The sequence below is a fragment of the Micromys minutus genome, assembly GCF_963924665.1.
Source record: "Micromys minutus genome assembly, chromosome: X".
Lineage (NCBI taxonomy): Eukaryota > Metazoa > Chordata > Mammalia > Rodentia > Muridae > Micromys > Micromys minutus.
This window is the reverse complement of record NC_137970.1, coordinates 123,198,683-123,270,322: the sequence shown is the minus strand read 5'-3', so window position 1 is coordinate 123,270,322 and position 71,640 is coordinate 123,198,683. Positions and strand designations below refer to the sequence as shown.

Below are 71,640 nucleotides of genomic sequence, written 5' to 3'. Positions count from 1 at the left end.
GTTTGTATCTCTCTCACTCTCTCTCTCTCTCTCTCTCTCTCTCTCTCTCTCTCTCTCTCTCTCTCTCTCTCTCTCTCTCCTCTCTCTCTCTCTCACCCCTGCTGTGTGTGTGTAGGTACATAAATGGCCATAGGAATTAAAATGAAATAAATGTGGTTTTCAACTTTACAGTAGGTAGGCTGGAAATGGTTCAAGGGAAGGTGACTGAAAGGGTCTGGAGAGAGGGAAACTGAGGGACTTGAGGGAGGGTAAGTGGGAAGAACCACAGCAAGGAGAGAGGTGATGTAATTTTATTCATATTGATAACATCTAAAAAATGATCATCAGATGCAGTCTGGTAGCTTTCACACTTGAATTACTACAGTTAATTTAGGTAAGCACGTAGGACCTTTTCAGGGGAAAATTGAATATGGTTAAACCAGGCCTCAAAATAGAATGTGTCTCAGAACAGGAAAATGTCATCTGTGGAGAAGAGAGGGGAGCCAGTGTCAACTCTATTGTGTGCCCCAGAACAAGATTTCGTCTTAAGCCAAGGTATACATGGAAATTCAAAGGACCTGTGGCCCTCTAATCACACAAATGTTTAGAATAAAGGCACACATTTTGTCCTACTTGGGCACAGCACTACACAGAGGACATCCTGCCCAACTTATAGTGAAACACATTCTTTATTAGGACCTATGTGAACAGACACACCAAGACACTAAGAGAAGTTGGAGACCACTGTGAGACCAGGAAAGGGGTGTGTGGTGGGACAGGTAGGTGGTGAGAGCAAGGCTAGGCCTTGTTGCTTTGAAGGTAGAGTCATGTAGCAGCCTGTCTTCTATGAGCAGTTTTGATCTTACTAAAGTTTGGACTAACTGGCAGCTGGCCCTTTAGTAAAATAGTCAGAAGAGATGTCACCCGAATGCGCTCCTCCACCTCTTGAGGAGTGGGAGACAAAATAGTATGTGTTTGTCACTTGATGCAGGGTGGGCCAAAAGTTCCTGTCAGAGCACAAGATCCTATTCAGGACATTTTGTAAACTTTTTGACAACTCCCCCACAATTAAACAGGCTTTTTCTCCTGACTGGCTGTTACCTACCTTGTGGCATCATGTGACAAAGAGGATGACTTCATTAGATGGGTGCCCCACAACTGACAGTAGCATTCAGTGGCCACTCTTTGTGAGATAACTGTCCTGGAAGGATGGACACTCTGGATTGTCTTGAGGGATGTTTAATGCTTTGCAGTCCAGAATATGACTGAGGACTAGTTACTGCAGTATGGGTGAGCACTATGCCACCAAGCTGGATCTGCCTGTTGGGCAAGGGCCAGGCAGAGGGACACCATCCAATTGTCATCTGAACCATGGGTATATCCAAGGATAGGTTTTTTGGGGCCAGGTGACCTAGTCAGTGCATGATATTCCGCCTTAGAAGACAGCCTCCAACCTGAAGACCAACGCCAACCTGCAGCCAGTGAGGAAGGTGACAACAACCTCCTAAGTCTTCCCTTCCTTAGGAAACTGTAGATGTCAGCACACAGCAAGGACTTTGAGTCTGTGAACTGGAGTGAGGATGGAGACACCCTAACCACTGAAGTAGACATGCTTCAGAGAGAGGTCATCCACCACAGGGGCGCAGGGAAGATTTTTGAAATGGAAAGCTTGGGGAGTTTTATTTGCCAGCTCAACCTGCATGGGTTCAGAAAGATTCGCCCAGAGGATTCTGCACCGCGCTCTGGAGACAACAGGATAATGATGGTAAAGTACAGAGCTCTTTATCTCCCATGTTTTGTGATAACATCTTCCTATCTGCGTACCCCATGCACGGTGTGTTTCAAGCTCCTCCGGTGGCAGGGGACGTTGTTCACTGAAAGGTAAAAGTAGTAGACTTTGACTTTAAACTCTGGGCTGCCCTTTGGATGTCTGTTGGCAGACAGGCAGGCAGGCAGGCACACAGACAGACAGACAGGCAGACAGGCAGGCTCTGAGATGCCAGTTAATGTCACATACATGCTTCACCATCTTTACCTGTGAGTCATTGTTCTTTATGGGGGTCCTGATGTTGCACAAATCACCTCTCTCCAGCCACTTGGGTCATTTTTCTCCATCCTTACAAAGAAGAGCAGAATGTGGTGGGGTCAGTTTAGACGCATTTCAAACTGGCTGTCCTAGTCCATTTCATTTCAGGTCTACTCTAACTTTAGTTTCCATAAGGACAAGCCAGAGCTCCTGTAAAATATTGAGAGGAACAAATGGGGAAATGTCTTCAGGTATGTGAGGCACAATCTCATCTCACAGATGCTGAGAACCCAGGGCCCAGTCAAATGAAGATGAAGCTTTTACCTACTAGACATTCCCATGGTTATATAATGTCAAGGAAGATGGCATGAAGTCCCAGCAAGCCTTTAGCAACAAAGAGACACCTACAGGCAACTTTTCCAAGGGTCTTTCTTGTACATTTAGAAAGGGCAACATTCCTGTTAGTGCCCCATACATCTCTCCATCTCAGGAAACAAGTAGCCCATGTAAACACGACTCTTCAGATAATGATCCAGATTGTCCATCAGTTACTGTTGAGAAGTAAGTGTCTGGGAATGAGCCCACCAGATCCTAATGGGACCTCATATATGGCTCCATGATGTTTGCATACAAGAAGATATGCAGATCTATCCTGAAAGCTGCTCTCTCAGCCATATCTCTAAATATGTCTGCTTAGGAGGAAGAATAGGAGGAGGAAGAATAGGAGGAGGAGGGAGAAGATGATCTAGAAGAGTAAGAAGAGGAACAATATTCAGAAAACAAGGTATAATCTGTGCACTGTTCAAAAAAAACCAAACCAAACCAAAAAAAAAACAAAAACAACAACAACAACAAAAAAAAACCCACGTTCCTAAACTCAGGGTCCTCTAGTCCTCTACAGACTGAGACAAATCACCATTTTTATTTTTGTGGAAATAAACCAATTTTAGTTCTTGTTAAATAAAAACAGATCCCCTGGAGGTAAAATCATGATCATAAGCCTGGAATTCCTGTGCTCTCTGTGTTGTTTCTGTGTTCTTGACCCCTGCTCCGAGTTCACATTTCCTTCCCGTTAGAAGCAGCTGCAGTGTTAGGCAGGCACATGTGCATTTATCTGGATATGCAACCCCAGTCAATGTCAATATTCATTTCTAACATCCATCTCATGCTCTGCCTTCAGTTTCCCACAAGATGACTATGTAATATATATTGGAAGTCATCGATACATAGTCCAAATAGTAAGTAGGGCATATGCTTAAACATATTGCCTCAAATGACCCACAGAATCAAGTAAGTGGGGCTCACAGAAACTGAATTAGCAACCATGCAGCCTGCATAGGTCTGAGCCAGGTCCGCTGTATCCATGCTGTGGTTGTTTAGCTTGGGGTATTTGTGGAACTCCTAAGTATGGGAGAATGGCTTTCTCTGACTCTTTTGCCCACTCTTGGGATTCTTCCTCCTACTGGGCTGCCTCATCTAGCCTTGATGTGAGGGGAGGTGCTTAGACTTATTGTGTTATGCTGCATTTGGTTGATATACATAGGAAGCCTGTCCTTTTCTGAACAGAAAGAGAGGAGTAGTGGATCTGGGAGAGAGGTGTTTATGTGTGTGTGGGGGGGAGGTGTTGGAGGAACGCAAGGAAGGGAAGCTGAAGTCAAGGTATATTGTATGTGAGAAGAAATTAAAAAATGTACAAGATAAACACATCTAATACTAAAACTTCAACTTCATGCTACCTGGGTAATATTTAGAATTCTCTAGGTAAAAAGTAGTTGGGTGATAGCCATTTTTTGTTGCTTAAGGGACTGTCTCCACAGAATAAGAGCAAGGATAGGCCACTGTCTGCTCTTGATTCCCTCTTCATTACAGACTTAGTGCATTGGGGTTAACTCAGTGCCTGGTCCCAGACTAGTCACATGGTCCCCTGGATGCTGTCCTTACACTGTATGAGATTTAATTGCAATAGACATGGGAAAGGAGAAAGGGAGCTGAGACACTAAACACTTATCCATTAACAGATTTATTTGTGCAATCCAGAAAACAGCAGGACTAACATGAATTTCAGCAAAATATTTCCTGGGAGGTTTCCTTTTCCCCAAAGGCCAATGTTCAGGGCCCTGTAGCTTTGCTGGCCGAGCCACAGCATGATGGATGTCGTCACTGCCATCCCCTTCATGAGAGCAGAGCAGCCTGGGAACAGCACCTAGTGAACTGTGCTCCGGAGGAGTGGATTTGAGTCACCATGATTGAGATTTGGAGGTTCACACTATGATAGTACACTGGCAGAGTCATTATTCAGTTGTTTTCCAGAGCATCCACTGCTGTATTCTTTCTCCAGTGGGATCAGGTGCTCTGGGATATCTACTTGGAATACATCCTTCCCCCCTTTCTTAGGCATGGGCCCCAGTAACCACCTGGGGTTTGAAATTTGAGTCAAGTACTTCAGCTGCAGGTTGGTTAGCACAGCTTGAGTTTCCAGTTCCACAAGCTCATCAGCAGCTAAGCTTTCTGGACACTGCACAGTCTCTCCAATGTCAACAAGTCCTGGGCACAAAGACAAAAATATGCAGATGTATTCTCTTCTACACAACAAGGTTATCTTTATGAGTGCAGGGTCAATTGATAAGATATAACCAAAATGATAAGAAATCTGGATTTTTCCTACTGAACACTGGGAACATGACCAACTGAACTAGGGGATCCTAGGTGAGGCAGCCACAGGCCTTGGAAAAAGAAGAGAGTGGCTTATGCTCAGTGAATACTGAGGGCCAGCAGGTTCTAGCATACTACTAAGGTTGAGATTTACCTACTGAAAGAACCAGTCCTATCCAGGAAGCCTATAGTCAATAAGATTACCAATTAGGTCAGCATGCCACTGGGTTAGATATTGATTAGTGCTTTATCTAGGGTCCTTATAACAGGCATTAAAATCCAGGAAGGCAGCCTTACTCTTGATAGGCCACTCTTTCCAGGCCTATGACAGTTGGTGTCTATGCTGACTGTCATAGGCCATGCCTTTTGCATATATCCATGCACACACAGTCCAATGCTACATGAGAACTAAGTTGAGTCACCCAATTCAAGTGACTTTGGCAGCCCTTAGAGAGGCTTCTTGGAAACTTTAGCACACTCCCTCTAGCTAACAGCAAAACAGTGCACCAATCTCTCAAGCGGCATCCTGTTGGAATTGTCTACATTGTGTTTAGTACAGCCTCACTTACCAGCTATCACCCCTCTGCCATATTTTTCTCCTGCCTGTAGTAAGGCCTGAATCTGTGTTGGGGTCATCCCCAACCTCTCCACCAGCACTTTCTTCCATGAATCATCTTCCCAGTCCCTGTGAGCAATGTGGATGGCAATGGTACATTTCTGATGGCTGCTCAACAGGGGACGCCAACGTGTCTCAAGAGTCTTGACTCCATTTAAGATTAAACCAGCGTAGGGCTGCCGGAAGGACAGGCAGGGAAACTTCATTTTCCTCAGTCTCTGGGCCTAAAAATAGAAACACATTACAGCTCAGCTGTTCAGGCTCACATTCCATTGGATCCCTAGATGACTGCCATGTGCCCTGAACCCCCACTGAACTCAATGGGCTTCCTGTCACAGATTAATAATGTCCTGCTCTTAATCTCCAAGCCTAGGAATGGGAATGTTCAGGATCAGGTATAGGGAGGGACAGTAGGGATAAACAGATGTCCATGAGAATGAATGAAAATCTGCAACTGACGGGGGAGGGGGCATCTCCAGGATGAGACAGAGATCTGGGATAAGGGAGGAACCCAGGAATCAATAGGGGTGACCTTAGCAGTGACTCAGAGCATTAGGGATATGAAACCTAAAGAGGCCACTTCTTATAGTCAGGCAGGAGCCCCAGTGGAGTGATGGAGACACCAACCCATCCACAAAACTTTCAATGCAAAATGTATCCTGTCTACAAGAAATGAAGGGATGGGGATGGAGCAGAGACTGAGGGAATGGCCAAGCAATAGCTGGCCTAACCTGAGACCCACCCCATTGGAAGTGCCAATCTGTGACACTATTAATGATATTTTGTTGGGCTTGCAGACAGGGGTCTATCATAGATGTCCTCTGAGAGGATCCACCCAGCCGTTGACTCAGACAGATACAGAGACAAACAGCCAAACAGTGGATAGAACTTGAGGACTCTTATGGAACAGTCGGGGGGGAGAATTGTGGGCCCTGAAGGAGATAGCAACTCCACATGAAGTCCAACAGCCAAATTACCTGGACCTTTGGGGCCCTCAGAGAATAAATTCCTGCCCTGGCTTCCCCCAGTGACAGACTGTAACCTCTAAACTAGCATAAACCTTTCTTTCCAGATCAGATTATCCTGTGGGCATGTCTGGAAGACTAGATTACTGATTCCTGCCAAAGGCTCATGTTCCAACCAGTCCAAGATCTCACAAGAATCCACAGGATTCCTTGTAATCTGTCTGTCCATTCTAAGCATCTGCTCTCTTCCCAGTTCATTCACTGCCCTGTAGCCAAAACAACTGGTCTTCTTCATGGTGCTGCAAATAAACCTATTTTGTGAATGAAGAAGTTGCCCTCTTTGGCTTGTTTCTGCTTCTCCACTTGCATAAACAGAAGGCAGATAAAGGAGAAAAGGTCAAGTAAAAGCTATGTTGGCTGCTGGCAACAGTAAAGACTTCTACTCTGCAAGGGTTGGAGATCAACAAGATTTAGAGCTGGCTTTACCTAACACACATGTGCATCTCACTCAGCTTGGTTCTGCTATCATAGCAGCGGGAAGGTCCTAATCTGCCGGGGACAAGAATCGCCTGATGTAGAAAGTTAATTCTGCAACTGGTTCCCATTATTAAGCCAAGCATGTAATTTAACAGGAGACAAATGATGCCACACACAATGTGGTTGCACAAAAATGCTCAGGTCTATCAAATCCTTCAATGTCATCCCAGTGCCTTCAAAGTCATCTGTTATATTTGCCTAGGCATAATACCAAAGGTCCCAGATTGGCACCTTCATGAGTTCGTAGCCTAAAAGTAAGGAAGAAGCAGTACCCTGGAGCAGCATATTTGGTTTACATCTGCATCCACACCGCATCGCTTAGGAGAGACAGTGATATGCTTGGAAGATGGGGCAAGCAAAGACCCGCCTTGGGGCTGGCCTAGCAGTTGGGGAAGCCAGAGGCTGGGGTGCCCTCAGTGGGGCGGGGGATAGGGCAAGCTCACAGGTTACCTGTGTCCTTTGGGTGCTGTGGGTCTTTCAGCTTTACCTCGTACTCAGCAGACTCTAGTTTACCCCCAGTCCCGTGTTCCAGCGTGCCCGGGAGGCCAGCAGCACCACAGAGACTTCTAGGCGTGGGTGAATAATGTCAGCTCTAAAGAAAGGAAACACTAAAGTGTGTTCTGGGACTTTAAGTCTGACTGCTTTAAGAAGCGACCCAAACACAGAAACGCATCCGTGCCGGAACGCACACCTCTCGCGTGAGCATGCATGCTACGCCCACTTGCACGTCAAAACATTGGCAGCCAATTAGAACTACAGGCACTATACAACCGGAGGGGAAGGTACGGATTTACGTAATTAAGCAGTAAGCCACATCAAATGCTAGGAGACACTGTTTTCTTAAGCAATCTTGCAAATAAAGCTAGTTCAAGATCTGTAATAGGCGGCTGGGAAGGGAAAGAAGTGAGAAAAGAAACAAGGGATTTAGTCGGAGTAGTCTGCAAAAAACCATGGAAACAGGAGTAGGGTGCACTGCAGCAGGAGGGGCGGGGCTGGGGCTGTGAGGGAAGAGGCCTGTTAAGGAGGGGCCTGAAATTAGTCCAGGGCCAAGCTGAGTCCCGATGTTAGCCTTTGGGGTGGGGTGGAGCCGTGAGCACCTGATAGAGATTGAGAATGGGAGTTTGTGCTCTGAGGAATCCTTGGGAACAGATCGGGATTGCGGATTGCGGTTTCTTGGAGTCTGGGCAGGGTGTGAGTGCTGACTAGGGCGGGGCTTCGGATCCCAACTTGGCCCATATCTGCTAGGAGATGGAGCGGGCTGTACAGGCTGAAGTGGTGGGCCAGACTGTCAGTACTCAGCAAGGTGGTCAGGGTCTCAAAAGTACAAGTCAGAACTGCGTGTGGTGAGATTCTGTTAATAGAGCTGAGCTTCGGATCCTGGCATTACTTGCGGGAGGGCTATGGGAGGAGGAGGACGTGCGAGCCCAATTAGAAGTGGTGGGCGGGGCTATGTATGCTTTGGTAGAGGTTGGAGGTGGTTCGCGATTGGTAATGCTTGAAGTAGGAAAAGAGCTTTGGATAGTGACATGAAAAAGGCCTGGAAACTCTGAAAGAGAAGGACAGGGCCATTTGAGAAATGAGAGCCAGGTTGTGGGTTGTGGATGGTGCTGTTAATGCAGACTTCTATAGTGCTGGCCAGGACTGTGAATTGTGGGTGCGATGGCAGGGCTGAGCACTCCTGATATAATGTGTTAGAAAGCCAGTGAAGGAATAGGACATGGCTGTATATGCTGACATGGGAGTGCGGATTGCGTGTGCTGGACAGGTTGGGCGCATTGCCCTGAGTAGTGATGTATGAAGTAAAGGAGGAGGAGTCTGGCCATTTGTCATTATGTAGTAGTGGTGGGTAGTACTGTGTATGTTGATGTCTGATGGTGGGTGGCACTGTGCACACTGTGGGTGGAGGTAGGAGAGGTGGGTGGCGTTGCAAGCGTTGCACAGGGCACCTAGGGTTTACAGAATGCTGGGAAAGGGCTGTAGGTATGTATGGAAAGGATAGGAGACCTTTGAATACTGACCGAGAATCACTGGAGAGGGAAGAGCAAGACTGTGCTGAAGTAGGGGTGGTGGGCTTAGCTGTGAGTGTTGACCTGGGTGAGATGTGTCTCAAGAGTGACAGGGATGGTGATCAATGGTAAGATAGGAAGTGGGGGTTGAACTTTGGATATTAATACAACATGATGCAGGACCTCCACTGGAAATGGAGGGCGGAGAAGTGCATGCTGAAGTGGGGGTGACTGGTGAAGTATGAAGTAGAGCTTTGAATACTGTCCTGAGAAAGTTCAGACTGCTGATGTAGCTTTGAGTGCTCGCCTCCATGGATGAGACAATGGGAGCAGTGATGTAGGAGAAGAGCAGTGAATTCTCACCTAATATGGGTCATGCTAATGGAGAAGCAGACCTGAGGGTGAGGTTAGAGCTAGAAGCAGAATAAAGGAAAAGCAGGGTGGGCCTGTGAGTCAGGAGCAGGCTCCTGGGAGAGTAAGATAAGGTTTATTTGCAGAGTAGATGCGAGAGGAAGCTTCGGGCAGACCCATGGGTTAGAAGGTAAGGCATTTGAAATAGGGCTGCAGGAAGAGGAGCTGAGCAGGACTGTGAGAGCCAAGGCAGCAATGTGTGCAGTGTCCTGTGTGTTGCTGGATGGATGTGGGTGGGGCTTGGGAGGGGCAGGGCAGGGTAGGAACCTTTTAGGTATAGTCAAAGAAGCTCGTAGAGTAGCTATGTGGAATTGAAAGGAGGCACTCAGAGATTATGAGGCACATCCTTAAGAGAGGCAAAGTAAGAAGGGAAGGGTGACTTAAGGACCCAACTATATCCTGCAGGTGATCTCCATGGGACACCATAGAGGGCATGAATGCTGCAAACAGGCCTGGAACTTTTGTCTGGGATTCAAGTGTACTTAGGCCAAGTCTTAAAGGGTAAGGCTCAATTCCTGAGGTCATCCTTCTGTTCTCCAAGCCCTACTGTCCAAAAGTACCAATGGCCCTAATCCTACTAAGGCTTATTTCAAGTGTGGATTTAGCAGCCAACTCTGGGTCTCTACCTCTGCAATACCTAGAAGAAAATAGGGTCCTCTTCTAGTTTTCTAGGGCTCCTACCTGAGGCCAATCTTTATCTGCTGCCTGAGCTCCTTCCTGAGCCTTCTGATGAGCTTGTCTTGGATATCTCCACTCAGCCATCCTCCACACACATGTTTCCAAGCTACACTTTTCCAGCCCCAATTAATCTTTCAGGTCGTCTTGTTTGGGTATCTCAACACCAGATATCAATCCTATCTCTCTTCATCCTTATTGTCTAGTGTGGGTCAGGGCCCCATATGTGATGCACTCCATTGTCTCTGACCCAATAGACACCACTAGCTCAGTTTCTTTTGACTTTTCAGGGCTCATGCTCTACAATGCCTGTCCAACTGCTGAGCTAACTGACCCATTTCTTCAAGACATAATGTTACCATGTAGTGCCTAGGATTTGCACACTTCTGCCTCTCAGCTTTAGTAGCATTTTGCAATGATCTCCTTACTCCCTTCATTAGGATCAGAGAACCCACCTAAAAATCTAATGCTGTTCTCTTGGGGCTGGGGAGGGATTCTGAGTTCTCTGTTTTCTAAGCTACAGGGTGGCTATTGGCTACCTTCTGATCCCTGAGCACACATGCTTGGAGCAGTTTCAAATCATGAGCAAGGATACCCTGGATGTAGATTGCTCCTTCCCCTGTATTCTGTTATGCCAAAGAAGTGAAACTTGCCCAGGAACATGCCCCTGAAGTACGTATCTTCTAGTGGGGAGCTAGAGAAGGGCTTCCTGTCCTGATTCTCAGCTGCCCTGAGACTGTGTTGTAGTGAGTGTGTTGACTGGGGTACATACTGTAACACACCTTCCTTGGGGACCAGATTGAACAGAAGAAGTCTGATCTATTCACTGGCATGAATGTACAATGCTGGTTTTCTGCTGCAGTATCAAATAAGCCTTGGAAGCCACCTCACTGGGTTCTAGGAAGGGTCTAATGCTATTTTCCCTGGACACAGAAAATCTCTATCTTGATTTTCATTCAAAATGACAATTCACTCCCAATCCTGGAATGGTCTGTTTCTGACCCCTTCCCTCAGAACACATTCTCTTTATAGACTGAGTTTCTACCTACTGTTGTTATAGAGCTCTGGTGAGCACTCATCCGGTGCTTTCCGATCGTCTCCCGGAGCATTAGCCTTCATTCTTTTCCCCTCCTGACGTTACATAGCTCTTGCATGGTTGTTATGGAGATGCTGCTCAGTATGCACTGTGGTTTCCATGACAACTCCAATGCTCCTAGCCCAGTGGTTCTCAACCTTCCTAAGGCTGCAACCCTTTAATACAGTTCCTTATGTTGTGGTGACCCCAGCCATAACATTAGTTTCACTGCTACTTCATAACTGCAGTTTTGCTACTATTATGAATCATAATGTAAATATCTGATACATGAGATGGGACTCCCAAAGGGGTTCCAACCCATAGGTTGAGAATTGCTGTTGTCTTGACTCCTTATGCACTTCAAAAATGCTGCTGCCACTCCTCCCTTGCTTCTTTGACTCAGAAATGCAGGATAAAGATGCCTTCCACTGGTGAGGCTTCAGTTTTATGCTGAGTCCTAGGTTTCACAAGTCTGTTGTTCCCTTGACCCAAATTTGTGCCATCCCTTCAAACAACCCTTACTCAGTCCAGCTTCCTCTGGGGAATACCTTTGGCACATTTTCCTTCCTATAGAGTTACTTGTCTTGTACAATTGGAATGACAGGGACCACTTCTGAAGTCTACATATACAAGATGCTCCTGGCCCGAGTGTCTATTTCCTTTATTCTTCTTCCACGGGGCTTCTTTGCCTCTGTCTAAGGGCTCCTTTTGACTCAACATTAACCAAGTGCTTATAAATATATCTGCAGGTCAAAAATATCCCATTGCCCATCCCTACAGCTCATACCCCTCCCCAAGTTCTGGTGAGTGTTTCTTGAGAAGATGCTTAGGTACTGTAACTCCTAGAGAGGGACATACCTTTCTTCTGTCACATGTTGTACCCATCCTTATCCAGGGCTAGATATCCTTACAGCCTACACATGTTAGAGAATCTCAGGCTTCTGGGGACCGATGTGGTGATTATGCAGTTGTTCCCCCCCCCCCATGTAGGCATTCCTGCTGTGTTTCCCCACTGCTAGTGCTGAGCTTGCCTATTTTCCAGATTCCATACCACAAACTTCTTTCTTCTGCATCTAGGCAAATGGGATCATATAGTATCACCCAGAGTCCTACATTTATTGCTGGTTTTGATATTTCATACGGACAAGAAGAAACTGTGCCTCAGGAACCCTAGGCATGGATGGACTAGTTAGTCTATTGGGTAGGTTTTCTTTTCATCACATGTTATATGTGGTTGGGAAGAAGTGGCATCCCAGTGAGTTTGCAGGCTGGCAGGCTACTTTTACTTCACTGGAGAGGTATGGTGCAGGAGACATGTTGGGGAAACAGAATTTGGACTTTCTGAGTTTCTTTGACCTGGCTTGTAGTGGAAGGAGAAATGTTTTACATCCCCCATCTATTTGAACAGTTGGCTGTCGGTGGTGCAATTTGGGGAGGTTATAGAACCTTTAGGACATCAAGTCTTGCTAGAGGAAGCAAATCACCTGGGGTGGGCTTTGGTGGTTTATAGCTTCATTACATTTCTGGCTCATTTTCTCTGCTTCCTATTTGTACATCAGCTAGCTTCTGGGTCCTGCCAACATGCTATGCCTTCCCTACCATGAGAATTCTATTCCTCTGGAACCATATGCTAAAATAAAGTCTTTCTGCATTTAGTTTCTTTTGGCCATATCGCTTTATTGAAACCACATGAAAGTAATTAATATATGTCCCCAAGCTGTTATATCAGCTTGAAGTTTGAAGTCCGTTTCCCTTCTGGGAGCTGACAGAATTAAGAAATTCCCTTAGCCTGAGTAACACTATTTTAAATAGATCTCAGCCTAGGTTTCTGATTCCCACAGTAAAGGCCTTTTCTCAGAAATTAGGTGATCTCACTGTGGTCAGGTAGCTAGCCGAGTAGAATGGTCACATAAACAACGAATCCTGCTTGGCAGAAAATTCCCTCCTGCACCCAGGTCATCCCCCTCCTCAAGTAATTCTTCACAAAGGGTATTGTGAGAAATCCTTTAACCGGAAAGTTCCCTTAGTTCCATTCCTTACTTTCCCAGCCTTATTTCCTTCTCCTACCTGTATAAAACTAGCATGTGAAAAAATAAAATTTGTCAGCTTATCAGACCACTTGACTTGCTGACCTTCTCCGAGCCTCTTTTTCCCCCATCTCTCCTAGGTGACCCCGGGTTCCCATTGACTGTCCTGCGGGTCAATCAAGGCTCCAATCTCTTGAGCCACCCTTCACTTTTTTCTTCTCTTCTAATATTTAAGCATGAGAATAGTACCCATGTGTCATGATGAAGAGAGGGTTTCAGGTAGCATATGACCCTGTGGTCATGATCTTTGGTTATATAACTCGGGTTGGTGGTCAGGCTCTGGAGAACACGATTGTAGAAAAGAATTGTTTTAATGTGCTCTTAGAAGACCCTTTCCTTGCTTCCACATGTATACTTGCAAGATTGCTCTGGCAACTCTCAAGACATGAAAAGGTAGAAGACAAGGGACTTGAATGTGACCATTTCAAAGAAATGAAAGTGTTTCCTTTTTCTGTGTATTTTCTTCATTATATTAAGTCGATACTGTTTGATTATTTTGTTTAGTATCTTCTGTTGTGCTATTAACCTATATTTTAGAAGAATCTTAACAAATCTAACCCAACATTCTCACTAGCTCCGCAGTCTAATATGAAACATGTAGAATAGAAGTCTTTGCTTACTAAAGGCCAACAAGGAAATTCACAGGAAATGGATTTTCTCCCTTTGAAACTAATGACATCATTGGTTCAGATATATGTACAGGACCTGCTGAGGCCACCTTGCAGACGGATGTCATTGAGATGCCAGGTATAGCTCTCACATAGAACAGTGCATGCAATACTATTTTGAGTTATTTTCCATTTTCTTGGTGTCTCTTGACACAGAACACATCTATAGGTCAATTTGAAATGAGGTTTCTGTCAATTTGAGCATCTCCATGTGGGGATGCTGTACCATTCTCTCTCCTGCAGAACTGAAATAAAGCAGAATGCTGGCTGGTTTGGAAGGCAGAAGCCCTTATTCTCTTCGTGCTCTCTCCACCCCAGGGGCCAGAAGGGAGATGAGTGTTGGCCCTGTGTTCCCTGTACCCACAATGAGGCCACGTTGCCATCTCTTCTGTGAGCTACATCTCTTCTGAACACATGGTTCTGGATTCTCAGTGCTGTTCATTGCTGCTGCTGTGAAGAATCAGAGAGGAAGCAGGAGGGGACGACCCCCAGCATTCCATTGGCACCACCTCAGTTGTCTACATGTTCTCAACAGTAAATGGCCCACCTTGCCAGAGGATATTCCAAAAAATTTGTAATGTGGAAGGTTTAGCAAATAGGCAGCCAGCCTGCACATAACCTTTATTCTCTCTGCTTCCCACATAGCATCCAGGAATGCTGCAGCAGGCCTTATTAACCCTGAGCTTTCCTAGAGCTCCCAGAAGCAACTGTGTCATCTTCAGTCATCCAAGAAGCCACGGAGGTTAGTAGAGTGAAGGATTATATTAGATCCACCTCACCGGGATATAGGAAGGTAGAAGCAGGGTTGGAAGGTGGGTACAACCTGACAGTCTTGACCAGTGAGGAAAAGTTGCTCTTACATTTGTACTCTATTGAGCCTTGATGGTCATGTGACATCCTTCTAGCACCTGAAACATAGTGGGCAGTGGGGGCCATGATGACAGTCTGATAGACTGACTGAATAAATGAATGAGTGAACGAATGAATGAATGGCAGGTGCTTTGGAAACAAAGTGAGTGCTAACTGAGAAGCACTAGGAAGCCCGATGGCAGCCTTCACACAGCAGACTCATCCTTAACCCCGTGGGATCCCTTGTCCCACAATGCACTTCCTGGGAGATGCTTTCACCTGCCCCTGGTGCATTACTCACCTGTCTGGGTGGGAAACATGTCTACAGGAAATACTTACAGGGCACCTGGAGATCTGTCAGCACAGGCGCATGCGCAGCCTGTTGCGGGAGAGCTTGTCTCCCTGCATTAAGACACACCACTGTGTGAGATCAGCAGGCCCTGCCCTGTCCCATTCCATGCTCACTGCAGGTGCATCCTTACCCCTACCTTGCTGACAGGGCTGCTGGGTGTGTTGTCCCCTTGAACTTTCAGTGATGAAACTTAATCAGAGGAAGCAGGAGAAGAGGCGGTCATAGATTTGAGGGGACGAGGAGGGTGCTTTTGAGTGTCTGCAAATGATGCTTCCAGAAAGCTCCAGGAGAAAGGCCCTCCTGCAGGATGAAATGCCACTAGGCAGTGTTTGCCATGGTCTTGAGCTTCCTCACAGCACCATCTGCTGGCCGATTCCTCCAACTTCACAGGGAACTAAAGCTGTAGGGTGATAGGAGAATGGGGCAGTGAGCAGCTTCTATGGTGGGATTTCTGTCAAGCTGAGGGACATTGAATGCAGGTAAAGATGTCAGTGCCTTCTGCGTGGACAACTTGTGAGACATTTCTTCCCCTTTCCCTCGTGTTCTTCCCTCTTCCCCCCTGGGATCCATGGTCTCTGATGAGAAGGCCCCATCTTTCCAATTGTTTTAGGCATATCAATATAGGACCACTTCTCTTTGACTGCATCTAAGCTATTCTTCCTTAGTCCTCAGAGCTTTGATGTGGATTGGCTGTAGATTTATTTGGGTTTCATCTTCCAATTCTGAAAGGCGTCAACTCATGTCTTTTGACAGTTTTTACTTTTTCTCTTCTCACTCCTTGGAGTGATTTTAGCGCTTCTGCCCTTGGCTTCTGGATCCCTAGGCCTGAGACGGTGGGATGCTCTCTGTGGTCTCTCAGGGTCCCAGGACAGACACCTTGGGATGCTCTCTGTGGTCTCTCATCAGCAGTCTGGTCAACCTGGTAGGGGGAGGGGCACAATGTGATGGTCTCAAACAGTACTCGGACCTCAGTGACATGAACAGGACGTGAACACTCAGTGATCAGGGCAGAGTTCAGGACATTGTGGATATCTGAGCGTTCCAGGAAACTGTTTGGAAAAGGTGGGACCGTGTGATGCGGTTTGTACAGATGAGTCTAGCAAACTGGCTGAGGGGCAGCCCTGTATCTATATCTCTGTGCGGGAGAACAAGGCAGCATTGAAAAGTGAGAGAGGGTTGTGTGTGATCTCCCTGGGCATTAGCAAATGATTCATACTTCCCCCCATGTGGAAGGAGGCTAAGGGGTTGTGGGTATGGAAACCCAGGGTACAGGAACATAAGAGAATCCAGCCGTGGGACCATAGGAGGCCATATTGGCTTGCAGGAGTGAGGTGTGTGTATGGGCCCATGAAGTACAGCAGCCCAGTTCTCTGTGAACTCTGAGTGTTCAGAAGGTCACTTGCGTTTTGTGTCTTCAGAGGAGAGCCGTGTCAGCCACCATCAGGTTCTAGTCCTGTTTGAGACCATCACACATGACATGGCCCGTCCCAGTGGGGTGCCTGGGACCCTGCAAAGCCAAATCCTAGGCCTAACACAAATACTGACGCACAGCAACCACTTAGTACCTAGCTGCTGCTCAACGCTCCTGGCCACAGGAGCACATTCACCCATTGTTCAGTGTAGGCTGCTGGAGCGGGGAGCGAATATGTGAGCAGGATCCCAGGCTCCTGAGATCTAAAGAGTCTGTCTTGAGAGAAGGAGGGATGAAAGCTGGAAGCCCTTGGCAGGGAGCTCATAAGGTTGCTAGCTCCTGTCCCAGAGATGTAGAATAAGGGTTAGGGGGCAGCCCAGGGTGGCAGAGGACACACAGACTAGAGCTAAAAACAGGAAGGTAGAGCCAATGCAGGCAATTGTTCAAGGGTGCGTGCACACTGTGTGCTTGGTTTGTGTGTACCTGAATGTGTGTATACACACAAATACACAAACACACACATATGCACACATGCACACACATACATGCTCACATATGCACACACCCACACACGTATACACACACACATATACACACACAGTCTGATTTCTGATCTTATTCACAGGGTGGACAGTAGACCCCAAACAGCCCTTTCAGGGAACATCAAACCCATGCAACATCTCTGGTCCGCTCAGGGGGTCCTCAGATGGGTCCACCCCACCCACACTTTACAGTGGGAGCATCATTTTGCCAAAGACTCAGGTCCTTAAACTTAACTTCATCCAGCTTTGCTCCCCACACCGAGTTCATCCCCTCCTACCAAGGAGTCCAAGAACCATCAGCAGCTTCTAAAGGAAACAGGGCCCCACTCCTGGTGAACACAAACTGAGGTTGAAACGTGGTAGATTTTGGTTTCTGTTTTGGTTTGGATTTTTCTCGAGGGGGGGGGGGAGTTTTTTGTTTGTTCGGTTTGGTTTTTCTGGTTTTTCGTTTTGTTTTGTTTTAGAAAGGCATCAGGGAAAAGGAAGCCTTCAGGCTGACTGGAAGAGGTTGCTGAAAATCATTGTTTCCAGCATGCACCTCCAGGCAGAGTGGATGTAATAGCAGGCAGGTGGTGTCAGTGCCTCTGGGCCAGGAGGGATAGCTGGCTAGTGTACACAGGCCCTGTTGTTAGGGAACAGTAGCAGAGATAAAAGTCACCAGAGATAAATGCAGCTGTAGCCTCAAATGCAACCAAGCAACCCTCACAGGTCCTCAGCAACAGCCTGGCAGCCGACGTTAAAGCCAATAGAGAGATATGGGCTTCAGCCACATGCTGGGTAATGCAAAGGGAAGCAGAAATCAGCCCCTCCCTCCAGTACATGATGAACCCTTCTAAGCGATGCCATCTATCCCAAGGTGGCCTCAGAGGGCAGTGGTCTTCTGAGATTGCCCTGAGCTGGCTAAGGGGGCCACCTTGGCCCCCTGACTCACTGTACCCATCCCCAGGTCCATTAGAAAAGCCACAGGTGGCGTTCTGAAGCTCAAGGCAGTTCCTGATCAGAAAGACAGCACAACAGGCCCATCATGCTCACGCAGGGCCAGGGCACAGCCTCCACAGGACGAAGAGAGCAAAGCTCACCGACACGAGCTGCCGTTTCTTCTAATGTTCATTTTACCGTGTGTGCATGCACGTGTGTCCGTGGCACGTGTGAACTGGTGCCCTTGCAGTCATCAGGATGGTGGCCGATGCCCTGGAGCTGGATGTGCAGGTAGCTGTGAGCTGTCTGATGTGGGTGCTGAGATGGAACCCAGGTCCTCTGGGAGGGCAGTCGCCTGTCGTGTCATCTGCTAAGTTCTAGGTACAACATTCTCATGTGCAGACAAGAGCGTTTCCAAACTGCACTTTTCTGTATCTTACGCTTCCTTTGTCAAGGACGTGTCCAGAGCAGGGAGCACCACCAAGAAGTAGCTGGACAGCCCCCATCCTCCTTTGCTAGTGGAGACACATAAGATTAGGCTCCGGGACACCAGAGGTTGTTATTCGGGGACGTCACTAGGTTGCAATGCCTTTAGGAGATCTTACAAAAATATGGGTGACTTTGAGCAGCTGCTCCATTGAAAGTCCCACCCCAGCAAGGATGGCCACTTCCCCAAAGCTTCAAAGATGGAGTCTCCTCTCTTCCTCATGCTGTGTACCTCCTGAGACCACATGCATCTGGGAAGGGTGACGGGGGGGGGTCTACACTGAAGTGAGGATCAGATGAATCCAGTCCCCACTTCTGTGCATGAATGCTGGTAAGTCCTGCCTTTGGAGAGTATGGTTTAGGTAAACCAGCAGAGCTGCCATGGAGCCTTCTTCATTCAAGAGCCTTCCCCATTCCTGCCCTTCCCTGAGAGGCTTTATAACAAGGCTAGGTCAGGTTGAATTCAGAAACCCTTCCTGGGTCATTTTTAGAGAGCCAAGGGAGGTGACCAGAAAAACCCCCTTTATTTAGAGAAAATGGAGTAAATGCCATGGTGACAGAAGGAACCTGCTCACTTAGTGATGGTGGTGACATACTTCCAAAGATCTGATTAGGCTTTTGTGGTTAAAATATTTGGCTTTTAGCTTATGGTTTTAGTGAGGAAATCGCTTGTCTTTCCGTTAGTACTTGAACACCTTCACGTTGTCGCCCCCTTGTGGTTATTTGTAGAATATCCGCTTCAGCACACAGCAGTAGTCCTGGGCCTGTGTGCTCCAAACAGATACTACCTTCTTCCCATCAGGAGCTGAGCTGGGTTACCAATCAATGGCCTGGGAGAAATGTTCGGGGGTCAGAAAGGAAGAGAGAGGAAAGTGGGGGAGAGCTGGACAGAACATGAGGGGAGTGAAAAGCAGTACTGTTGAGCAGGTGGTGAGGAACAGGTGAAGCATGCAAGGGTGTGTGTGGCCTTCTATCAAACACCATGTGTACCCAGGATAGTAGCCCCTCTGCAGAGGTCAGAATGGTGAGAAGCACATCCCCTGGTCTGTTTCCTGTTTTCGGGGGGCTCCACATGCACCTTTAGGGAAGGAAGGCAGAGTCAGAGTCTGCTTGTGATGCAATTCACTTTCATCTTCTCCAGCTAAGGGCAGCCTGAGCTTCTACAAGCCATGGTCACCCAGGCCTGGCTGTGTCTGTTCACTGTTTCTAGGCAGCCAAAGAACAGTGTCATGTGGCTGCCTTGTGCATCTGGGCACAGCCATTTTTGAGAACACTGAGTTGCATATTAACACATCGATGGTAGATGCAGTACAGGTCTTTTTCCCACTCGGGACATAATTTCATATGCCCACAGAGCCCAAACGTGCCCTTGTTATTACAGTTTCCCCCAAGACACATGGCTAAATGCACTGAGTCATTCTCTCTTATGCACACTTTTAGCATTATGTCTCTCCTTCCAGTGAAGCCCAGCATACAGTGCTGGCCTTGGGGAGACAGAGCAGAGGGAGCAGAGCCTACCACAAAGATGAATCCATCCACGGCACCCTGGGGCGTAGACAAATGAAAGACTCTAGTTCTTTTCAAATTCTCATCCTGCCATAGTGGCAGGGTGACAGGGGACTTCTTAGTTTACTCACTGCGTCCTCTCTTGTTCTCACTGAGGCTGTGTCATAGGTGGAGATATAGTGCAATTCTAAGGGGAAGAAGACTCCTGATCCCTGCTTGGAGAGAGTCCCAGTAGTTTTGTATAGCTTGGATGCATACATGCCTTGGATATGCTTCTGAGGATCTTTGACAATATAGAAGCATGCAAAGTCTGCTATATTTTCCTAAACCTTTCAGACATGAGTGAGGGTATAGTACGGACCCTGAAGGTTTGGGTGAGGTAATTTATTTGCAAAGGAGCATAAATGCTTAGTGTCTAGGGGCTGGCTAAGATTGTACTAGATGGGTTTTGTTTGTGTTTTGCAATTGTATGGATTGAAACCTGGGCCTTCTATGTGTCAGGTCTGTTCTCTCCCACTGGGATGCATTCCCTGCCCCTCGGGGTTTCTTTTGAGTTGTTTTTTGGGACAGGTTCTGGTAAGTTTCCCAAGCTGCCTTGCACTCCTGCTTCTGTCTCAGCCCTCTGAGGAATTGGAAGCACAGGTACCATCAATTGTTTTAAGTTTAGATTGTTTTAAAGATGTTTTATGGAACTTGTACCACAGATGATGTGACTTAGACAGTTGTGTTTCACAATTCTGGATGGGGAGAAGTCTGAAACCCAGCTGTCAGCAAGCAGACCACACACTCTGAGTGTCAGGAAGGAAGGAACATTCCTGGCATGCTCCAACAGTCTCTGATGTTCCTTAGGTGCATCCATTTCTCTCTCTCCTCACATGTCCATCTCTCTTAGTGTATATTTTTCTTCAATCTACTTCCCATATTTTATATGTAAGTTTGTGTGTGTTCTCTGTGTGTCTGTGTGTGTTGTATGTTTTATGTAGATGTTCCTCTGGTGCCCAGGCCTTGACATGTTGTATCACTTCACCTTAGTTTTGAGCCAGGGTCTCAAGAAACCTGGGGCTCACCAACTGGCCAAGGATAACTGGCCAGTTAGTGTCACAAATCCCCGTCCCTCGTCCCTCCCTCCTCAGTATTGGCATACCTTGCCATTTTACATAGGTGCCCGGGGTTTGAATTCTGGTCCATTTGTTCAGTAAAAACTCTACTGACTGAGCCATCTCTTTAAGTTTCTAATTTTCCCTGTTGTATACTAATCATACTGGATCAGCACATACTATATAAAGGTTATCTCTGTAAAGACCATATTCCCAAATAGTGATGTATTTTGCAGTGTTGAGTGTTGGCACTTTAATGTATCTTTTCAGGGTCAATAATTCAGAACATAATCAAAGGTAATGCTTTTGGCTTCTAGTACAAAATGAGGGTAATTTTTTCTATATCTTTAAATGAGAGTTTTCATTCAAAATCTTTCTCATATCATTTTGAGAGTTTATTTCTATCTAAATCCTATGTGTATATCTGTATGTTATCTTGTATTTTTCTCAACTGTCTGCTAACTTCCTGTCATGATAGATAAAATTATCTCATTTATCTCTTCCTCTACCTGTATGTTTCCTCCTACCCTAAGCCTTGTTTGTGAACTTGAAAACAGTGTTCCAAAGAACTACAAACACTTTTAGAAGTAGGAATCGCATGCGACTTTTGCCTCAAATCCTTCTTTACTTGACCATGAGATCATTTAGGCTGCCTGTCATTTGGTTACCCCCTTCATGGACAGCCATACTGTCCCACATTTCCTGGATTAATGCCTTTGTTCAAGAAATTTAGGCTCTCATAATTTTCTGTTTTGAAAAGTATTGAGGATATTAGTAGCATATAGCACTCAGTGTTGATATGAGAAGAAATTATTGCTTTTAGTTTTTAACATGTTGCCTAGAAGGTAAGATACCACAATATCAATATTTTTGCAATAAGAAAATATGAAATTTTCATCAGTATGCTTGACATTGTCCTAGATTATTTTATGGGTTGGGGTTTAGGTGAGACTCATCCATAAAGGGTCTAGTTCTTCAGAGCTCCATTTGACAGAAAGAATATATGGTGTATCCTTGGTCTTCAGTCAGAAATGAGCAGTGGATACTTGTTGCCACAGAGAGTGCCTCCCACTCACTGTGCCCATTTCTCCTCTTCTGTCCAGAATTCACTGTCTGCTGTCTAATTCCTGTTCACTCTTTTTACAGACATCAGTTGGATTGCTTCTTTCCTTCTAATGATTGTTCAACTATCACTTTACCAGTGAGGTTCTGACTAAACCACCTCACAGAAAATAATACGACCCTTCCCCTGAGCTTTATTTTGTCCAGGCACGTTCTCTGAGTTTATTTTAAGTTCAATCAAAGCAGGAACTGAGAACTCCAGCACTGCTAACAATGCCTGGTATACATGTATGTGTGAGTGCGTGTGTGTGTGTGTGTGTGTGTGTGTGTGCACATGCAGTGTTTAGTAAGGATTTGTTGAACCAATAAAAAGGAAAAAGAGATCCTTTTAGGTATAAAATAGAAGTTTGCAAAGGGCTTCTTTAGAGAATGGGCTGGAAAGAAATGGCAAGAAAATGTAACATGTATAGAGATATAAGGGCAGGGCAGGAATTCCAGGTAAGAAGGACAGAACTAGCAAAGGCTAAGAGGCAAGAAGCTACTTCAATAGCAAAACCTGGATCATCAAGCCTCCAGTCACAACTGTCTACAGTAAAATGTATGCTGAGAATGCCGCAGCAACAGTGTTTCCGGTTAAGGGTTCCGCCCACCAGGACTGATTACGCACAGACCTCCGGCTCCATCAGGCTCCACCCCCAGAGGGAGGGGCAGAATAGAGTTGCGTAAGCGCATTCGCGCCTGCGCCAGCGCCTGGGCCCTTGGGCCCGAGGCGGCGGCATCGCGCAGGAAGTCTTCTCTGATTGTGATTGTGGCAGCAGCGGGGACGGTGGCGGCGGCGGCGGTGGCGGTGGTAGTGGCTATGGCTGCCTAAAGGTCCTGATGTAACCTGACAGCGCCTTCTTGCAAGGCTGTGCTAAGGCAGAAATGTCGCCGCCGCCGCCGCCTACCTGGCGCCTGCTTAGCTTCAGCTTGTTGCTAGGCTCCTTCTGCATCGCCCTGGAGTCCACAGCGCAACGCAATTCCGCTACAGGTGCCAATTCCGTGTTCTCTGCTTCACCCACCCTCGTCTCGGTCCCGTTAATGTTTCTTATTCCATCCATCCTATCTTCTTTCTTCATCCTCCTCCTCATTTTCACTCCTTCCCACCCACCCTCTATCCCTCTTTCCTTATTTTCGTCCATTCAGCCACATTCATCATTCATCCATCATTCCTCCTTCTTACTCCCTTCCTTTCTATCCCTTCATGTTTTTCTCCATCTTTTTTCATTAATTTTTTGAAGATTTCCACTGCTTCCCCTACCTCCACCCAGATACACCTTATTCCCAACTTCACCCCCACCCCTTTTCTTATTTTAAAACGGAGTCCAGTTGTGCTACCCATATACACATGGGTGTGGCACAGATTACATCCCTCTTAACAGCTCTGCATCTGTGCATTTTCGTTTTTTTCCCCTTTCATCTACTCCTTTCCTTCCTGCTTCCTGCCTTCTATCCACCCTTCATTTTACCATCTTTTCACCTGTCTTCTATTTCTTTCTTCTCTACATTTTTGATCCCCCTCCCATCTATGCCTCTCTGTCTTTTTCTTCTTCACCTAGATGTGGGGACATGACTGAAACATTGCACCCTCACCTTGGATTAGGGCCTTTGTTTACTCCAACCCCATCCTTGCTGGAGCAGAGCCCTGCTCACCCCTTTTTGGATGGACTGTTAGGGAGCAGGCCTTGATCCTCTCATTACCCTAGGGAGGGGGGATTTCAATGTCAGTGTATGTGATATAACCAAAGCCCCTCCCTCCTGTGCAGATGCTTTGAATGTCCTTCTGATCATCGTGGATGATCTCCGCCCCTCTCTGGGCTGTTATGGAGATAAGCTAGTGAGGTCCCCAAACATTGACCAGCTGGCATCCCATAGCGTTCTCTTTCAGAATGCCTTTGCTCAGGTATGTCCAGGGTTCTTCAGGTGTGGGAAGCTTCTTTGTGTATACACAGTAGGGAGATTCATGTTGCTGCTCTAGAAACCTTCTTGAAAGGGAAAAGCAGAGCTTAGAAAATAAAGGCCCAGGCAAGCCTGTTTGTTCTCCACTGACAAGGAAGCTTATATTTGCAGAGTTCCCCTCCTCCTTGGGTGGAGACAATGCCCTGGCCCTAACATGCTTAAGACAGGCTTGGCTAGCTTTCAGCTAGAAACAGGAACTGAAGAATCCAACCTGTGGGCCTGCCAAGTGAGTTGTGGATGGCTAAGAGTCATCTATCCATGGTACTTGTCTTCCCTGAACCCTCATTCAGGGCTCCTCTTTCTGTATCACCCTTTCTGGGTACCGAGGGGTGCCATTGCATAGGAAAACACACACAATTCCTTTTTCTGAGAACCTAATTGCTGTCTTCCTTTGTTGGGAAGAAAGCAGTCTCTAGTACCTGGGCAAGGCCACTAGTTGGCTTTGACATCTACATGACTCAGCTGCCAGGCTGTTGCTGAGGATCTAGAGGTTGCTTAGTTACCTTGAAGACTGCAGACACTTTTGGCTGTGACGTTGTTGACATTTGCTTCTGTTCCCTAACAGCAAGCAGTGTGTGCACCAAGCCGAGTGTCCTTCCTCACTGGGAGGAGGCCTGACACCACCCGCCTGTATGACTTCAATTCCTACTGGAGGGTACACTCTGGAAATTTTTCCACCATCCCCCAATACTTCAAGGAGAATGGCTACGTGACCATGTCGGTTGGGAAAGTCTTTCACCCTGGTACTGTTCAATTCTCAAAGCCTGGGCTCTGATTCTGCGTTGGTACTATCCTTGTGGTACTCTTTACCCTGACAGGCTTTGGTAACCTGTTCATTGATGCCATTCCGAGAGAAACAGCAAAACAAAGCACTTTTAACCTAGTTTCATGTTCACATTTTAAATGAAAAAGAATAGAAAGAAATTGGTCCCAGACTCATGTAGCTGCTGTTAGAGAAGCAGGTTTGGTGTCAGTTGAGCTCTGGGCCTGACCACTGGGTGGTCCTTAATGCTCTGGCCCCTGCAGGATGCCTGTCTGTAAATTTGGGGGTGAGGCAAGTTCATCTGAGGACCTCAAATGTCCAGAAGCACTATGTGTACTTAATGTGCACTTATGGGCTGCGGCTTGGTGAAAGCTACTGCTTTCTCTGTGAGGAAGGTCAGAAAGAGGAAGCCAGCTGCGGTCAGATTCTAACTTTGAATACCACCTGATAAAGTAATTTACTTCCTAAATGAAGCATAAACAACACTTTAAAGCAGATAGTAGGATCACATGATTTCTTGATCTCAAGAATTTTAGGAAATCAAAGAATGTAAATGTGTAATTGTGCCATCCTGGGGAAAGCTGCGTTTCATGAAGCAAGCACATAAACAAACAGAATACTTGTTTTCTGGACATAGTTTTTTTCTGATTTGTGGTTATGTTATTTTTATAATTTTACACCATGAGTGAGAGAAAATATTTCCCATTATATTAGACTCCTCAAAAATTCATTTTTACTGACAGCACTGTAGTCTGGCTCTTCACTGATGTGAGCATCTGTGGAAGCAGACTCGACATTGCTCAGAAATAGCATCAGGTATGTGAGCACCTGCTTGTGGTCTAAGTGCTGCCACTTCTTAGCTGGGTGACTGACCTTGGCTAATAGTTTATCTTCTTTGAGTCATTCCTTATCTGAGATTCTAGGGCTGTAGTTTTCTTGATGCCCAACCAAGGGAACATGCTAGTGTGGGCATCTGTGAGTGTGAAGTGTGTTCAAATGCTCGAACTGTGCACATAATGGTACTTTTCACCAAAGGACACAGCTTGAGTGTCTCCAAGAGCTCTTTGTACATCATTATAATTGACGGCTCAGGAGCTTTCTTCTAGAACCTAGCTGGCAGTCCAGGTTGAAAATAGCAGTCAGTTTTTAAAACGGCCCAGTCTTGAAAATAATCTGTATTGTGTGGCCGAGAGTTGAACTTCCTAGGTTGGTACTTACAAAATGGCTTGCCTGAGGACATCTGGAAGGAAGTGAGTATTTTATACAGAAGAGATTATACTTTGGGAAGAGAAACCAAACAAGACCTTTCTGCTGTTCCTTGATCTCTTTCCTAATGAGTAGATTTAGGGATAAGGTTCTCTGTTTCTTACAGATTGCTCACTTGCAAGGCTTAGTAATTGGGAAGTTAGATGCTCATTACTAAAATCATGGGCAGTTGGTCTTATTGGAAATATTATCTATCTTGAGGTCCTGATTTTATGGGTGAGGAAACTGAGGTCCAAAGAGGGGAGGGGCTACTTAAATAGTTGTTCAATTTTAATTTAGCAGTAGGGTATTGAAAGACCTTTCACATTTTGTTCAATATTTTTCCCCATTTAAGGTGTATCTTCCAATCACAGTGATGATTATCCATATAGTTGGTCTTTTCCACCTTATCATCCATCTTCGGAGAAGTATGAAAACACTAAGGTAGGTCTGTATAAGGGCTGAGGAAGCACTGTCTTCTTGTCTAACAAACAGACTGTTAAGTATATTGGACTTTCTTCTAAGCTGGTTAAGCTATGATGTTTGTAGCTTTTGCTTGTTGTTATATCTTATAGAGACAAGCATTAGGATATTTAGCGATTGCTTGGTAGGCACAATGAGTACTTTTTTGTGAGATTAGTTTTTTTGTTATTGTTGTTGTTTTTTGCAGTGTTTTACTGCATAGTCTAGACAGGCTGGTTTGGAGCTTGCTTTGAATTGAAGCCCAGGCTGGCCTCAGACTTGGAATTCTTTTGCCTCAGCTTCCCTCATGCTGCTGGAATTAGAGGCATAGGCCACCACACTTGGCTGATTGAGGGTGTTTCTCATTCTGAAACCTTACGTTGGGTCAAGGTGAGTGTTCACTCAGTAAAGTATTCCCTCTGGAAGCTTGAGGATCTAACAGTCACCCTGGAGCTTGTTTCCCAACCAGCCTAGTCTAATGTCTCAGAATACAAGCTGAGTAGCTTTTGAGGGACAACTGAGATTGACCTCTTTTTTTCATGTGTACCCCTACATGTGCAGTGGAACACAGATAATGCCTGTACACATAAGTGACACAATTCACAGCAGTAAACTGAGTGCTGTGTGGCCTTTGCCCCCATCTGGAGAGGGGACAAATCCTTTGCTGGTTTAATTCTGCTTTCCGTGTTGCTGTTCACTCTGAATGACTTAACAACTTGGGGGCTGGTGATGGTACTGTTCATTCAGTGTGTAACTGTCAGGATTTCTATTTATTGAATTTAATAGTGTTACATATTTTGTTTTGAAAGACATGTAAGGGACAAGACGGAAAACTCCATGCCAACCTGGTTTGTCCTGTGGATGTGGCAGATGTGCCTGAGGGTACCTTACCTGACAAACAGAGTACAGAGGAAGCCATTCGATTGTTGGAAAAGATGAAAACATCAGTCAGTCCTTTCTTCCTGGCTGTTGGGTATCACAAGCCACACATCCCCTTCAGATATCCCAAGGTAGAGCTGCCACTATATCTGTATTAATTATTCACCAGAGACGCATTTGCATATTGAAGATGTTCATAACCTATCAGGGTGCCTGATGCTTACTAGTGTACTTGGAATAATGATAATCATAGTTCGAAAACAAGAAGTACTCTTAGAACACGTAAAAGTTTTGGAAGAAGCCAGTTGGTGGTGGTACATGGAGGCAGGCAGATGTCTGTGAGTTCAAGGCCAGCCTGGTCTACATAGAGAGTTTCAGCATGACCAGGCTACACAGGGAAACCCTGTATCAAAAAATACCAAACAGACAAACAAATGAGGAATGTCCTCCACTGGACGTTTGCTTTCTTTTATTTGAGCTCATCATGTAGGTGGGGTTACAGAATGATGTTGTAGAGGGTGACACAAAGCCACAGGAGCCAAAAGGGATGCTCTTTGGAACATAATCCCAGGAAACATGAGGCCTTCTTTCCCAAGCCTGTCACATTAGACTCCATGGGCACAGGAGACAGAATTTCTTGTGGACACTTCAAATTCATGCTTCTCTACATGATTTAGAATATATAGTCCTTTTAATAACCTTTCCCAGATTTTCTGATTTCTTTTTCCTGAATCTGAGCAGCCCAGAATTTCCACATTATAAAGAATGTCTCTTAGGTAGAAGGGAGAGTACAGACTGGGAAGTGTGCCTTCTGATGTTACAGGATTTTTTCTTTGATGAGCTGTGGGGATCTTGCCCTCATAGCAGGATCACTCAGCATCTTTGGAAAAAGCTCGTGACATCCAGCCTCTTCTGTTTCCATGTAGAAAGAGTTCACAAAGCTGCCTAGCTTGCAAGCTTTTCAGAAGTCTGCTTATAATGCTGGTCCTTGCCTGGCAAGTAGGAACTTTGATTTGGGAGTGCCTAAGTGGTTTTGGCAGACATGGTACATGCTGAATCATTGATTTTCTTGTGGATGCCTCAAGTTTTATGGTTCAGGCCGAATACCTACGTGATGAGACCCATGTCAAACTCTGCTGCAGCTTTATTGAGCTGCACTGGTTGGCAGCATTTCACATGTACTGTCTTTCAACTTGTTGGGACAGTATCTGCCTCCTACGTGAAATTCCTGGGAACGGACTCTGAAGCTGGCCATTTGTTTCCTCCAGATTTTCCTTCATGTTTGTTTTTCCTTTTCTGATTGGGTTTGAAACCTTTTCATTCTAGTAAATGGGACCTCTTGCTAAGTCTTGTGAGTTCTCATGACTCTCTGAAGCTGAGGAACCCACTGTGCTTCACTTCTGCCTTTGCGTGTTGGAAATAAGGTGGGGAGCAGGAGGAGAAAACAGTAGTTGCTGGAATTGTCAGAAACATGTTTTAGGATTCAGTTGCTGTTCAGATCTATAAAGCACAGAGCAGATGAGGGCACCAAGTAAATTTATCATAGGCTTTCAGAAAACACAACTTGGTGCTTTTGCCAAATGACTAGCAATCTTGTGGCTTTGTATGTTTTTTTGTCCTAGGAATTTCAGAAGTTGTATCCCTTGGAAAACATGACCCTGGCTCCTGATCCCCATGTCCCTCATAGCCTACCACCTGTAGCCTACAACCCCTGGATGGACATCCGGGAGCGGGAAGATGTCCAAGCCTTCAACATCAGTGTTCCCTATGGACCAATTCCTCCGGAGTTTCAGGTACTAGTGGTATGCTTGGGAGATGTGTCAGGCACTGATTGTGTGAGACCATTGGTGAGGCACTTTTGAGTTCAAGGCCATCCTGTTTACATAATGAGCTCAAGACCAGTCTGAACTAAATAGTAAGATCTTGTTTCAAAAAGAAAACACAAACAAAACCCTTCCTTACGATTTTTTTCTGGCCAGTGGATTTTTAACATGGGTAGTGCTGTACAAATAAGTTTTCTTACTAGTACTTACACTCCTAAGAAGGTAGCATCCAGACTTGCTATAAGCAGGCACAGGGATGGGATATACTTTGGGTGAACATCCCTAGCCCATGGGGGATTAATATTTGACACAGTTGGGATTTTTGCAGTTATATAGAAACCCAGAATCTTTAGTTTGCTGGTACTTTTGTTTCCTCTGTGGGCAAGCCTAAAGTGGCATCTGCCACTCTTGGGGTGAGAGTGAGCTGAGCCTCGGTACAGAGATAGGTGGGGTACCATGGCCAGTGCTGTCAGCTGTGATGTGTGATATCTCTTTGCTCCCAGTTAGTCATTCAGTTATGTTGAGTCCTCCCTCATCTTTCAGCCTCTTTCTCCTGTGATTAATACAGACTTCGGAGCCATGTTCTTTCTGAAGTCTTAGGACGTATACTGAAGCACATGGTAAAAGAGGGCAGCCTTCTCAAAGTCTACTCTCACCACTGTCTGTGTCTGATTTGCTAGGCAGACTTGTTAAACGAACAGAGTTCTTCTTGTTTTATTTTTTGCAGTACTAGTGGTTGTACCTAGGGCCTCACATACATTAGGCAGGTACCCTACTACTGAACTATATTCCTAGCCCTAGAGCTGAAGATGAGGATGAAGAAACCACATTTCCTCAGAAAGTATATCAGATGGTTGTGATGTACTCAGTGGTTCGAGAACCACTGCAAGAAGAATAGATTTTAAAACGAAGTGAGTCTAACATAGAAAGGTATTTCGTTCATTGTCCAAAGCTATTTGGCCCGAGTTTGCAGAGCCAGAGTTCAGGGTGGGGTACGTAAATTCCTACAACTGTATGACTCCTGAGTTTTAAATGGCAAGTAGAGAGTTTGAAAAGCAACATATGTGCCGTGTTGCCAACTAACCTCCTAGTTCTGCCTTGTTTGATAACAAGATGGTTTGAACTCAACTTTAGGTCTATTCCTGTTTTATTAGTGACAGGCAGTTAAAATGCCCCCTCTATAATAGACTAGATGCCAGGAAGGGCTCTCAGCATTTGCATGTTCAGGGTGGATGAAAACCTCAGTGTTATGAGATGAGGAAACTGCTCTGCAACGTGATGGGACATGAAGCTGGTGCCAAGTAGAGCTGCTTCAGCCCCACGGACGTACCTGTAACTTCAAATTTCCGTGCCTGCTTTTGTCTGTTCAGGAATTTTGTTTTAAATTCACTTTCTGCCCCATGCAGTGGCATGACCTCTGAAGTCACTGTGCCGTCCTTGATCAAACAGAAGTAGGATGGGTAGGTTTTCTGTGAGAAGACTGACTTGAAGTTTTCAGTGAAGAGTGGGGAGGATCTCTTCTTCCTTCAGCTCCTGGGTTTTATGCTTAGGTCTGCATGTGCTTGGCCACAAGCCTGACCCTAACCCCTTCTCCTTGTAGCTTCCTTGCCTGACATTCTTGTTACATTTTTTGCCACACTGTCTTGGGGAGGGAGTCATATGACATGACTCTCCTTGTTCTTGTGTTCTCAGCACAGTTGTTCCATTTGCAGTATCCTAATCATGAGGCAGTGTGCAGCTGTGAGAGCTGCTGGAGACAACCTCTGTTGCTGCTAAGCAGAGGTTCTCAGTTGCCCAGTGGAGTTCTTTGCTTGTTTGGTGAGGTGTTTTCCCACTGATGTTCTCTGTGGCATCTTTGTCTGCTCATGTCCCTTTGTACCATGTCTCATACATCTGCTAAGTTCTGTCTTCTGTTTGTTGCTCTGTTCCATCACTACTGTTGGACGGTAGTGAAGAGTGACCTATTCTGGCTATACCCATGATCTTCTTGGTTTGTTTGTTCGACCTCTTTCTCTGCATGGGCTTCTGCCTCCCTGGATCACTAAGAGTTCTCACTGTGGCAGACACTGACCTTTTTGGAAAATTCTATTTTTTAAGTCTCTATACCACCACCCAAGCTTGGTACCACTTTCTCTAATCTAATATAAGCTATCCACCTTCTGGGCTTCCTTGCCAACCTCTCTGCCCTTCCTCTATTTCAATATGTATAACAGGGCCCTCCTGTGTTTCCCACTTAGGTATTGTTCCCTGGTCAATTTTAGTCCCCCATATTGGCCTCTTCCCATTCTCCCCAGTTAGCTTCAACTGGGCCCTGTTGTTAGAGTGATCCAAAAAATATTCTTCTAGCCTAGGCATCCCTCCTGATTTTCAGACATACATGTCTACCTTCCTGTGCCCCACCCCCAGGCAGATGATCATGGAGACCCCTGTTCTGTCCCACATGACCAGACTTTCACCCTTCTCTGCCTTTTCTCCTCCACTCTGTTCCCTTCTATAATATGGCAGCAAATCATGCTGTTTTGTTGCTGACTGTGAACTTTGTCACCCTTGGCTTTTTCATCTTCCTGACACTATATGTTCCTTGCCTGTATCCACACCTGATTGATTTTCCCACGTTCCTTTTATGTCTGCCCTGTTCTGTGAACACATCTTTCTGGACAACTGCAGTACATTTTGCTTTTTAATTTTTTTTCTATTTTTTGAGACAGGTTCTCATTGTAGCTCCAGCTGGACAAAAATGCATGGTGATCCTTCTGCCTCAGCTTTCTAAGTGCCAGTGTTAAAGGTACATATACAGTACCTTTCTGCCCCTCTTTCAGCATTCTGAGTTCTTAAGTGCCACCAATGGTCTGGCGCTGTTTTGTCTAAAGTCCCTAGAATCTGTCCTGTGGTTGCCACAGGACTTTTGTAGCCTATATTGTATTACCTTTGTCTTGGGAAAAGCTTCTTCACCTATAGCCTGGGACTTTCCCTTTCTGGAAGAACTGCCAAGTCTGTGTCATCTGGCCCTAAGCTGCTGCTTCTTGTCTGCCTTCCTTGTCTTCTGTAATTGCACTCTGTTGTAAAACAGCTGTTGCTTTAGAGTATCTTTATCACATTTGGGTGATAGCCATGGGAACTCCTCTAGGAAGTCTTCCCTCATCCAGACCAATGAACCTGACGGCTCATTCCGTGTCTCAACCTTGGTCCTCCTGATAATGTGTAAGTCTACTTATCTATAGTTGTAGCCTTATTAGCTAGGTGGCTCAGCAGGTCTGAGGAGTATGTCTACTTCTTTGTTGCTTTCTTTCCATGACTAACATAGGCAGGAAGTGCCTTGATTCCCAAGAGATCTAAAGTTCTTTAGGTTCCAGACTGAAAAGTTTATTTACTCAAAACTGTATGTAGGCAAAGGTTCAGCATAATCCTTCTATAAGCATAGATATTTGTTACTACAATCAGATGGAGGGACAAGTCTTATGACTGTCCTTATTCTAGCAGTGGCAAGTAGCAGCTGACAGGTTTATCTGATAGGGCAAGGGCTATGAGGAAGGCAGAGATGGGGCTGATCTGGAAAGAGGTTATCTTGCTTATTACTGCTTGAGGGTTAGTGGGAGAGGAAGAATAATTTTTTGCCTTGGGGCTTGTAAGCAATGATAGAGGAGTCAGTCCAGGAAGGGCTTTTGGCCTCTTTACTTATGGGTATAGACTACCAGTCCTAACAGTTTCTTTTGGGTTTAGGGACTTCAACTCTTCTCTTGTCCTTCATTGTTCTTCTGCTCATTGAGAGTTTATTAGAAATGAGGTAACATTGGTTCCTGAAGTTAATCAGTTTCCACTTCTTGTTAGGTAAAAATGTGATCAGCTGAAGGGCTACTCAGGGTCATTATTTGGGGTTAATTTGTGTCTCCCCTCTAAAGATATATTGAACTGTTTAGCTCCTTATACCTCAGAATATAGCCTGCTTTGAGTTCAGATGTAGTCATACTAATCAAGTCCTAGTCCAACATGACTGTTGTCCTGATAAGAAAGGGGTCAGGTAGGGAGAATAGTTACAGAAACAGGTGGAGACAGCATGCAGTGACTATTGTAAGCCAGGGGATTCAGATACCTCGAGAACTTTCAGAGATGGCATTCCCCAAACCTTGATTTTGGACTTATGGTATATATGGCTTGGAAGCAATCCATTTCTAGTTTTTCAGGTCACCAGGTATCTTGAATTGAGCTGTGTGGCTCTGGGCATACAAGGATTAAGGGATCATTTTCTGTTTAGATGTTCATTTCTAGGGACTGTCTTGAATGTGCAGAATAGACAGAAAGGAACAGTAAATTGCATCCATTTGTTATGATCTGTATCCTAAAGTAAAAGCTGATTAAAATTCAAACATGTCAGTTTCCTTCTGCAGATTGCTAGTCTGGCTTCTGTAGGCAAAGCGCTGTAGACTGCAGGAAAAGGAACGTTAGGGTTAGACTAAGAACAGCATCTACCAGTGAATCAGAGAGGTTAGGATTGGGAGAAATGTGCGTCAGGCAGAAGCTATTCATTTTGTATGCCAAGATAATTAAAATTTTTCTCATTCCTGTAATTTTTTTTTCATTTGCAGCGGAAAATTCGCCAGAGCTACTTTGCTTCTGTGTCCTATTTGGACACTCAAGTTGGGCATCTTTTGAATGCTTTGGATGATCTTCATCTAGCCCACAATACAGTTATTGCTTTCACATCTGATCATGGTAAGCATTTTGCAGTGCACTGGTGAACTGAGTATCTAGTTTCCTACAGAGGACACTTTGAAAAATGCTCTGAGTCCAGGAACATGAGGTGCTTTTAAAAGCAACATAGTTATTTGTGGAACTCCATCTTGGATATGTGAGAATGTAGGCATCTTTTATCTTAGTTGTTTATGAGACAGGATTTGTTTTTGTCTCTCTTAACATTTTGAAAGTGTTTTATTTTAGAATTATGTACATATCTCTGTGTTGGTGTGTGTACATGAGAACAGTGCTGTAGATGACAGAAGAGGGTTCTAGAGCCTCTGGTGCTGGAGCTATAGACAGTTGTGAACTGCCTGACATGGGGGCTGTAATTCTTAATTCAACTTGGGTCCTCTGGAAGGGCAGGAAATTCTCTGAACTGCTGAACCATCTCTCCAGCCTCAATTTATTTTATGTGTGTGTGTGTGTGTGTGTGTGTGTGTGTGTAAGTATCTGATATGTGGATTTGTGTCTGCTATGTGTGTGTGTGTGTGTGTGTGTGTGTGTGTGTGTGTGTGTGTGTGTGTATGTGTGTGTGTATATTTCCTATGTGTGTGCATGAGTATCTGCTATGTGTGTGGAGACCAGCTGGAATTTTAGTTGCGATTCACCTGACATAGGTACTGGGGACTGAACTTACTTCAGTCCTTTGGAAGAGCAGCTGTTTACCCACTGAGCGATATCTCTAGTGTCATGTCCACAATCTCTTAATGGCTGTGGCACTTCTTTGTAGCTCCAACATTGTCTAGAGACTGAAGAAGGGAACTTGCAGGCTAGTCTCTCCAATGTCTCCTGGCAAAAGTCAGGAAAAGTGATGTGGTAAATAAAGTACAGGTGGATGCCAGCACTTCTTGAGTTCACTCAAGTTTGTGGTTCTTTTTACAATATGAAATTCTCCATGTACAATCGTTGTCATACATTATTGTCTTTAAAGCATACTCATATGTAAGCAGGTTGAGGATTCCCAACCTGTAGTATTTACATTATCTTTTGAAATAGGGATATTACAGGAAGGCCAAGGATTTCTTTTTCTTACTTGGAGCAGAAAATTTGTATTTTTCTGTCTTCACATAGGAATGTATATGATAAATGTTTTTAAAAGTCAGCATAGGAACTGGAGAGGTGGCTCAGTATTTAAGAGCAATGGCCGATTTTCCAGAGGACCTGGGTCCAGTCCCTAACACCCACATGGCAGTCTCATAACTGTCTGTAGCTCCAGTTCCAGGAGATCCTATACCCTCACATAGACACACATGCAGGCAAAACACCAATGTACATAAAGTAAATAATGAAAAAAATCAAGATGTAGTTCATACAATGTTGGTGTTAAGAACCTTGAAACCCAGTGGCTCAAGAGATGGCTCATAGTTAAGAGCGCTGAATGTTCTCATCCAGAGGTCCTGAGTTCAATTCCCAGCAACCGCATGGCAGGTCACAACCATCTGTAATGGGATCTGCTGCCCTCTTCTGGTGTGTCTGAAGACACTGACAGTGTACTTACATACAAAAATAAATAAATAAATAAATCTTAAAAACAAAAAAGAACCTGAAGTCCCTGATAGAGGGCACAGAGGAGGAATGGCTGCCTTTCAGGTCCTTATCATCCAGGAAGAGTTGCTCAGTGCAGCTGAGTGGTAGAGCCTGGTAGTCACTGAAGTGTGGACAGATTCCTGCCTTGGCAGAGGAAGCATGTTTATTGGGAGCCTCTTGAAACAGATAAAACTCAGTGTATATGAATTTCTTAATTACTTTTAAAAAGTGTAGGTGTTTTTTTCAAAACCATAGTTTAGGAATTTAAGGTTGCCCTCTTTGAAGGTTTCTTCTTTAAGAACAGATGTCTGCCTTTGAATAAAGCAGCATTGATGTGAGTTACATTCTATAATTCTAGAGAGATTTCCTTCATTTATGAGGGTTAGTGTCCTCTGGTCTTTACACTGAGGAATGAAATAGTATTTAAAGTAAGCAAAATATAGTATAATTACTCATTTTCTTATATTGTGTCCTTTTTTTAATGGCCCAGGATGGGCCCTAGGTGAACATGGAGAATGGGCCAAATACAGCAACTTTGATGTCACTACCCGTGTACCCCTGATGTTCTATGTTCCTGGAAGGACGGCCCCACTTCCTGAAGCAGGCGAGAAGCTTTTTCCTTACCGGGACCCTTTTGATCCCGCTTCAGAATTGACGGATGCAGGTATAAACAGACAGAAGTAATAATGCCTAGCAATGAGAGGAACTTTGTTCTATATGGGAACTACCTTATCAGACAAGCTATCCTCTTTGTGGTGTGTTGGAATTCATTCTCAATACTGTTTCCTATACACGTATTTCTTAGCATCTCCCATGTTCTAGGTTGGGAATACACGACAGAATCAGAGTTGACAAGAATGACCACTGTACATGGGGACCTTTGGGAAGTCTAGGGGGCCAAAGGAGCATGTGACATTCCAGAAGTGGGAGGGCTATTTGGAAGTAACAACAGCATGTCAGACCTTAGAGGAAGTAGCTATAGACTGCTGGGACCAGGTCTCCCTAACACACAAGTGAAATGTTTCACACTCATGTTTTATATCCCCTATTTTGGGGGTGGTTTTATAATTTTAGGGTAGGTATTTTTAATTTTGGAGCTCATTTACCTACTAAAACACATTCAATTAACTTACTTTGTATTCTCTAGCAGTGAAGGGCATCTACTTTGGTTTCTCCATGTTCTTTCTGCTTGTGTGAAGTGGCTTGTGGCTTCTTAAGAGTTGTCTCCTGACTATATGAGCCGAATGCTCTTTCAGACAGCAGTTGTATACGTCCAGTGTCCTTCTTTGTAGAGTGCTTTTCTGTGATCTGCACTGTACCAGCTTGCCCCCTTTCAGGACACTTATATTCTCTGCCATGTAAACTGATCTCGGGTTCAGATCATCATGCTGGCCTTTCTGGAGTTTTTTGACTTTGTTTATATCATCCAATTTTTTCTATCTGTTTTCTTTTTTCATACATGTTTCATGCTCTATGTTTCTTTCCAAACACCAAGAGAAAAGTTAAACGCTTTCAAGGCATATTAAATTATTGTTGGGACAAATCTGCTATGTAAGAGCCCTTTTTGAAGCTTGTTGAAGGATACTTAGCAAATTAGAAATCCCTGTTATGATTCTGATAGGTCTGCCTTTATATGTTACTTGATCTTTTTCCCTTATTGCTTTTAATATTCTTTCTTTGTTTTGTGCATTGGGTGTTTTGACTATTATGTAACAGGAAGAATTTCTTTTCTGGTCAAATCTATTTGGAGTTCTGTATGTTTCTTATATGTTTATGGTTAGGAATGTTTTTCTCTATAATGTTGTTGAAGATATTTACTGGCCCTTTAAGTTGGGAGTCTTTGCTCTCTTTTATATCTATTATCCTCAGGTTTGATCTCATTGTGTCCTGGATGTTTTGGGTTAGGAGCTTTATGTGTTCGGTATTTTCTCTGACTGTTGTGTCAATGTTTGCTATGTTGTCTTCTGCCCCTGAGATTCTCTCTTCTATCTCTTGTATTGTGTTGGTGATGCTTGTGTCTATGACTCCTCATCTCTTTCCTAGGTTTTCTCCAGGGTTGTCTCCCTTTATGATTTCTTTATTGTTTCTATTTCCATTTTTAGATCCTGGATGGATTTGATCAATTCCTTCACCTGTTTTGCTGATTTTTGTGTTTCCTCTTTAAGGGCTTCTTCCTGTTTACTTGTGTTGTCCTGTATTTCTTTAAGGGAGTTATGTATGACCTTCTTAAAGTCCTCTAACATCATCATGAGTTGTGATTTTAAATCAGAATTTTGCTCTTCTGGTGTGTTGGGGTATCCAGGACTTGATGTGGTTGGGGGAATTGTGTTTTGATGATGCCAAGTGGCCTCGGTTTCTGTTGCTTAGGTCCTTGGACTTGCCTCTGACCATTTGCTTATCTCTGGTGTTAGCTGGTCTTGCTGATTCTGACAGTGGATTGACCCTCCTGTAAACCTGTGTTTCAGCACTTCTGGGGGACCAGCTCTCTTCTAGCAGTGTCTGGGTACAGAGAGTTGTGGCACGGGGTCAGCATAAGGTTCAGACAGAAATCGGAAGGATCCTGTCCCAAACTGCTTCTTGGTTCCTGTGTCCTGAGGCTCCAGGAGGCTCCCTCAGAGCAGAAGTGGTGTTCTCACCTGTGCTCTCAGGTGTGACAGCCCTCCTGGGAGACCAGCTCTCTTACAGTGGGGTCTGGGTACAGAGAGCTATAGCACAGGGTCAGCTCCAGGCACAGGCAGAAACTGGAAGGATCCTGTCCCAGACTGAGGGTGGGTTCCCTTTCTTGGGGGTGTAGATGTGTGTGCACATGAGAGTTGCATACCCTTAGGGAATGTCTCTCATATATTAAAAAAAAACCACCACTATGAAAGTAGAAAGCGCCCAGAGCTGACCCAGTACCAGAGCTCTCTGTACCCTGACCCCACTGGGAGAAAGCTGGGCTCACAGGAGGGCTGACATAACAGACCACAGGTGAGACCACCACCCCTGCTTAAATTTCTGGCCCAAGAGGAACCGCCCTGAGCTCACACACCAAAGAACAGTTACACTGACGTTCAACTTAGTCAATTTAGTGAGTTTTATTGGAGCTGCTAACAGGTCTATGAGTGAGGGATTACTCTTAGGAGCACCAGTTAATCAGAAGCTGCTGAAAAGCCCACATCCACATAGGCAATGACTCATAAAAACTGGGTCACTAGAGTGCTCTATACAATTGCAGGAAGCTTGACAGTTCTAAGGGGGGGGGTTAACAGCTGGTCAGAGTCTCCCCCTTCCCCAGCTGTTGTTTACTGCTATCACTCCATGGATGGATATTCACAATGTGGTATTACATACAGGATGCTATACACAGTGTGTAATACACATACAGTAGAATATTCTCAATCCTTGAAAAGGAAGAAAGTCTGCTATAGAATAAATGAGCCTTGAGGACATTATGTTAAGTGCAATTAAGCCACAAAGGCACATGGGATCAAATACCATCTGAGACTGCTCACATGAACATCTTAACTAGTCACATCCACAGTGCTAGAAAGTAGAATGAGTATTACCAGTTGATGGCAGTAGAAAAATGGCCAGCTGTTTGGTGTTGGTGATGTTCTGAGGCAGTGGAGACAGAGGCAAACAAGGAGTTGGAGAACTGATGGCAGTGATAACACAATATGAATACATGTATTGCCACCAAAAGCTGGTTAAGGTTGTGAAGTTCATGTTTTGTGTATTTTACCATGTTAAGAAGAAAACATTGATCAAATACAAACGCTTAGCAATCAGTTATCTGGACTGGAGAGACAGCTCAGTGGTTCAGAGCACTGGCTGCTCTTCCAGAGGTCCTGAGCTCTATTCCCAGAAACCACATGGTGGCTCACAATTGTCTGTAATGGGATCTGATGCCCTCTTCTGGTCCGTCTGAATATAGCTACAGTGCACTCACATATAATAAATAAATAAATTTTTAAAAACAAAAAAAAAGTAGAAATGAGTAATCTTCAGCAGACTTTTACACAGTGGGTAGAACTTTAATTGATTAAACTTGTCTGAATCAAGTATTTGGCTCTAAAATTTAAGTAGTGTAAAAATGCTTCTAGCTGGCCAGAAACACTACAATTTTCCTTGCTGCTAGTCTGTTGGATCGGTGTCATAGTGAAGAGAGAAGTCCTGAAGTAGCACTTCTAAGCTGCTTTTTGCAAACAAGTGGGTGTCGTGTGTGAAGATGAGATGGGGACCAGGTGGTGCTGAGACAGGCATCTGCAGTACCACATGCAACTGTGCTGCTTCCTCTTTCAGGCAGGCACACCGAGGACCTCGTGGAACTTGTGTCTCTCTTCCCCACGCTCGCTGGACTTGCAGGACTGCCAGTTCCTCCTCGGTGCCCCATCCCTTCTTTTCATGTTGAGCTGTGTAGAGAAGGCCAGAATCTACAGAGGCATTTGCAGCTCCATGACTTGGAAGAGGATCCGTACTTGTTTGGTAATCCCCGGGAGTTGATTGCCTATAGCCAGTATCCCCGGCCTGCAGATTTCCCTCAGTGGAATTCTGACAAGCCAAGCTTAAAAGATATAAAGGTCATGGGATACTCCATACGCACCATAGATTATAGATATACTGTGTGGGTTGGCTTCAATCCTAGTGAATTTCTGGCTAATTTTTCTGATATCCACGCCGGGGAACTCTATTTTGTTGATTCTGACCCACTGCAGGATCACAATGTATATAATGACTCCCAACATGGAGGTCTTCTCCGCTCATTGAGACCTTGAGTTCTGCCAGCCTCAGAGGGCACATATGTGTTCCCTTCCCCCTCTGCTGGAGAAAGGAGGCATTAGAGATGGTTATCTTTTCCTATCCATTGTATTAGACATAATCTGAGTGGGAAACAATTAAAACATGCATCATCAATCTGGCCTAGGACTAGGTGGCAGATGGACCTTTTCATGTGGTCCTTCGTAAGTTAGAATTCACCACTGGATTTGTGCTAAGCTGAAACTTTCATTTTAAAACTCCCATAGCTTCATTACTACACAAGTATAAAGTGAACTAAGCTATAATCATGTCTTTATATCTAAATACCATGCTAACCAGGCATAATGCTTTACTCAAGAAATCATTGGCTTGTTGGATTTATTGCATTTGAGATAGTAACAAATATGTCTTAAGTAGCCCAGTGTGTCAAGCATGTTAACATGTGATTCATTTCTTTCTCAACATTAAAGTTGCTTCTAGAATTATTACTTAGTTTCTAAGACTACAGATTTCAAAATTGATGGTAAAATACCCATGGGATGATCAATGCAGTGTTTCTTCCTTAAGTAATAAATAATACTCAGTACATTATAGTTAAAGTTTGGAAATTCATTTAACTATGTTGATATTCTTTGGCCTAAATAATAATTTGTTAGTAAATACTACAACTCTTAAACTCAGTAGCTATCTGCCAAAAACTCTGTTATTCACAATGAAAAGCATTTAAAATGGAACTATTCCCATCATTTGAGTCATTCAAAATTGTATTCATATGGTTACTTTTATCAACTGGCCTATAGAAAAGTGGTGGTTCTGAGAGTCCTTTGTTCCTGAACAAGTGACTGTCTTGGCAGCAGCTGTTTGCATTCTGGTTTGGGATAGCTGGTCCCAGTCATCTCTCCTGGTCCCCACATTTGTCTGTTGTCTAGAAATCTGCTCTTGCAGATGCTTTGATCCTGTTTTTCCTTGTTCTTGATCATTATTGCTCTCATGGTGTCTACTCAGCGTCATTTTTACAATTCAGTTTTGAAATTCCTCACAGCACGTTTTTATTTTTAGTGTCATCTCCTCCTTCAGGGTTAGAGAGACAGATTTTAACACACACTTTTATCTTTATTTATTATTTCTGACTGACCGTAGTATATATACTTCATTTTTTACTCTCCCAAAGCACAGATTTACTGTTAAACTCCTTAGAATTCTGCTTCCAATGACATCATAAGCCCGGTGGTGGCCACAGTGCATATGTGGCTATTTAAATTTAAATTAGTTGACACAAAATAACCTTTTGAAAGATTTCTGGTACATTATAATTCACACTTAGAACCTTCCCACCATAGCAAGACTGGACAGAGATACCCTGGATCCAAGCTAGATGTGCTCACCCTGATTGGCAGGTTCCTACTGTCCTGCATTTGCCCACAGTAAGCAAACTGGATGGTTTAGGCATAGAGTAGGGAGTGTGCTGTGGCCATCAGCTTCTTCCTTCCACTCTCATCACCACTGCTTCTCCTTCTTTCTTTCCTTCCCAAGAAATTTACCTCCCCTCACTCTTCCTCCCCTGTTCCTTAAGTAATCCATGTGTCTTCCTAAAATCCTTCTTGACCCCTGCCCTTTAAGAACACCGTCAGTGCCTACTAAGGGTCTAGAGAGACCTCCGCTGAGCAGTCAGAGTCTTCCCTGGCTCCACAATGCCCCTTTCCTTGGCTGACTTTCCTTGCCAATCCTCCCCTCCCGGCTCCTTCAAACCTTTGTCCACTCTTCTTCGCTCGAACCCCTTCATGGCCATTCTTCATATCCTGGCTCCCCTACCCACCTGCTTAGAGGCTGAGGCTGTCAGGACTCTCTAGACTGGATTATGGTGGGAAATGAACACAATCTTAAAAATGTGGTATTTACTTCCCTTTTTAAAAAGCATTTTCCCTCATTGAGTTTGAAATGTTAATTATACTAAAATTGGAAAATAGAAATGCATTTAAAAGGCAAGGAAATGTCTGAGTGCTTTATACTGAGATTGCCATATCTTGTCCTTTTGGGGGTATGAATGTTTTACATTTCTTGATTCTCTGTGTTGTTTGTAATACAACTTCTGCTCTTTCTCTCTAACCATTATGTATGGTTACTAGTAATTTTTGCAGATATTTCATATTGCTAGTAATATATGTTATTGCATTGATTTATTATAATTTTCTCAACCTTCTTTCACTTGTTAGAAATCTAGGTTTTTCCAAATTTCCAGTATTACAAATAATGCTGTGATCAATTTTGTGAATACAGTGTTTTTAATGTATTTCAAAGTATTTCCATAGGCTAGTTTCTCAGTGCCAGGTCATCAAAAACAGCTGTTTTCTGTTCAGTCTTGCTATGATAGCATATTAAAATTAGAAAAGAGATTCAAAAGGCCTATATTAAAAACCATAATACCAAAAAGGAAATTCTGTAGTCCCATAATAATAGTGAAAGTTGTATTCTGCTTTGGCTGATTAATGACATCAACCATTATTCTTTCTGTATGATAATTGGGTAGTTGCATTTCCAGTTGTGTGACTCTGTGGTCATGTTATGGGTCTTATTACCTTTTAATGTAATAAAGTAAGTTTCTCTTTTTCTGTGATAGTTTTTTTCTCTATATTTGTTCTAAGCATAGAACAATTTCATTTGGGACCTGAATAAATACTCATTTTCCTTTGAAAATTTTTTGGGTCTTAATGTCTTTCCACATATTATAAAACTAATATATGCTTATTGTGTGAAATGTTAAAAATGTAAAAAAAAAAAATGAAGACACTAGAAAGAAGTTTGCTTTTTTGAAGTTATTTTATATACATGAATGTTTGGCCTGTGTATATATCTTACACCATATATGTAACTGATGCTGTTAGAAGTCAGAAGGAAAAGTTGGATCTCCTGGAACTGCAGTTACAGATGTCATTAGTTGCAATGTGTGAGCTGGGAATTGAACCCAGCTCCTAGAAATGTAATCATTGCTGTTAACTGGTAAGTCATCTCTCCAGGTCCCTTCATTTCTTTTGGAGTTGTGACAACATACATAGAAGAAAGCAACAAAGGCACCAGGAAGTGGAATGAAGCTAAGCCCATGTTAAAGGAGAGAAACCAATTAAAGAAAAGCCTGATATTATGTGTGATAAATGCAGTGCAATCTCAGGGCTAGATTCTACCAGCTAAGCCTCCTACTTGTGAAAAGGAATTGAAAGTTTAGGTTCAGGCCTGCACACCTTTAATCAGAGCATTCCAGGTCTCTGAGTTTTATACCAGTCTGGTCTACAGATCAAATTTCAGGAGAGCCAGTCTTAGGCATGAGGGAAGCCATCAACAATGGAACAGCTGATGCCAATGTTATTAAACAAGAAGTGGGGGCAAGTTTAGCACCAGTAAACAGAAGACCTTTGTAGCTTTGGCTAAGTAGTTCTGGTTTTAGAGTCAAGGATACAGGAAAGGAGCTATGGAATTTCCCACCAAAGTTAAGGAAAGCTGGTGAGGCCAGGTATATGTCAGGGGTATCCCTGTTGTGGAGACATAGAGAGAACATTGTGAGAAACTCTGAAGGTGAAGTTTGGACGGTGTTGGAGACCACAAAATGTTGGGGATGCCAGCGTGGTGAGTTACCTGCTGAGGAAAACTGCTCACAAGGTGTGGAACCATTCTACCCAGGAGAGAGAAATATGTTGCAGTTCAAAAATCTTAAAGGAGTTGGAGATCTGAAGAACACTTAGACATCACACATGGAGATTCAGAGTTTGGAGTTTTTTCAGCTGGTTTTCAGTCTCACTTTGGTCCAATATTTCCTTAGTATGTTCCCTTTCCTCCCTTTTGGAATGGTCATGTGCATCCTATGTCATTTATGTTGAAAGTAGATGATCTGCCTTTTGATTTTGATTTTACAGGGGTTAAAGTCAAGAGATTGACTTTAGACTTTAAACAGTGTCGAGACTGATAGACTATGGGGACTTTTAAAGTTAGATTGAATGTATTTCTGCATAATAATGTGGCTATAAGCCCATGCAGGCCAACAAGTTGATGAAAATGGTCCCATAGGCTTAAAGTGAGTGGCACTATTAGGAGTTGTGGCCTTGTTGGAGGAAGTGTGTCACTGGGGGTGGGCTTTGAGGTTTCAGATTCTCAAGCCAAGCCCAGTGTTACTTCTTGTTACCTGCTAATCCAGATGTAGACCTCTCAATTACCTCTCCCAAACACCATGTCTGCCCATTTACTGACAGTGGACTAAACCTCTGATGTGTAAGCCAGCCCCAAATGAAATGGTTTCTTTGAGCGCTGCCTTGGTCATGGTATCGCTTCACAACAATAAAACCCAAACTATGACAAGGATCTTGGGACCCCTGGTCATGTTCCATGAAAGTCAGAAGAGAGTAATGAATACGTTTGGGCTCTGCTTGCTGTGCACATGTATACTCCAGGATCCTTAGACAGTTCACATGGATTTTCTCCACATCAGTTGTTGTCCATCTCCCAGGCAATGTGGCAACACTAAAAATCATACTGACCCTTCAGAATATAACTAACGTTGATATCTTTGTGTATTTCTACTCTCTTTTGTGTTCCTGTACATATGTGTAAATATGGATCTTTTTTCATAGCTGGAGTCTACCAGTCTTAATTGTGGTCTAGTATAAGTATTTTTGGAGTCAGGGCTTTATTATGTTGCCTAGACTGGCTTCAAGCTCAGCATAATCCTACCTTCTGTCACAGCTTAAATAACAAGATAGTTTGTTTTTTCAGAACTGGAGATCAAACCAGGGGATTAGTCCAACCTAAGGAACTGCTTTAGAAGCATGCTATCCTCTGGCTTAGGCATAGTTTGTTTCCATAGTTTTTGGCTGATACTGATTAAGAGTTAAAACTACCACCTTCCCCATACCAGCCTATTTTTGACAAAAAAAATCTCAAATTTTATTATGCATTTAAAAATTAATAAAATATAAGTCATAATATTTACTATCTTAACCACTTTTTTGAGACATTAGGTAGACCAGGATGGTCTGAAACTCAGAGTTTGGGCTCCAGTTCTTTGAAAGAGTCTCTTGAATTCTTCCCTAAGATCTGGGACCAGATTAGGACCATGATTACCCTTGGACCTCTGTCCATTGCCTATCAACGTAAAAACTGCTATCAGCTTTGTTCACTTACTCAGCAATCTGTGGGGTTCCCTTTATTCTCCAGGGGAGTTTTTCTCTGCTCACTATGTGTATATGAAATAGACATTTCATCAGTTGGTACCTTTAGATCACCCATATGACTGCTCTTGTGTACTTTTCCACATGCCACTTAAAAGCTCCAGCTAGCTTCTTTGTTCCTTCATGCACTAAATGTAGCAAATACCATGTATTTGCTTGAGTTTTTGATAAAATACATGCCAGTGGGATGTGGTTAGGAGGCCACTGTCAAGACATTTTTGAGAGTGAGGTTCAGAGTTTCCCAGTTGTAACTTACAAATCTTGCCTGAGATCACTCTTACTCATAATACAAGAAAAGGATGATTTTGAGTTTTGTGAGACAGGGTCTTACTGTGTAGCCCAGTCTGGCTTCAAATTCATGACAACTTTTTTAGCTCAGCAACCCTGAGTGCTGAGATTACCATGCCTGACAAAGGTGCTAATTTAGATTCTGGATTATAGGCAGAGTTTCTTATCCTCTGATAGGAGAAAAGTCCATTAGAAGCTTTCAAGTGGCTATAGATAGGGCATCATTGAGACTAACCTCAGTAGTCAAGTACTGGCCACTGTGGCAGGGCCCACTTAGGAGTCTCACTGCTAAGAAGATTTAGTGGAATATTATCACATGCTAAGGAAGCAAGGATTAAGATGAGCCTGGGATTAGCCACTGTTTTTTCCCCCTCTCTATAATCTAGACTATGACTTATCTGAGTAAGAAGCTTTGGGACAGGTCTATACTGGCATTTACAAACATTGCCCTGATTTATTGTCCTTTGTGGCATGTATTGGAAGGAATACTTTGCAAGTTATTTTTATTCAAAACTCAATGCTTACCTAATAGGTTTTATGATTTCATCTCTTTCACACTATTAAAAAGCATGCCTTTGTGTTTATATTAAGAGCAGCCTGAGTTTTCATATGAATAAATCATTCTGAATTTGTCATTGTTATTGTGTGTACAGTTCTTGGGTCAGGGCTTCTCAGTGCTTCCTTAAAATGGATGACACTTTTGACCAATTCTTAATACCACTGCCCATGCATGCTTACTGTTGTGGCTTACTTACTGGCTGATTTTGTGTCAACTTGACACAAGCTGGAGTTGTCACAGAGAAAGGAGCCTCAGTTGAGGAAATACCTCCATGAGATCCAGTTGTAAGGCATTTTCTCAACTAGTGATCAAGGGGGGAGGATCCAGCCCATTGTGGGTGGAGCCATCCCTGGGCTGGTAGATCTGGGTTTTATAAGAAAGCAGGCTGAGCAAGCCAGGGGAAGCAAGCCAGTAAGTGACATCCCTCCATGGCCTCTGCATCAGCTCCTGCTTCCTGACCTGCTTGAATTCCAGTCCTGACTTCCTTTGGTGATAAACAGTGATATGGAAGTGTAAGATGAATAAACCCTTTCCTCCCCAACTTGCTTCTTGGTCATGATGTTTTGTGCAGGAATAGAAACCAAGTAAGACATGGGGCTAAGCTGCTGTGCTGTCATTGTTTCATGTGCACATGTCTGTGGGACCATTGTCTTGATTGCTAACTGTTAGAGTAGGGCCCAGGGTAGTATCGATAGCAGGTGGACACATACATATAAGAAGGTAGTTGAGCAAGTCATAGGGAACAGGCCAGTAAGTAGTGTTTGTCCATGACCTCTGCTTTACTTCCTGCCTTGAGCTCTTGCCCTGGCTTTCCTTGAGGATGGACTATAATTTATACATCACATGAATTCTGTCTTTGCCTCCTTAGTTATGGTTTTATTGCTGTGAAGAGACACTATGGCCAAAGCAACTCTTATAAAAGAAAACATTTTGTTGGGGCTGGCTCACACTTCCAAAGGTTCAGTCCATTATTCCCACGGCAGCATGCAGGCAGGCACAAAGCTCCAGAAGGGGCTGAGATTACTACATCTTGATCTGCAGTCATCCGGAAGGAGGCTCTGATTCCACACTGGACAGAGTTTAAGCATAGGAAACCTCAAAGCCTACTCCCACACCTATTCCACTAAGGTCACACCTCCTTATAGTGACACCTCCCCACGGGCCAAGCATACACACCCATGACAATATGTGGGCCAAACCTATCGAAACTAACACATTTCCCCAAGTTGTTTTTGATCAGTGTTTATCACATCAACAGAGAAGCAAATTATCTCCCTCTATCCTCTCTCTTACCTTACTTCTCCTCTTCTTTCTCTCCCTTCCTTCCCTCCCTCTCTCCCCCTCTCCCCCTCTGTGTGTTCTAAGTTTTGTGTATGACAGAAAACATGATAGTTGTCTACCCTTATTACCTTCTTTTGTCTTACAACTAATCAGACTACACTCTGAGGGTTAAGAAGAGTCACATAGGGCTGGAGAGATGGCTCAGTGGCTAAGAGCACAGACTGCTCTTCCAGAGGTCTTGAGTTCAAATCCCAGCAACCACATGGTGGCTCACAACCATCTATAATGGGGTCTGATGCCCTCTTCTGGTGTGTCTGAAGACAGCTACAGTGTACTTATATGCAATAAAAAAATAAACCTTAAAAAAGGAAGAGTCACATGAGCAAAGTGTCCATTCACAAGAGCAAGCCACATGTGGTAGACAAGCTATACATGGCAAAAACATATTTTCCCCATAGAGTTATATGAACAAATAACAATAGCTAGTTGTAAGAAATGATCTGTCATATAATCTGTCTGCTACACCTGGGAAAGGCACAAATGCATAATCCAAGAACAAGTCCGTGTTTTTGACGAAACCCAGGTTACAAGACTCTTGTCTTGGGTTCTTGGCATTCTTTTCACAAGCACTCTGAAATTTCACAGGACTCCATTTTTAGACATGGGCCAACGTCAGGGGACCTTTTTCTTGACGATTCCATTTTATTTTCTATATGCACTGGTGTTTTGCTTGCAATGTATGCCAATGTGAGGGCATCAGATTCCCTGTGCAGTTACAGACGGTTGTGAGCTGCACTGCGGCTGCTGGATATTGAACACAGGTTCTCTGGAAGAGCAGCCAGTGCTCTCAACCTCCAAGCCATCTCCCCAGCCACTTTTAAAATTGAGTTTTTAATCACAATTATAAATATAAGTTAATACTACTTTTAAAGGCTTTTTAAATTTCATGTATGTGAGTACACTGTCGCTGTCTTCAGACACACCAGAAGAGGACATCATATCCCATTACAGATGGTTGTGAGCCACCATGTGGTTGCTGGGAATTGAACTCAGGACCTCTAGAAGAGCAGTCAGTGCTCTAACCACTGAGCCGTCTCTCCAGTCCCCACATTTTTCTTTCTTTTAAAAATATGCTTAATTTACGTTCGGGAATTTCATATGTGATTACTGTATTTGAATAATTTCCCCTTCCTCTCTTCCCTCTAATTCCTCTCGTGTTTACCCCTACTCCTTAAGTTCATAGTGTCTTATTTTTTCTTATTTTTATGCACGTATACACACAACAACAACTGTGGAGTTCATTTAGCCTTGCTCACATGTATAAATGTTTACTGCTAAGCACTTGGAAGTGGCTCACCTCTCAGGTGTCCTTGTAGGAATGGACAGATATCTCAGCTATCATTAATGACCTGTAGATCTTCATTTTGGGATTGGGTGATGATCTTCCATTCATGCCAATTACTACTGCAAATTTGAAGTCTTGCTTAGGCAACCACACTGTGGAGATTTTATGGATGTAGCTTCCCTGTTTTATATAGAAGACTCTACTTTATAGCAGATGTTCTAGGATCCTGTGTCTTACAATTTTTCCACCCCCTCTTCTGTGATGGCCCCTGAACCTTAATTGTATGTGTTGTGCTAGCAACAACAGTCAGTGCCTTTCTAGAATGCTTTCCACCTGCTGCAAAAAGAAACTTCTTTGATGAGATGTGAGAGCTAAACTTTTCTGTGGGTATAAAGATACAGTTTAGAATGCTGTTAATTATATTCATTTAAGAAAGTGATAATGGTAGGTTCTTCTCGAGGATCCTTGACCTCACCAGCCTCAGACAGTGGGCTGTTTCCCATGTTAGCCATGAATTCCCCTCCCGTTGAGTGAGCTGTAAATCCAACTAACTAGCTGGCTATTGGTTACCCTTGGCCTATAGATTATACCTTTCAGAATCTTTTGCTGTTCTGGTTTCTGTTGTGATTCCTAGGTATTATAATTGGGTAGGACTGCTGATTGCTTTCATCCGTTGGCATCTTGGTAGTTACTTTCAGTGCTATTGAGAACTTATAAGTCCTCAGGGAAGACGTTTCCAGGTCAGTTACAGATAAAAATTCCTCCAAGTTCTGTGTTCAAAGGCTATGGCGTTTTAAATAGTATAATGTCTTACCTTCATTTTCTGCTATTTTTTTGTTGGTTTTCTGTTTGGACTCCTCTGACCAGCAACTCAAAAGGTTTCATATGCCAACTCTGGAGTTTTTCAGATATCCTTCTTCCCCTCTCTCCCTCTGTGCTACCATTCCTTCCTTTTTGCCAGGAGACTCTTCAACTCCCATTCCCCCATAGCTCCTGCCTTCTGCTCTTCACCTCTGTAGAGCTACTTCCCAATGGCTCCCTTTACCTTTCAGGCTTCTGTCCTTGCTCCAGGCCCCATGCTCATATCTAAAGGTTTGAATCTAGGATTCTGAAATAGGAGAGCAAGTAGTATTGTCTGTAGACATTTTTAAATAATTGGAGACATTTTGTTTGTTGAGGCTGGTACCAAGGAAATAGAGGCCAGATATCATAAGAATCATGCATTGATCAGATTCCTAAAACATATGACTATCCGACCCAGTATAATTTTCTGCACTAAGTAACTCTAATCCAGGCTGTTATTCCACAGAGAATTAACTACTGAGACTTCAGTCTTTTAGAATTTTGACTGGATAGTGAATATTAATTATTAAAATAATATGATTAATTTTATAAAGTGAGGCTGACTTCTTATATAGCCTTGAAAATGCCTTTAAAGAGAGCAAAATAGTTCAGACACAAATAAAGGATTACAGTTTTTCTCTAGTGGTAGTCTATTGGATTTCTTCCTGTTTTCTTATCCAGGTCTTCTCTCTTATAGAAGATGAGTTATGCCAGGTGATTTCTTTTAAAGAAATAATATATTACTTACTTATAAAAAATACTTAGTTATAGAAAAGTTGGAAAAATGTACAAGGGCCAAGAACATTCTAGTGATTTGTGAGGCTGAGGCAAGAGGGTCAGAAGATTAAGAACCTAGCTGGGCTGCAGAGTTCAAGGCTATCCTGGGTAATTTAGTTAAACCCTGTCTCAAATTTTTGAGGAAGTAAAAAAAAAGACTTGGTGATAAGACAAGGTATACAATGTTTGTCTTTCAAGTAGCAATCCCTTAGCATAAACCCCAGGATAAGCAATAAAAACAAAAGCACTATCAGCAGTGCTTACTTGAAATAACCTTTCTTTTGTGTGATGTGTCATAGTCATAGTCCTCCTCCTTTTATTTCCTTCATTCTGTTTTGAAAACAGTATTTTTATCTTACATGATTTCCTTCCCCCTCTCCTCCTATTCATGCTTCATACGTTTTTTCATATATTTAAAAAAAAAAACCTTTCTGACTCTCTCACCACCCCCTCAACACCAACTCCATGCCCCCTCAATAAAAAACCCAGGCAAACAAAGACAATTCAAACAAATCAGAATTTATAAGGAAGAAAAACCACAGTACACACACACACACACACACACACACACACACACACACACAACTAAAACACAAAATTGGAAACTGTAATATACATACAAGCAAAAGACCAGTGATGCAAAAATTCCCAAATCAATATGCGATTAAAAAGTCTACAAAAATGCTATTGAGTTTGTTATCTTTTGGGAAGTACTCCTTGTCATGCCTACTATTTAGTTTGGTTAATATGCCCAGTTAAATTCCAAGGGAGAAAACTAGTTTTCTCTTTTGTAAGCGAGTATCAGTTGCAGATAGCCTCTTAGTTAAAGGAGGAAGCCTATGTCCACTAACCTTTCTCAGCACTGGGACCCCATCAGAATTGCACGTCCTGCCATTGTCTCTATGAGTTTGTTTGTGTGCCATGCTTGTTGTGTCTGGAAAGTACTTTTTCCTTGTAGTCATCTAGCCCCTTTGGTTCTTGTAATCAATCTGTCTGCTTCCTTTTCCTCATAGATTTCTGAGCTCTAAGGGGAGAACACTGTGAGGACATTCCACTTAAGACTGACTGTCCCAAAGTTTATCACTCTAGATATTGTCCAGTTGCTGGTCTTTGTGGTGGCTGTCATCTAGTGTAATAGAAGCTACTCTGATGATGACTGAGTGACGCACTAATGGATAGGTATAGAGGAATGCCATTAGGGTCGGGATAGGATAGGACAGGTATACATACAGGATAGGAATGGGTATAGGTATCGGTATACATACAGGTATAGGATAGGGCTGGGGCTGGGGCTAGGGCTAGGGCATCTGTGTACTATTTACTGTCTTCAGGTCTGTGACCTTAAAATTTTAAACCCTATATTTATTAAGGGTTCTTATTAAGAATTATTAAGGTTAAATTATTAAGTTAACCTTCCTCTAACTCATATCTACCAGAGGCAATGGAAAAGAAAGTTTATTAAGATATGGGTGAAGTGGACCTCTTTAGAAATCTTTGGAGCAATCCCATGCGTGTTGTCAGAAAATCAACAGTTCAGTTCCCAGGGCAGCGGCGCCGCCGGCAGTGGATAGATCCACTCAAACACTTCACAGACACACCAGCAGTCCAGTCCATCAGCGCCAGGATAGCAGTAGTGGTGGCAGGACCTAGCAGGAACAGTCAGGCCTCAGCTGAATCAGCATGAGTCAGCAGGAGGGATTAGGACCGCCAGGGACTTAAGGAGAAGTTCTTGGCTGTGCTTCTCTCAACTAAGTGAAGATCAGCAGACTCAAGACCACAAAGTGCCAGCAAGGCCCCTCAGAGTCTGTTGAGTCTAATATATACTCCCTCCAAATATCACCTGTCTTCTCTGCTTCTTGCATCAGCATGTGTCTTGCCTTAGCACATGAAGCTGTATCATCTGACATCATTCTACCAATTGGCCAGAGTCTTCAGAAGTGGCAAGAAGCTGCCAGCACATCACCAGAAGTTTTTTGATCTGTTTCTCTCTATGAAGTCCTGAAAATGGAGCTCAACAAACACATATAAGGCAGACCAGTACATGCATGTCATTAGCAAAGAATGCTTCATTGCGCATTCTTTCATGAGCTTGTTTTAGCAAAACCTTTCACCTGTGTCTTCAATGAACTGTTCTTTCACGAGTCTGCCTTAATGAAACATCTCTTCGTTTGTGTCCACTTCAGCAAATGTTTCTTCCCATTTGCCCCAGCAAAACTCCATCCAACACAACTGACTCTCCAAAGAAACCAGAAGTTTCTACTTCACTGGCCAATCATTATATTGGATGCCTTATTTTTCCTAAACTTCTGTTGCTGGTTCTTTATGTTGTTTCCAGTGCCATTTCTATTGTAAATTATAACATAGGGAATTTCACTGTGTGTCCATCTTTTCATTCCTGTGTGTAAACGTATCTCTCAAGGATAAACTTGTAGAGTGTAATTAATTGGTCCAAGGCATGTATCGAGGACATGAGTCAATATTTTGGCAACTCACCTTGTAAATGCTTTCCTCTACTTGGGGAATTCTTGACATTGTCCCGCTGGGCAGGAGTCAGAGCCTACTTACCAGAGTGGAGGCACAGAATGCCAGATGCTCATGTTCCTTTGCCATCTTAATGAGACTATGCTTTCTACAGTTCATGCTAGAGAGTCATGCAACCTAATTTAAAGTATCACAGAAGCTTATGTCTAAGTAAATTTATGATATTGTGTTGGACAACAGTCATGGTTATCCTGGATTATGTGGCCCATGCACCACAGGTTGGACATGCCAGTGAAGGAGGTATTTTTGGGACCAGAGGACAGGTATGTGACTTGTGACCTAAGCTCTCCTTGAGGTTGCAGTAGGGAGCAGTGGTGACCTGGCTCTGTAGCAATGGTGGTCACCATTGTTCAGCAGCAGCAATGAGCATTGTTGCTAAATATCTTTTTTTGTGTCTGTGTGTCTGTGACTTTGATGGTTGTTGTTTGCAGCTTCCTGACCACTTTTGTTCTTGCCCAATATTGAGGTCTAAAACTTTGGCCTATCCTGGGATTCTGGAAGTCACTCAGTAAAAACAAAACAAAGCAAAGCAACGCAAACAGCCTCAAACAATAACAACCACAACAGAACACCTTTTCTTTTATATTAACTAAAGCCATCAAGTCACTGGAACTTCTTTTTTTTTTTCTTACAATTTTATTTTTTAAAAAAAAGAGAGATAAATATACAGATTTTTAAAGGCATTTTGACATAACATTATATGAATATTTTTGTCAGTACTTAAATCTTTTAGAGGTTTGATAGCATACATTGAAATCCCACTAGTTACCATAAGCATGAAATACATGTAGGACAGAACATAACGTGGAAACAGATTTCTTGTTGAGTAGATTAAGCATAATGATCTGTGAATTCCAAAAATTGTCCCAAGGATTTATTTTAGCTCTTGGATTATTAATGACTTAAGGTCCAGGTGTACCACACTCTGAGAGGGTGCTACACATTGATTTCTTTTTTCCTAAGAAGGACAGAAGCTTTCAACTTTTTTTTGGCCTTTGTTTTTTGTGAGCTTCATATAGCCTGTGAGTTGTTTCTGGGATGTTCAGAGCTTTCTGGGGTTAATATCCAATTATCAGTGACTGCATATTATGTCTTTTCTTTCGTGACTGGGTTACATCACTCAGGATGATATTCTCTAGATGCATCCATTTCCTTAAGAATTTCATAGAGTCATTGTTTCTGATAGCTGAGTAGTACTCCATTGTGTAAATGTACCACAATTTTTGTATCCATTCATCTACTGAAGGACATCTGGGTTCTATCCAGCTTCTGGCTATTATAAACAGGGCTGCTATGAACATTGTGGTGCATGTGTCTTTGTTGTATGTTGGAGTGTCTCTGGGGTATATGCCCAGAAGTGGAAAAACTGGATCTTCAGGTAGTACTATGTCCAATTTTCTGAGGAATCGCCAGACTGATTTCCAGAGTGGTTGTAACAGTTTACAACCCCACCAACAGTGGAGAAGTGTTCCTCTTTCTCCACATCCTTGCCAGCATCTGCTGTCATCTGAGTTTTTGATCTTAGCCATTCTGACTGGTATGAGGTGGAATCTCAGGGTTGTTTTGATTTGGATTTCCCTGATGACTAAGGATGTCGAGCACTTCCTTAGAGGCTTCTCAGTCATTTGATATTCCTCAATTGAGAACTTTTTATCTAGCTCTGTACCCCATTTTTTAATTTAAACAACTTTATTTTACAAAACAAAGATAAATGTACAGATTTTAAACATTTTTTGCTTAAAATTATACATTTTTTGTCAGTACCTTTTTTCAGATTTTAACATAATTTTTATATAAAACTATATAAATATATTTTTTAGTCAGTACTTGATTTTTTTCAAGGTTTGGTTGTATGCCTTGAAAACTTAATAGTTACAATGAGCTAAAATACATGTAAAACAAAATGTAACATGGAAATAGTTAAAGTTTTCTTGTTTTATAAATTTTTTTTGTTTTGTTTTGTTTTCTTTATTTCTTGGACTTCATACAGTCTGTGAGTTGTTTCTGGGGGAGTGCAAGCCTCTGGGGTTAGCATCCCACTATCAGTGACTGCATACTATGTCTGTTCTTTTGTGACTGGGTTATCTCACTCAGGATGATATTCTCTAGAGGCAGCCATTTTCTTAAGAATTTGGTTAAGTCATTGTTTCTGGTGGCTGAGTAGTATTCCATTGTGTATATGTACCACAATTTTTGTATCCATTCATCTTCTGAAGGACATCTGGGTTCCTTCCAGCTTCTGGCTATTATAAATAGAGCCGCTATGAACATTGTGGTGCATATATCTTTGTTGTGTATTAAAGTGTCTCTGGGGTATATGCCCAGAAGTGGAATAGCTGGGTCTTCAGGTAGTACTATATCCAATTTTCTGAGGTATCGCCAGACAGATTTCCAGAGTTGTTGTATTAGCTTGCAACCCCACCAACAGTGGAGAAGTGTTCCTCTTTCTCCGCAGCCTCGCCAGCATCTGCTGTCATCTGAGTTTTGGATCTTGGCCAATCTGACTGGTGTGAGGTGGAATCTCAGGGTTGTTTTGATTTGCATTTCCCTGATGGCTAAGGATGTGGAGCACTTCCTCAGATGTTTCTTGGCCATTCGGTGTTCCTCAATTGAAAACGTTTTTTTTTTTTTTTAGCTCTGTACCCCATTTTTTAATAGGGTTATTTGATTCTCTGGTGTCTAGCTTGTTGAGTTCCTTGTACACCTTGGATATTAGGCCTCTATCTGATGTGGTGTTGGTAAAGATCTTTTCCCATTCTGATGGTTGCCGTTTTGTTTTCTTGACGATGTCCTTAGCCTTACAGAAACTTTGCAATCTCATTAAGTCCCATTTGTTAATCTTTGACCTTAGAGCTTGAGCCATTGGTGTTTTGTTCAGGAAATTTTCTCCTGTACCTATGTGTTCTAAGGTTTTCTCTACTTTCTCATCTAATAGTTTCAGTGTATCTGGTTTAATGTGGAGATCTTTGATCCACTTACACTTGAGCTTTGTACAAGGAGATAAGAAAGGGTCTATTTTCATTCTTTTGCATGCTGAGTGCCAGTTGGACCAGCACCATTTGTTGAATAGGCTGTCCTTTTTCCATTGAATGTTTACTGCTCCTTTGTCAAAAATCAGGTGACCATATACATGAGGGCTCATTTCTGGATCTTCTATTCTATTCCATTGATCCACATGCCTATTTCTGTACCAGTACCATGCAGTTTTCAGCACAATTGCCTTGTAATATAGCTTGAGGTCAGGGATAGTGATTCCCGCAGATGTTTTTTTGTTGTTGAGGATGGATTTCGCTATTCTAGGTCTTTTGTTATTCCATATGAAATTGCACATTGATCTTTCCAATTCCATGAAGAACTGGGTTGGAATTTTGATGGGGATTGCATTGAATCTGTAGATTGCTTTTGGTAGGATGGCCATTTTTAAGATGTTGATCTTTCCAATCCATGAGCATGGGAGATCTTTCCATTTTCTGAGATCCTCCTCAATTTCTTTCTTTAGAGGTTTGAAGTTTTTGTCATACAGGTCCTTCACTTGCTTAGGTAGAGTCACACCAAGGTATTTCATAGTTTTTGTAACGATTGTGAAGGGTACGTTTTCCCTAATTTCTTTCTCCACATGTTTGTCCTTTGAGTACAGGAAGGCTACTGATTTGTTTGAGTTAATTTTGTATCCAGCCACTTTGTTGAACTTGTTTATCAGCTGTAGGAGTTCTCTGGTGGAATTTTTGGGGTCACTCAAGTACACTATCATGTCATTGGCAAAGAGTGATGTTTTTATCTCTTCCTTTCCGATTTGTATCCCCTTGATCTCCTTTTGCTATCTAATTGCTCCAGCCAGGACTTCCAGTACTATGTTGAATAGGTAGGGGGAGAGTGGGCAGCCTTGTCGAGTCCCTGATTTTAGTGGGATTGCTTCAAGTTTCTCGCCATTAAGTTTGATGTTGGCTGTTGGTTTGCTGTATATTGCTTTTATTATGTTTAAGTATGGGCCTTGGATTCCTGTTCTTTCCAGGACTTTTAACATGAAGGGGTGTTGGATTTTGTTGAATGCTTTCTCAGCATCTAGTGAGATGACCATGTGATTTTGGTCTTTGAGTTTGTTTATATGGTGGATTACGTCTATGGATTTCCTTATGTTAAACCATCCCTGCATCCCTGCATCCCTGCATCCCTGCAAGTAGGATGAAGCCTACTTGGTCATGATGAATGATCATTTTGGTGTGTTCTTGGATTCGGTTTGCAAGGATTTTGTTGAGTATTTTTGCATCAATGTTCATAAGTGAGATTGGTCTGAAGTTCTCTTTCCTTGTAGGGTCTTTGTGTGGTTTAGGTACGAGGGTTATTGTAGCCTCAAAAAATGAGTTGGGTAATATTCCATCTGATTCTATCTTTTGAAATAGTTTGGCGAGTATTGGTGTTATATCCCCAATAAATGTCTGATAAAATTCTGCACTGAACCCGTCTGGTCCTGGGCTTTTCTTGGTTGAGAGGCTTTTGATGACTTCTTCTATTTCTTTAGGTGTTATAGGTTTATTTAGATGGTTTACTTGGTCCTGGTTTAACTTTGGGAACTTGTATCTGTCTAGGAAAACGTCTATTTCATCCAGATTTTCCAATTTTGTGGAGTATAAGTTTTTGAAGTAGGATCTGATGATTTCTTGAATTTCCTCAGTTTCAGTTGTTATGTCACCACTTTCCTTTCTGATTTTGTTAATTTGGATACTCTCTCTTTGCCCTCTAGTTAGTCTGGCTTGGGGTTTATCAATCTTGTTGATTTTCTCAAAGAACCAACTCTTTGTTTTGTTGATTTTTTCAATGGTTCTTTTTGTTTCTATTTGGTCTATTTCTGCCCTAATTTTGATTATTTCTTGCCGTCTACTCTTTTTGGGTATATCTGCTTCCTTTTGTTCTAGGGCTTTTAGCTGTGCTGTCAGGTTGCTGATGTGAGCTCTCTCCAGTTTCTTTTTGGAAGCACTTAGGGCTATGAGTTTTCCTCTCAATACTGCTTTCATTGCATCCCATAGGTTTGGGTATTTTGTGTTTTCGTTTTCGTTGAATTCTAGAAAATCCTTAATTTCTTTCTTTATTTCTTCTTTGACCCTGCTATCCTTTAACAGAGCGTTGTTTAGTTTCCATGTGTATGTGGGATTTTTGTTGTCTTTGTTGTTGTTAAAGACCAGCCGTAGACCATGGTGATCTGAGAGGATGCATGGGAGTATTTCAATCTTCTTATATCGATGGAGGCTCGTTCTGTGTCCAATTATGTGGTCAATTTTCAAGAAGGTGCCATGGGGTGGTGAGAAGAAGGTGTATTCTTTTACTTTAGGATAGTATGTTCTGTATATATCTATTAATTCTAGTTGGTTCAAAGTCTCTGCTAGTTTTGCAGTGTCCTTGCTCAGTTTCTGTTTCCCGGATTTGTCCATTGGTGAGAGTGGGGTATTAAAGTCTCCCACTATTATTGTGTGGGGTGAAATGTATTTTTTGAGCTTTAGTAGGGTTTCTTTTATGAATGTGGGTGATTTTTTATTTGGAGCATATATGTTAAGGATTGAGAGTTCCTCCTGACAGATTTCCCCGGTAATGAGTAAAAAGTGTCCTTCCTTATCTTTTTTGATAACTTTTGGTTGGAAATTGACTTTATTCGATATTAGAATAGCCACTCCAGCTTGCTTCTTGGCGCTGTTTGCTTGGAAGTTTTTTTCCCACCCTTTTACTCTGAGATCGTGTCTGTCTCTGTCTCTGAGATGAGTTTCCTGTATGCAGCAAAAGGCTGGATTTTGTTTATGTATCCAGTCTGATAGTCTATGTCTCTTTATTGGGGAGTTGAGACCATTTATGTTAATAGATATCAAGGAATAGTTGTTTCTGTTTCCTGCCATTATTGCTTTTTTGGGTTGAGTTGTGTCTGTGTTTTTTTCTTCTTTTAGTCTTCTTGTTTAGGGGTTTTTTTGTTTTAATAGGCTGTATTTTCATCTCATTGTATTGGGTTTTCCACCTATAATTCGTTGTAGTGCTGGGTTTGTGGTCAGATATTGTGTGAATTTTGATTTGTCTTGAAATATCTTCGTCTCTCCATCGATGGTGATTGATAGTTTTGCTGGGTATAGCAGCTTGGGCTGGCACTTGTGCTCTCTTAAGGAGTGCATGACGTCTGTCCAGGCTCTTCTAGCTTTCATAGTCTCTGTTGAGAAATCGGGTGTGAGTCTGATTGGTCTGCCTTTATATGTTACCTGACCTTTTTCCCTTACTGCTTTTAGTATTCTTTCTTTACTTTTCTGTACCCCATTTTTAATAGGGTTGTTTGATTCTCTGGTGTCTAACTTCGTGAGTTCTTTGTATACCTTGGATATTAGGCCTCTATCAGATGTGGGGTTGGTAAAGATCTTTTCCTCATCTGTTGGCTGCCGTTTTGTTTTCACGACAGTGTCTTTAGCCTTACAGAAACTTTGCAATCTCATTAAGTCCCATTTGTCAATCTTTGACCTTAGACCTCGAAGTATTGGTGTTCTGTTTAGGAAAATTTCCCCTGTGCCTATGTGTTCCCAGGTTTTCCCTACTTTCTCTTCTAATAGTTTCAGTGTACCTGGTTTAATGTGGAGATCTTTGATCCACTTTCACTTGAACTTTTTACAAGGAGATAAGAAAGGGACTATTTTCATTCTTCTGCATGCTGAGTGCCAGTTGGACCAACACCATTTGGTGAAGAGGCTGTCCTTTTTCCATTGAATGTTTTCAGGTCCTTTGTCAAAAATTAAGGGACCATATGTGTGAGGGTTCATTTCTGGATCTTCTTTTCTGTTCCACTGATCAACTTGCCTATCTCTGTACCAGTCCCATGTGGTTTTTAACACAATTGCTTTGTAATATAGCTTGAGATCAGGAATGGTGGTTCCAGAGATGTTTTCTTGTTGTTGAGGATGGATTTTGATATTCTAGGTTTTTTGTTATTCCAGATGAATTTGTACATTGCTCTTTCCAACTCTATGAAGTATTGGATTGGAATTTTGATGGAGATTGCACTGAATCTGTAGATTGCTTTAGGTAAGATGGCCATTTTTACAATGTTGATCCTTCTAGTCCATGAGCATGGGAGTTCTTTCCATCTTCTGAGATCTTCCTTGATTTCCTTCTTCAGAGATTTGAAGTTCTTGTCATACAGTTCCTTCACTTGCTTAGAGTCACATCAAGGTATTTCATATTGTTTGTGACTATTGTGAAGGGTATCTTTTCCCTAATTTCTTTCTCCGCATATTTGTCCTTTGAGTAGAGGAAGACTACTGATTTGTTTGAATTAATTTTATATCCAGCCACTTTGCTGAACTTGTTTATCAGCTGTAGAAGTTCTCTGGTGGAATTTTTGGGGTCACTTACATATACTATCACATCATCTGCAAATAGTGTTATTTTTATTTCTTCCTTTCTTGTTTGTAGTCACTGGAACTTCTAACTCAGCATAGCAATATATACATTTAAAAATGTGGACACCAGTGTCAAATTAACCTTCAAAGAGGTGGCCCAAATTCTCATTCCAGTTCAGCAGGGCCCACACATTCGGATTTCTGTGTCTTTCCTCTACTACAGTACATGTTGTCGTGCAGAGATTTGCTTCTAAGAGGGGCACTTCTTACTCATTCTTTTACTTAAGCCTTTAACCTAGAGTCTGGCATATCTAGTGATTTATGTCTGCTAAATTAATGAAGTAAAGGGATAGCTTTTAAAGTGCTTAAGGCAGGCCAAAGGCAGCACAGTCAGAATTACTAACTGGGAATTGGGAAGATGTCTCTACTGCTATTCTGAAGTGGGAGCCTGTGTCCAGAGGAGGTAAGTGACTTGACCAAGATCATAGCCGAGTAGTTTGAAGTAGTTATCAGAGCCCTGTTTGTCAGGTCTATTAGAAGCCCACCTCCAAGTCTTCTGTGTGGGAGCCTGTAAGGACAGCTGCAGCTTTCAGTGTTCTTGTCCTAGGCTTTATGTCTAAGGGGTAGAGTTTAGCTAAAATGATATGCAGAGCAGTTGGCCCAAAGCTGTGGAGCTGCTAGAAAATCAACCTGTAAAACGGGGAAGGCTGGCAACCACCCGTTTGGAAAATTGCCTTTGTATGTGACTGGAGGGCATGCACATGTGCTTAAGGATCAATCACTCTCTTTTCTCTGCTAGATTTTTCATTTCCTTTTTTTCTTTGTATTGCTTTCAAATCAAAGGTAAGCCATGGCCGAGGACCTCTTGCCCCGAGCTACATATATGAAAATGAAGGAGGTTATGGGACGGGAATGTTTTCAATAATGGATCGGAGGTATGGCCTTTTATAGGAAATGAAGCGAAACTGTTACTAAGCCGATGCTGAGGAACTGGGGTGAGTGGGGATGGGGGAGGGCTGCTAATTTCAGTGAATTAACCCCCTCCCCTGCACGATTCATTTATGTAAAGCTGATTGATTAAGAATCAATTTTAGACTGAACAGGCAGTTCTTGTTCTACTTAAAGGACTTAATTTTTGACATTTCTATCGCCACAGCTTGATCGTTAGAAAAAATATTCATAAAGCCGAGTCTGTTTGGAAGAGAACATCTGTAAAATTGGGTCAGCAGATATGTTAGATGATGGAATGAAAGATGAAATACAAACCTGTCTGGTCTGTGCTTCAAGGCAACAGGGAAGTGCTTTGTTTCCAGGGTGCCCACTTGGATTGGTGCCTTTTGGCTCTGATGGCTGTGACCTGCCACACAACCCAGGTTCAGAAGCAGCCAAGGGGCGCCACTGCCTTCAGCCTTGGCTTTCTGGGCTGAGCTCCAGCTCAGAAGCAGAGATAGCATGTAGTTCCTCAAAGAAACCACTCGAGGCCGCTGTGGCACCAATAACAGAAAGGGTGCCCAGCTGGTGGCACAGGATGTCTCTAAGGAGTAATGACTGTTTTACACACACACACACACACACACACACACACACACACACACACACACACACACACACACACACACACACGGACTGTTCTTGAATTCTAGTCCATGATTTAAAAGACACTGTTATGAATTAACGTGAATAAAATATTCCCTAGATTAAGTGCAGGTCCTGGATCCCCTGGGGTTGTTTTCTAACTGCTAACATGGTTTACCCTCTGAAATTGGGTTATTTTTGCAGCCCAGAGAAACAGGCTTTATCTATGGTGAAAACATCCTTCCAAAATGACACAAAGGTTGCTGCTGCAGCCTGTAGTATTTATATTTTTTCAAAACAGGATATTATGCTGTCTTCTCTGTCAGCCATTATTGGCAGCAAGTACCAGTCATCATGTGAATCAATGAAACAAGCTTGCCTAACTGAATGTTAGATACCTTATTAACATAAATTTTAGACAAGTGTCTTAGAGTTTCTATTCCTGCACAAAACATCATGACCAAGAAGCAGGTTAGGGAGAAAAGGATTTATTTATCTTACACTTCCATATCACTGTTTATCACCAAAGGAAGTCAGGACTGGAATTCAAGCAGGTCAGGAAGCAGGAGCTGATGCAGAGGCCATGGAGGGATGTCACTTACTGGGTTGCTTCCCCTGGCCTGCTCAGCCTGCTTTTTTATAGAACCCAGGTCTACCAGCCCAGGGATGGCACCACCCACAATGGGCTGGGCCCTCCCCCCTTGATCACTAGTTGAGAAAATGCCTTACAGCTGGATCTCATGGAGGTATTTCCTCAAGTGAGGCTCCTTTCTCTGTGATAGCTCCAGTTTGTGTCAAGTTGACACAAAACCAGCCAGTACAACAACCAACCAAGAATTTCTTGATATAATACAGCATAAATGTTGGATGTGTCATACTTACATAGAATAATTATCTCTGACTTAAATTTATCTTGCTATCTACTATTCTTATTGATAAAAATTGTTCTTTTAACACAGGAAGAATGTGTAGCTATTGGGAGTTGCCCTGGGGGAACTTGAAGTCAGGACCATCAGAGCTGAAGTTGGGCTTAGGAGAAAGGGAGGGAGGAGGTTTTGTGTGGAATGAGGACTGGGAAGAGGGAGGCTGCTATTAGGATATAAAGCTAACCATTAAATTGACGGGAAAAAACGAGTTCTGTTCCAAGGTGTGTGTGTGTGTGTGTGTGTGTGTGTGTGTGTGTGTGTGTGTGTGTGTGTGTGAAATCTGTTGGTATATGGTGACTTTTAGGAGTCTTGGAGTCTGTTTTCTTCTTCCACTATAGGATCTGGGGATGAAGTTGAAGTTGTTAGACTTGGTAGTAAGCAGTTTTACTGAACCATCCTGCTAGCCCCTCTTCCTTCATTTCTTTCTTTCTTTCTTTCTTTCTTTCTTTCTTTCTTTCTTTCTTTCTTTCTTTACTTTCTTCCTTCCTTCCTTCCTTCCTTCCTTCCTTCCTTTCTTTTTTGGTTGTGCTCTTACCTTACAATGTTTGTTACGCAGGTATGTTGGCTTCATGTGACTTATTCTAAATCCCATGGAAAGGTAGGGTTCAAATTCAACCAATGGCCATGATTCCTTAGCTCTGAGATACCTTGTGTATATATACACACAAGGCTCATGCAAAAGGCTCACCCTGGCATGATTGTTCTAGGAACTTTTGTGGGCCTGTGTCTGTGACCTTGTAATAGAAAACCTGGGAACAACTGGAAATGGAGTCTGAATTCAAACTCCATCCCTGATTAGCAGCTTTAGACAAGTGCATCCATCTCTCTGAATTGCAGTCAGTGTCCCCATGTGCAAAGGGTACAACAATTCTGCCCATCTCGCTCAGGGTGTTAGAATACATGAGAACTGTCAGACTGTCGCAGATCCGAACATCAGAATGGTTATACTGCTGGACCATCACACTGATTTTGACTGGTCCTCAACCATGGGTGTGGCATCTAGAGAATGAACAGTGAGAACAAGCTCCTCATCCATAGATGATTTTTTTTTTTTTGTTCAGTAGTCATGGCTGTGTCAAAGCGACCTTGGTGAACAGCATGTACCTTTTCAGAGAAAGAGCCAACTTGGAAGTAATAGTTTGAAGCATCTTTGCTGCCCTTCCAATAAGTTGGCAGATTGAACATGGGGATGATGGAGCTCAAATATTTCCTCTGTTGAAGTGTGATGGTTAGTTTTAACTGTCAACTTGACACAATCTGGACTCATTGGGGAAGTAAATTCCAATAGGGGATTGTCTGGACTAGGTTGGCCTGTGGGCATATGTCTGTGGGCCATTGCCCTGATTACCTTAATTGATAATGGAAAGACTTAGCCTGAAAGCGTGTGGCACATTTCCTGATTTGGGGCAGCTGAGTAGAAAGCGTGCATGTATTTATTTTCTTAGCTCCTGGATGTGATGTGACTACAGGCTTGAGATTTCTCCCTTGGCTTTCCTGCAGTGATGTGCTCTAAGTGAGTTAGAACATATCCTTTCTGCCCTAAGGTGCTTTTTGTGAGGGTATTTTACCACAGCAACAGAAATAAAATTAGAATAAAGGCTTCTTGGACTTTCATTGTTTCCTACTGAGCCTGCTGCCTGGGCAGTTTTCCATGTCTTCCTCTTTTTCCAGGCTGCAGCTGTTTCCTGTGCAAGACTGGAACATGCATGAAGTAGGACTGAGTTTGATAAGACTAAAGGCAGACCCTGTTCAAAGCATCATCTATTAAGAGTTGCCCAGACTAGGGCAGTTAGTGCTGTCCCAGGGGGTAGTCTGAAGAAGTCCAGTTTGGCCAAAGGGCCTGCAGTAGCTTGTTTGGCTGCTATTAACCAGCCTGGCATCTTAGTCAATTTTATCTTGTAAATCCACTTCCCTAAATCAATGTCCTCCATCTGATTGTAACTAGAGCGGCTACAGCATCTGTACGTGGTTTGGCAAATATTAGAATGAGCTCATGTGTGGGGTCCCAGTAATAAGAGGAGCAGTTTTGTGCCTTTTTTTTTTTTTTTTTGCCAGTTATCCCCAGAGCCAGCTGAATGACAGATTTTGAAGTGTTTCATCTTGCCCAGAGGTATTCACTCTCTCCTTTTCTTTAATCTGTTAATGTATATATATAGTACAACCTACGCTCAGCCCAGCCATGATCGGCTTAGAAGCTTAAGAGTAACTGGGGAAAGATGGACTATCTTAAGATCCGGGCCCTTGGAGTGACATTTTATTTTCAGCTCTGGTCGCCTGAATACTTTGTTGGAGGGAGATGGAAGGCTGCATATATTGGATGAGAAAACAAACTAAGATTGAATCAACATGTGTGTTAAAATAGAACGAGTAGTCTTGAGCTTAGATGTAAATAACACTCTGACTACACCTAGTCGCCTAACTCTTTTCTGATACAGAGTATTCATCTGTGACAGAGTTTCTTGGAGTCACATGGGAAAGCAAGTAATTTTGGTGTAATTAGTTTATTTGAGAGGTTGTACTAGTTAGGATTCTTCAGAGAGACAGAAGCAATAGGAAACATTATTTCACACACACATACACAAACATGCATACACACACATAACAGACATATCTATGACAATTCATTTATGTTAAGAATTTGCTTATATGGCAGCTGGCAGTTGCAGACTCTCTAGTGCAGGTCACTGGGGTGGAGACTCAGAGAAGAGTTGTTATTGCAGCTTCAGTCTAATGGACCTCCTACTTCAGATAACAGTCTTTTTATTCATTTTTTATTGGACAGTCTCTGTATTTACATTTCAAATATTACCACTTTCCCCCTACTCATATCCTCTCTTCCCTTCCCCTTCCTTCCATGAAGGTGCTCCCTCTCCAACCTCAGCACCTTGGCATTCCCCTATACTGGGAAAACCTACCTTCACTGGACCAAAGGCCTCTTCTCCCATTGATGCCAGACAATGCTATCCTCTGCTGGAGCCATGGGTCTCTATATCTGCTCAATGGTTGGTTGGTGTTTTAGTCCCTGGAAGCTCTGGAGGGTTTGGTTGGTTAATAATGTTGTTCTTCCCATGAGGTTGCAAACCCTTTCAGCTCCTTTAGTCCTTTCCATTGGGGTCCCCATGTTCAGTCCAATGGTTAGCTGCAAGTATCCTCAACTGTATCAGTATGATTCTGGTAGAGTCTCTGAGGAGGCATCCATATCAGATTCCTGCCAGTAAACACTTCTTTGCATCAGCAATAGTGCCTGGGTTTGGTGGCTGCATATGGGATGGGTCCTCAGCTGAGGAAGTCTCTGGATTATCTTTTCTCCAATCCCTGCTCCTTTATTTGTCACTATATTTCCTCCTGTGAGTGCTTTGTTCTCCCTTATAACAAATACTGAGGCATCCACATTCTGGCTTTCTTTCTCTTTGTGAGCTTCATAAGATCTGTGAATTTTTTCTTGGGTATTCAGAGCATTTTAGGGCTAGTATCTTCTTATCAGTGAGTGCATACCATGTGTGTTCTTTTGTGACTGGGTACCTCACTCAGGATGATAGTCTCTACTTCTGTCTATTGGCCTAAGAATTTCATGAAATATAACAAATGTTTTGGCTAAAGATTTTGAATTCATTGAATGATTCTCAACCACCTTCTCTGCTTTACTTAAAAATCATGATTTAAATAGTTACATACAAATATAATGTACTTCATGAAACATCTAGGTAGGTTTTTGACAAAAAGTGTAAGTCTATGACCTAGCCAAGATGACACACATGATGGATTATTACAGGAGTGGGCTCTGAAATACAAGTAGAGGCTTGACTTGGTGGTTCACACATTTTATGTAAATTAATTAACTTATTCACTTTATATCCCTATCATAGCACCCCTTCCTTCTTGAAGTCCCACCCTACAAATTCTTTCCCCCATTACCCCATTCCTTTCTTGAGTACCATCCTATCCTGGGATATCTGTTCGTAGCAGGACTAAATGCATCCTCTCTCACCAAGGCCCAACTAGGCGGTCCAGTTAGGGGAATGGAATCCAGTGGCTGCAGGCAACAGATTCAGGGAAGACCCCCCCACTTCAACTGTTAGGGGACCCACATGAAGACCAAGTTGCACATCTGCTACAAATGTGTAGGGAGCCTAGATGCAGCTCCTGTATGTTCTTTGACTATTGGCTCAGTATCTGTGAGGCCCCGTGGGTGCAGGCTAGTTGACTCTGTACGTTTTCTTGTGGTGTCCTTGTCCCCACCAGCTTACTCACTTCCATCTCCCACTCTGCCACAACACTGAGCTCTGTCTGGCATTTAGCTGTGGGTCTGCATCTGTTTCCATCTGCTGCTGGATAAAGCCTCTCGGGAGACAGTTATGCTAGATTAATGTCTGCACGTATAGCAGAATGTCATTAGTAGTGTCAGGGGTTGGCTCTCTCACATGAGTTGGGTCTCAAGTTGAGCCAGTTATTGGTTGGCTACTCCCTCTGTCTCTGCTCCATCTTTATCCCTTCATATATTGCAGGCAGGACAAATTTTGGATTGAAGGCTTGGTGGGGTGCTGATGTCCCCCTCTCTACACTGGAAGTCCTGCCTGGCTATAGTACCACATTTTCTTTATCTATTCTTCATTTGAGGGACATCTAAGTTGTTTCCAGTTTCTAACTATTACAAATAAAGCTGCTATGAACATACTTGATCCAGAGTCCCTGTGGTATAGTGGTGCATCTGTTTGGTATATTCCAGGAGTAGTTATAGCTGATTCTTGGTGTAGAACTATTCCCAGTTTTCTGAGAAACTGCCAAATTCATTTGCAAAGTGGTTGTACAAGTTTACATTCCCACCATCTATGGAGGAGTATTCCCTTTACTCCACAACTTTGCCTCAAAGTGTCACTTGAGTTTTTGGTCTTAGCCATTCTGACTGGTGGAAGGTGGGACACCACAGTTGTTTTGATTTGCATTTCTCTGATAATTAAGGAAGCTGAGCATTTCAGCCATTAGAGAATCCTCTGTAGGAAATTCTGTTTAGCTCTATACCCCATTAGAACAAAGTTGGGGTCTGCAGGCTGGGTCTATCTAGCAAGAGTGGGAGGGAAGGGGAGCTCTGGCTGGTCCCACAGGCAGAATCCTTGGCTTGATGGTAGCACACTTGGTAGTGACTGTGGCTGGCAGTGTAGAGAGGCCTTTTAAGGGAGAGTAGAGAGTGGCTCTGTAGGGTTATTTGTTTTTTTGGGGGGTCTAACTTCTTGACTTCTTTATATATTTTGCATATTAGCCATTTATTGGATGTAGGGTTAGTGAAGATCTTTTTCCAATCTGTAGGCCACCATTTTGTTCTATTGACAGTGCCCTTTGCCTTACAGAAGCTTTTTAGTTTCATGAAGTCCCATTTGTCAGTTGTGGATCTTAGAGCCTGAGACATTAGTGTTCTCTTCAGGAAATTATCCCCTGTTCAAGGCTCTTCCCCACTTTCTCTTCTATTAGATTAATGTCTGGTTTTATGTTGAGGTCCTTGAGCCACTTGGACTTGAGCTTTGTACAGTGTGGTAAATTCTGTATATAAGCTAGTAGTGCATAGAGTGAAATTTCTATGCAATCCAGGCAGAAGGCAAGTTAGATTTATAAGTTCAAGTATTTCGCTTCTGCAATATTCTATTATTTCAAGTTAGCCTAGACTCAATGACATGGCAAGAAGATTATACCTCTTGGTTGGAAAGTGGTTGTTAACAAAAGTTCATATTTGTGCGTTAAGGTAAGGCTTTTATTCTAAGTGCATCTATATGTATCTATAGTGTTTTAATAACTAGGGCCATATGATGATCACATATGAACTTTTATAAATTAAATATTTTAATTGATTATTTGAGAATTCAATAGTGCATGAAGTAGGTTTTGATCATCTTTCCCCTCACTCTTCCCTCAGCTGTTCCCAGATCCTCTGTCCACCTCTAGCACCGTTCTCCATGCCCTAGTCCCCCTCCTTTTAAGTTTGTATCCTTTAAAATGTAATCTACCAGGCCCCTTTTGGTGGGAGTGGGGGCATCCACAAGAGGATGGTAGATTTACCTAGAGCCACACATTTAAAGTAAACGATTCTCCCTTCTTCAGAGGTCATCAATTGGCAATAGCTCTTCAGAGAGAGGTCAGGGCTCATGAGCCCTTCTTCACTGGAATATTCACTGGCCTGATCCTCTACAAATCTGCAGCACATTTGATTTTTAATAGATTCTATTTGTTTAAAGACTAGAGTATAAATATAAAACTTATAAAATTACATAAAAACAAATATAAATTTGTTTACAGAATAGAATATAAAATGAGGAGGAGACTGAGGTGAGTGGAAAAAAGACCCCTGTAGGAGAAATTTGAAGGATCTAGGTTAGATTTGATGACAAAATGGTTGCAGTGGGAATAGGGAAAATTAGAGGAAATCTTTTAGGAAGTTACATTATTAGTTTTGCTTCAGTGCAAGGAATGAAAAAGAATACGTTGTATTTTGCATGCATTTTACCTTCCCTCAAACTCATTTTCTCTTTTATTCATGTATGTGTTGAAAAACATTAATTGAACATTGCTTTGATTAGTGTTATCTTTTAGGAATTGTTCCAAGTACAATCAATCATACCAAATGGTGTTTTTTTCCCAGAGAGCCAAGTGCAATAGTAGGGACTTGGTCACATTGTAAAACAACTATGAGACAATAGCAGTGTTTTCCCTGTGTGACTACGTACCCTTTACCGAGGGACTCACTTGACATATTTAAGAGCCCTTTGGCTTTTGTACATCTGTTTATTCAATAAATGGTTTCAATGGAGACATTGGTGTGTGGGGAGTGTCACTGCTCAACACTGACAAGTATAAATAGCTCAGGTATCTTAGACTCTTTATTGTTCATAGACAACCTCAATTTAAAATTCCCAAAGTGCCTCTGAGTTATCTCAGTGATATTTCTTAGACCATTACAGACAATTTGAGCTTCAATGTTTATTTCATTTATCATCATCTCCAACTCTCCTTTGCTCTGAGACACCAGATTCCTGAAAAAAAATCTCTTGTTCAGGTCATTGGCATGATCCACAGGGCATAGGAAGGTGCCCACTTTCCTTTCTTATTGTTCCACATATGTATATGCATTTGAATGTGTATGTATGTGTGAGTGGGGGCCAGAAGGGAATGTTTGGGTTTGTCATGAATTGTTTATAAAACTTTTGAGATACCACCTTTCACTGTCCTGGAGCTTATTACGTATATGAAGCTGGCTTTCAGCAAGCTCAGAAATCTGCCTAATTCTGCTTCTTTAGGCTTGGGCTTCAAAGGCTATGCCTCCACGTGTGGCATTTTTGCAAAGTATGGAAAACTGAAGAGGAAACTGAGGCCCTTTTGCTTGCATAGCAAGAGCTTTGACTGACGGAGATGGCTCCCTGCTTTCTGTTTCTACTTCTTTATTCCAATAATCTACAGTGTTTCATGTCTTAAGAAAAGAATAAACAGGGTTGATTCTCACAGCTGATTTAAGATTAGTTTTCATGGCCTCCTAGAGAGAGTGTTCTTCTTTGTAGGGGGAATGCATTCTAGCTGACCCCGTTGTTTGCAGTCCTGATTATTGACCTTTCTCATTGTCTCTACTCAGCTTTTCTCTCATCCTTTTCTAATACCCTTAAAGTTGGATAATTAGAAATTAACCCTTACTGGTGCAGTTAAGTAACTAGCAGCTCAAGGTAGATTCAACCCCGTGACCCTAGGAAGAAGTTTCAGTAGATTTTTCTTCCTTCCTTTTTTCCTTCCTTCCTTCCTTCCTTCCTTCCTTCCTTCCTTCCTTCCTTCCTTCCTTCCTTCCTTTCTTTTTGGAAAGAGTTTGATACTGCACATTTCATTTCTCATGTCACAGTTTTGCATCTTGAAAAGGTGGAAAATGGCAGCACTTCAGAAAAGTATAGCGTAAACTGTGTTTGGATGTCAGAGTAGACATCGTAGAGAACACTGTCATCCCTGGACGAGGTCATCATTAGACTTCAGTGTTCAGACCCAACGCTGGGGCGTCTTCAATCTTACCTCTATATAGCATAAAAACCTGGCAGCACATATCCTGAATTAGGGGCTGGGAAAGCTAGAAACTTGTTTCAACAGAAAGTCAACAGTGTTCCACTGTTTCACTGGCCAGGAGCTTAGCTTCCCACTGTGGTCTAACACCTTCCCCAAGGCCTTTTTCTCTAGCACAGGAGTGTTGGGTTAGGAGTCAGCATTCCACAAGAATTTCCTGAGGGCCTCTCTCTCAGTCCCCTCTCAACATGTGCATTCATGGCCAGGTCATTTATCCTGCCTGCCACCTTGGGCTGATGAAAATGTTACTTTGAATTATGGCTTGAGCACTTCCTCAGAAGGTCTCCGACCCCAAGTGAGTTCTATCCCTAAGTTTTCTTCATGGAAAGGGTTTCATTGTTTATAGTCTGTGATTTTGGCTGGCAGCCAATGCTGTAGCCAACAGGAATGCTTTCTCAGTGGGATTGCTCCTGCAAATACCACCATGATAAATATGCAGTGTTTTATCAGAAATGCTTTCTTTGAGGGGATGGTGGTATGGTTTTCAAATTCATTTGTGTCCTGTGCTCTTAATAGTCAATCATGTTTTCATTTCATTACCATGAGATTAGTGTAACTTCTTTTTGTTTCCTAAGATAAGATGAAGAAAGAAATGCAGGTATTTTCACATTGTGCATAGCTGGCTTTCTACCAGAAGTCCTTTGATTTCTGAATGATGAAATAATTTCAGTGGGAATTACTCGTACAAAAAGTACATTACTAGTACAAAACCCACAAAGCCATCTGTGGGGTGAGGAAGCTGACACAAAGTTAGTTAT

General features: G+C 42.9%; 2 protein-coding genes across 2 annotated transcripts; one reads left to right on the top strand and one right to left on the bottom strand.

The window, feature by feature from the left end:
• Window positions 1-4,045: 4,045 nt before the first annotated feature.
• On the bottom strand, window positions 4,046-7,438 carry EOLA1 (endothelium and lymphocyte associated ASCH domain 1). Its single transcript, XM_080911091.1, has 3 exons — window positions 7,226-7,438; window positions 5,227-5,497; window positions 4,046-4,549 (listed from the first exon to the last, which is right to left on the bottom strand). The coding sequence occupies exons 2-3, from the start codon at window positions 5,477-5,479 to the stop codon at window positions 4,272-4,274; spliced, it is 531 nt and encodes a 176-aa protein (XP_080767217.1). The 5' UTR covers window positions 5,480-5,497; window positions 7,226-7,438; the 3' UTR covers window positions 4,046-4,271.
• Window positions 7,439-22,733: 15,295 nt separating this feature from the next.
• Window positions 22,734-42,697, top strand: IDS (iduronate 2-sulfatase). The gene is made up of 9 exons (XM_080909610.1): window positions 22,734-22,950; window positions 23,726-23,862; window positions 24,484-24,661; window positions 26,282-26,370; window positions 27,198-27,398; window positions 28,890-29,060; window positions 33,674-33,800; window positions 35,842-36,015; window positions 39,636-42,697. The coding sequence occupies exons 1-9, from the start codon at window positions 22,845-22,847 to the stop codon at window positions 40,106-40,108; spliced, it is 1,656 nt and encodes a 551-aa protein (XP_080765736.1). The 5' UTR covers window positions 22,734-22,844; the 3' UTR covers window positions 40,109-42,697.
• Window positions 42,698-71,640: the final 28,943 nt, after the last annotated feature.

Coding starts and splice junctions, on each gene's coding strand:
- IDS (XM_080909610.1), top strand. CDS start 22,845: ATGTCGCCGCCGCCGCCGCCTACCTGGCGCCTGCTTAGCTTCAGCTTG. Junction 22,951..23,725: donor GCAACGCAATTCCGCTACAG/GTGCCAATTCCG, acceptor CCTCCTGTGCAG/ATGCTTTGAATGTCCTTCTG. Junction 23,863..24,483: donor TTCAGAATGCCTTTGCTCAG/GTATGTCCAGGG, acceptor GTTCCCTAACAG/CAAGCAGTGTGTGCACCAAG.
- EOLA1 (XM_080911091.1), bottom strand. CDS start 5,479: ATGAAGTTTCCCTGCCTGTCCTTCCGGCAGCCCTACGCTGGTTTAATC. Junction 4,550..5,226: donor TGGCAGAGGGGTGATAGCTG/GTAAGTGAGGCT, acceptor CTTTGTGCCCAG/GACTTGTTGACATTGGAGAG.